The sequence below is a fragment of the Oryza glaberrima genome, chromosome 2 (genome assembly GCF_000147395.1).
Source record: "Oryza glaberrima chromosome 2, OglaRS2, whole genome shotgun sequence".
NCBI classification, from domain to species: Eukaryota; Viridiplantae; Streptophyta; class Magnoliopsida; order Poales; family Poaceae; genus Oryza; species Oryza glaberrima.
This window is the reverse complement of record NC_068327.1, coordinates 18,742,338-18,809,790: the sequence shown is the minus strand read 5'-3', so window position 1 is coordinate 18,809,790 and position 67,453 is coordinate 18,742,338. Positions and strand designations below refer to the sequence as shown.

The 67,453-nt window shown below is 41.5% G+C and overlaps 7 protein-coding genes across 12 annotated transcripts in view; 1 reads left to right on the top strand and 6 right to left on the bottom strand.

Annotated features, from left to right (window-relative positions):
* LOC127763909 (uncharacterized) overlaps nt 1-4,024 on the bottom strand; it is a 5,014-nt gene extending 990 nt beyond the window's left edge. Inside the window, exons 1-10 of one of the 6 annotated variants that reach the window (XM_052288713.1) lie at nt 3,695-4,024; nt 3,457-3,549; nt 1,829-1,918; nt 1,187-1,357; nt 985-1,104; nt 627-836; nt 457-522; nt 311-381; nt 155-213; nt 1-76 (exon numbers count right to left, since the gene is read on the bottom strand). The exon at nt 1-76 is cut by the window's left edge and continues 19 nt beyond it. In XM_052288713.1, coding sequence (XP_052144673.1) covers nt 810-836; nt 985-1,104; nt 1,187-1,357; nt 1,829-1,918; nt 3,457-3,549; nt 3,695-3,721 — 528 coding nt within the window. In that variant the 5' untranslated portion in view covers nt 3,722-4,024 and the 3' untranslated portion in view covers nt 1-76; nt 155-213; nt 311-381; nt 457-522; nt 627-809. Of the gene's footprint in view, nt 77-154; nt 214-310; nt 837-984; nt 1,105-1,186; nt 1,358-1,828; nt 1,919-3,456; nt 3,550-3,694 lie in introns of all 6 variants that reach the window. The other 5 variants (XM_052288715.1, XM_052288710.1, XM_052288711.1 and 2 more) reach the window with 5 other exon arrangements.
* Nucleotides 4,025-7,835: 3,811 nt separating this feature from the next.
* On the bottom strand, nt 7,836-12,272 carry LOC127762566 (uncharacterized). The gene is made up of 11 exons (XM_052287064.1): nt 12,061-12,272; nt 11,866-11,952; nt 10,676-10,747; nt 10,013-10,201; nt 9,821-9,940; nt 9,640-9,688; nt 9,297-9,358; nt 9,109-9,200; nt 8,963-9,021; nt 8,766-8,875; nt 7,836-8,661 (listed from the first exon to the last, which is right to left on the bottom strand). The coding sequence occupies exons 1-11, from the start codon at nt 12,265-12,267 to the stop codon at nt 8,332-8,334; spliced, it is 1,377 nt and encodes a 458-aa protein (XP_052143024.1). The 5' UTR covers nt 12,268-12,272; the 3' UTR covers nt 7,836-8,331.
* Nucleotides 12,273-22,426: 10,154 nt separating this feature from the next.
* Nucleotides 22,427-22,903, top strand: LOC127762072 (uncharacterized). The gene is given in 1 exon segment (XM_052286426.1): nt 22,427-22,903. A coding segment is annotated over 1 exon segment (477 nt).
* A 7,428-nt stretch (nt 22,904-30,331) lies between these two features.
* LOC127762565 (uncharacterized) lies at nt 30,332-34,866 on the bottom strand. The gene is made up of 3 exons (XM_052287063.1): nt 33,343-34,866; nt 31,127-33,234; nt 30,332-30,890 (listed from the first exon to the last, which is right to left on the bottom strand). The coding sequence occupies exons 1-3, from the start codon at nt 34,864-34,866 to the stop codon at nt 30,332-30,334; spliced, it is 4,191 nt and encodes a 1,396-aa protein (XP_052143023.1).
* A 17,201-nt stretch (nt 34,867-52,067) lies between these two features.
* LOC127761805 (uncharacterized) lies at nt 52,068-53,038 on the bottom strand. The gene is made up of 2 exons (XM_052286138.1): nt 52,735-53,038; nt 52,068-52,656 (listed from the first exon to the last, which is right to left on the bottom strand). The coding sequence occupies exons 1-2, from the start codon at nt 52,960-52,962 to the stop codon at nt 52,336-52,338; spliced, it is 549 nt and encodes a 182-aa protein (XP_052142098.1). The 5' UTR covers nt 52,963-53,038; the 3' UTR covers nt 52,068-52,335.
* A 1,181-nt stretch (nt 53,039-54,219) lies between these two features.
* On the bottom strand, nt 54,220-57,901 carry LOC127764249 (uncharacterized). Its single transcript, XM_052289103.1, has 10 exons — nt 57,602-57,901; nt 57,342-57,482; nt 57,142-57,261; nt 56,213-56,287; nt 55,607-55,768; nt 55,415-55,522; nt 55,062-55,132; nt 54,919-54,971; nt 54,740-54,843; nt 54,220-54,642 (listed from the first exon to the last, which is right to left on the bottom strand). The coding sequence occupies exons 1-10, from the start codon at nt 57,899-57,901 to the stop codon at nt 54,370-54,372; spliced, it is 1,407 nt and encodes a 468-aa protein (XP_052145063.1). The 3' UTR covers nt 54,220-54,369.
* Nucleotides 57,902-61,912: 4,011 nt separating this feature from the next.
* LOC127763714 (uncharacterized) lies at nt 61,913-66,611 on the bottom strand. Its single transcript, XM_052288497.1, has 10 exons — nt 66,138-66,611; nt 65,843-66,034; nt 65,573-65,752; nt 64,262-64,342; nt 63,708-63,866; nt 63,498-63,629; nt 63,108-63,166; nt 62,973-63,025; nt 62,795-62,898; nt 61,913-62,683 (listed from the first exon to the last, which is right to left on the bottom strand). Exons 1-10 carry the CDS (start codon nt 66,609-66,611, stop codon nt 62,423-62,425), a joined length of 1,695 nt encoding a protein of 564 aa, XP_052144457.1. The 3' UTR covers nt 61,913-62,422.
* Nucleotides 66,612-67,453: the final 842 nt, after the last annotated feature.

Genomic DNA, 67,453 nt, shown 5'->3' with positions numbered 1-67,453 from the left:
TCTCTTACATGCTGTCCATATCTCCCTTTGTGCGTGCAAATCCAGGTAGCTGCTACTAATCTGAGGAAAGCAAAAACTGATAAAGAAGAATGCATGTCAGAACCATGAATTAGGATGAGATTGAAGGAAACGAAGGCTCAAGGTGTTTTCTCACTGTCATTCGTTGAATCATAACTGCTGAAGAACTCGAGGAGAAATTCCACGCTGCTGTAGCTGAAAAAGGGTGCAGGTTCAGCTAGTGAGATAGGATGGGATGCATTTAGAACCTACACTTATGAAGGAATTGCATAAAACCAAACATTTCAGAAACCTGACTCTTGACGGTGGGTAATCCCGCATGCGCTTCCATCCCTTTATTTTCGCAATCAGCTTCACAAATACCTGCAAGAATCAATGATACAATAAATCATTGCATACAGCTGGCATCTATCAACCAAAGAGTTACCAGCATCTTACAATGGCGCTTACAGAATGCTGATCATCAATAATTGGATATGAACAAACATGACTAGCATAACTCGCCTGAGAAGCTTCCATAGTTAAAGTACAAGTATGAAGATAATCATTCGAAATAATATTTGATGAGATAGTAGTAAGAAGGAAGACTTAGGATCAGATGGCCACACCATGAAGGAGCATGTGTACAGCATTTCAGTCATCAACGTAAGACACATATAATTTTGTTTGTCTCCATTGTATTCTTTACTAGTACTGTGCAACTGCAAAATTTTTTTGCAAGGTTGAATATTTGTTCAATCAGGTAATTAACTACACAAATTTGTTAGAATTAAGACTGCGATGTCATGCCACTATTGTGTAACAACGGTGTGCATCTCCTGCAAATGATAAAACAAAGGAAGTAAGATCATAGATACAATTTGGATTGTATACTACAAATTTACAAGAATCATCAAATACAAGCATGTTTACACCAGAAAAAACAAATATATGGAAAGAAAACAAAGAGGGAAGGCAAGAGATTACTTTGCGTCTCCGGGAAAATTCAGAGGCCCGCTGAAAACGTTCAGCTCGTCTATCCAATTCTCTAAGAGCAGCAAGAAGGCGGTCTTCCCAAAGTGTGTCTATCGTATCAACAACTTGCTCCTGTTATACATTGTCATAAACAAAGAGAATTATAGCACTAAACATACATCCTATGCTAGGGAACAGGGAGGTGGACATTTACCAGATAGGAAAATATGAAACTCCTATAGAAGCACTCCTCATCTGGAACAACCGGCCTAAATTCTGAATAATCATGATCAAGAAATATCAAACGTACACCAACTTGTGCTATCCGAAGAGCATCATAGATGTCCTTGAAATAATAATACACGGCGTCTCCCATAGGAAGTTTCTGCACCTCACCACACAATTACACATAAGGGAATTCAAATATCAATGATCTGAACCAGAAAACAGCATAACTAAACTAGAATGTAGTTATGTTTTATGCTCCAGTTTTCTGGTTTTTACATTCTCTGAAAAATGCTTGAAACAAATAATTAAAATTATCGTTTTATTTTTAGTGATTGTTTGTTCTTCAGTCGTAAAAGACAGAACAGATGCACAATATTTCCTAAATTCAGCAAGAATAGTAGGCCTATTCAAAAGACATCACAATCCACTCCTCCAATTGCTTGCAAAACAACACTTCAATCCAGATTTAACTTATGATTTAGTATTCATACGAAAAAGATATTGTGCTGAACAGCTAGTTCTTCATGAACTTGTGAATATACACAGTTAATGTGATCTATCATATCCTGACATTTGATAATTGATACACTTCCATTTTCAACATTATCTAGGTTAAAAAGAATCAAACCTTGTGAAACACCTGAGGAAAAGATTTTGACGTGCTAGATCTGGAATTTTGACTGGGAGAGTTCGGTTGTTCTCCTTCTCTGTCTGAATGCTATTTACAAGAGGGCAACGCAGAGAATTAATATAAGGGCTAAAAATTTCAGACGAGGAAACAAGGTTGAATAGGGATACATGGTATTCTAAAAACAAGGTTAAATAACAGGCTAGCAGAACTGGTGCTTTGACAATTTGTCAACTCTTTACTAATTGAACTATGGGTCTTCTGATACAATTCTAGGCAGCAACCCAGCAGAAGCCTGAATATTTTAGACCGAACACTAGGGTAAGTTTGGAAGCCTATGATTTAGAGAAATCATGTCCAGTGATGCAAAATCCCAAATACACATACCGACAAAATTTTCCTTATAACACTGTCTGATAACACAGAAATCTCATACGTCTGGCTTTAGGATTTCTTACTATGATATCACATTAGTCATAATTTATATGCCCATTTTCAACATTATCAAAGGTTAAAAGGAGTCAAATCTGGTGATCCTCGTGAAGTGACAATTGTGAGTATATTCTTTTTGTGCAATTTCAATTGGATAGCGTGTCACCACGTCCACCTTCCTTTTTTATCCAAAGGCTATTCCACAACAATACAAGTTACAATCCGTACATATTACCAGACTTAAACCCAATTACAGGGAAGTAATATCAATATCAAACATTTCACAGTAGGAAACAAAGAAATAGGGGATGAATGAAGATTTTTAAGAACTGATTAGCAAAATCGCAAAACTGGTGTCTGCAGTTTGTCTACTCTTGCCAATTATGCGTCGAGCTATCAAGCCAATTTTGGCTAGTAACCAACCAAATGTTGAATACTTTAGACCGAACAGTAGAGTGTGCCAAGTGATTTTCCAAGTAAGGGGTCAATAATTTAGAAAAACGATCCTAGTGATGCAATCCCAATTCCCAAATGCACATATGGATGAACCATTCAATGACAATGAAAGCTCATAAATTTGGCTTGAGGATTTCTTACCAAAATATCACGGCAGGCATGACATCACCTACTAACACCACATTGTTACACACACACACACACACCCATTGTTACAGTGCGATAAAAATGCATCGCATTAAAAAGCAAATCCATTAACGCAAGCAGCAGCAACTAAGTCTCAACAATTTCGACAGGAAAGGAGGCCGTTCTTTTATCCAAGTGCCATAAGAAGATATCAAGAAAGAACCAGTTTACTCGCTATACATACAGAAAGCTGAATTGGCACCCTAACATGTGCCTAGTTTTTTTTTTTTATCTGTCATAAGGCCTAGTTGATTTCAACTCTGTTCTAGGATGCCATAAAATTCCAACCAAGATTTCTTCGCTGAAGCACAGTAAAATCAACCATGGTTAAATAGAAATCAAGAATGCCAAGCTCCTAGCTCCACCATTCCAACATACAAGCTGACACAAGAACCGTGCCTAAGCAACAAGATTGCGCCTATGCATCGATGCAAGATAATCCCAAGATTTCACACGAACTACAGGATCCAAGTCCAAAGATCCCAACACGGAAGATGGCACAAGAACGCTCAGCCCCAGGCCAGTCAAGAATGAAAAGTAAAACTTCTCCTTACCTCCTCCTTGGCGGGGCCTTGATACGAACGCATGCTACTCTCGAGCAACTTCTCTTTCGGGTAACCAGATTTCCTCTTCTCCTTCCTTCGCGCCTTCAGGGAAACCAAGAAACGCTCAAGAACAAGAGAAACCCCCCCCCCCCCCCCCCCCCCCAAAAAAAAAAAAAAAAAACTCACAAGAAACGCTCGAGCGAACAAAATGCCATGACGGCGCAAGCGCAGAGGCAGAAACCATCACCTGTTTCCGATCATCAGACGCCGACATCGGCTTCTTTCCCTTCCGATCGGCCGCCGCAGCGGCGGAGCTCGATCCGTCGGTGCGGCCTCCGTCTCCGGGCTGCGGGGTGCGCCTATCGGCGGACGAGGGAGGCGGCGGGGGCGCAACGGCGCCGCCCTGGGCTGCGGCGGCGGCCGAAGAAGCATCGGTGGATGAGGCGGCGGCGCGGGAGCCCTGGTGCTCGCGTCGGCGTTGGCCATGGACTGCGTCTTTTGCCGAGAAATTGGAAATTCTGCCACTGCCGAGAGTGGGTTCGCCACAACGCCATTCCGCCAAATGGCGTCGTTAAAATGTCACTTCTAACCAATACCAAACCGTTGCTTCGCCATATTGGCTATTTCATAAGATTTTCACCATTTTTCTCACTTCAATGGACTAAAATAACCCCCTCTCTCATGCAATGGACTAAAACACCTCCTCCACCGTGCCGACTCCTCTCCCACCAGCTGCGCTGCCGCCTCTCCCTACCGATGCCTCCCCTTGGCCCCGCGATGCTGCCGTCACCTTGCCATCGGACATGGAAGCGGCGAAGGAAGCAGGACAAGAGGAGGCGTGGGTGAGTGGGGTGGCGGGGGAGATGGCCGGGAGGAGTAGGAAGGCCGCCTGGCCGGCGCGGTGGAGCGGAAGCGGAAGTGGCGCATGAAGCTCGTGCCACGGTGAGCTCCTCTTTTTCCTTGGCCTCCGCCACCATGAGCTCGGTCGCCATTGGTGGCAGACCGAAGGGCATTTTTGGTAGCCCGGGTGGAAAATCAGGTGAAAATGGAATGAAATGATCCAAATGGCAAAACAAATGTATGCCTAGTCTTGACAGTGGCGTTTTAACGACGCCATTCCGCGGAATGGCATTGTGGCGAAATCTACTCTTGACAGTGGCAGAATGTCCAATTTCTAATTTTTGCCTGGCCCGCGCCTATGGTGGCTTTGAGGGAAGAGTGGTGGGGGCTATTCGTGAATTCCTCTGATGAGAGGGGGCTAAGGAGAAATGTACCAAGGGTGTGGTTGTTAATTCCAGAAAGGCAGGAGGGCTATTTATAAAGATATCAGGCTGTGGTATGCACGTAGGAGTACTTGCTAGTTTGGCCTTTTCTTTTTACAAGGAGTATATGTTTTCTGAAATGGATCCAACAATATGTTTTTGCAGAGATGGATCCAACAATTTTAGAGGAAAAACAAAGTATTTGGATTTCTAAAGATTAATTTATATGAGTTTCATTCGGTTTGTAGAAGTGTAAGTACAGTATAAGAAAATCAAAGTAATGTCACTTTCCTACAACTTGCAGAGAGACACATAGGAAATTTTCCATTCACTTAAACTTCTTGGAAAAAGTTATGGATCGGTGTGTTGTATGCATTCCTATTCCTTAACTTTTCCTATTTCTACTAATTGAAATTCCTCCAAACCAACAAACCGAATAAGCTCTTACCATGTGAAATTAATTAACATTTCTTCATATTTTAATAAGATTATTTCAATAAATTATTATGGACTTACATATAAGGCTTACATGCTTTTATTGGCTGCGGCTATAGATTGTACTGCAGCAGCTAGCTCTTCCGAGCACTACCAATAAAACTATCAAAGCTTAGAGGGTTATATGTAAAAATAATAATTTATCTGCATGCACTAACCATGCATGCACTAACCAGTTCAACCTAAAAGCTTAAAAATATTCCGATATTTTGGAAAACGTTTTATGTCTGTTAAACTTCCATTTCTATTGATGGAAGTGGCAGAGTGTGCCTCTCTTTCTCCGAAAGGAAAAAAGAAAAAAAAGAAAAATCAGTTTTGCTAAAAATATGACCATATTTTTACTTGATTCCCTATGTGTTTTTATCTCTCTTATATGTTTATATCTCTTCTTTCTCTTTTCCTAAATAGGCAATCAATTATTTTTTATTTATCTTAATTCTCTTGTATACTGTGTACTAAAAAAATAATTATAGCTTAAGTGTTAAAAGTTACGGTGTGTATATATATATATATATATATATATATATATACACACACCCCTCCCCTACTCCCCTAGAATAACTATTCTACACCCCCCTCTCCCATGGGTCAATCCCACCTCCCCCACCCTTTCTAGGGCCCAAATCCCTCCTCCCACCTCAGTCAAAGTCTGGTTAAAGCCCCATTCCGCCGGTCAGACCTCGGTCAAAACCGCCCATTGACTCCCTCCCCCGCCCACCACTTTGATGTTCACGTCTCGTAGGAATTCTGCAGTAACATAACGGTCATCGTGTAGTAACAGGACAACTTTCTCGCAGTAACAACATCGAAAAATAGTCATCATGGATCAAGTTTTGTTAAGCACTTTTTTACGAACATCATGGTGCAAATAGATTAGAAAAATGCTATATAACGTGAGAGATATTGCTCTCTAAAGATTGGGATTTACTTTTTTTAAGTTCTCGTGTCGCTGGAACGGTGTAGTAACGCGACGATCAATGTGCAGTAACACGACTAATTTCCACAGTAACAACGTTATAAAAGCATTTTTGTGTCGATCATCGTGTAGTAACTTTTAGAACCGTTCTCACAACGCTGTAAAACGACGTTACAACGAGACAATAAAACGGTTCTAAAAAATAATATGCGATGTGAAAGATATTATTGTTTAAAGATTAGAATTCTAAAAGTTTACTTGTACGAAACTTGCTACTACGTATCTTTGTATGGACAAAGAAAAGTACTTTAAGCACTTGTGTTAACTTGTGACCATGCACATGAACTTTTTTAGCACTTGTAATTTGCACAAGATGGATATTTTAAATTTAGCTATGCACAAGCAGTGGTACTGCAGTAGTACCGTTACTACCATATGTTCTCTGTTACTATAATTTCGTCATGATGTTACTGCAATAAGTGCAGTAACGACCTATACATTATGCAGTAACGGCCTATAAATTTCACAGTAACATATCGTGTTACTGCAGTTCTGCGATAATGTTACTACCGAATCATAGTAACAAGATATGACTTCCTATAGTAACATAACGGGTTTGTGTTCATAAAATTTGAACAGATATATACAGAAAGAAAACAATGATCTTAAATCAAAACGTGTCATAAGGTGGATTGGTTAGGGAAGTTTGTTATGAACCATGAGATCATGAGTTCTAGTTTGAATTCACCAATTTATTTTTAATTTTTCTAGAAAATAGAAATGAAAATGAGAGATTGGAGAGAAAAAAACGAAGAAAAGAGAAAAAAACGAAGAAAAGAAAAAAAAGAAGGGAGAGAGAGATATCGGGATAGGGAGGAGGAGGAGAAAAGGCGAAGAAAAAAAAGGAGAGAGAGAGATCGGGATGGAGAGGAGGAGAAAAAGCGAAGAAAAAAAAGGAGAGAGATCGCGCTGGGGAGGAGGCGCTGGGAGGAGGAGGGGGGCGGGCGCTGGGAAGGCGGGGTCGGCGCGGATCAGGAGGGAGGTGGAGCCGCGCGTGATCGGGGAAGGGAGGGATGGGCGTGGTAGTTGGGCTAATGGGGGAGGGGGGAGGGAGGGATGGGCTTGGTAGTTGGGCTAATGGGGGAGGGGGTGTAGAATAGTTGTTCTATATAGAGTAGCTCTATTATTTTTTATTTATCTTAATTCTCTTGTATACTGTGTACTAAAAAAATAATTATAGCTTAAGTGTTAAAAGTTACGGTGTAAGTTTAATATATATATATATATATATATATATATATATATATATATATATATATTAAATATAGTGTAAATGCAAATAAAATTTATCGTGTGAAAAAACTGACGGATAATTTTTTTTCTCTAAAAATGCATCCTAATGAAGAAAAAAAAAATCAATGGTCGAGCGAAAACATTGGGCGACAAGTTTAAGCAAGATTCTTAACAACACGCCAACACCGCCTCGTGCCTCGCTCCTCTCCGACTCCAGATCAAACGCCTCCTGATAAAAGCTTCATCTACAAATTTACAGGACGAATTCTAACACGACACGAGTATTCGAAGGCCAAGTTACAACATAAACTCCTCTACGGTTAAGCAAGATTCTTGATTAGAAAAAACAGCACCTATTTAATTCACAATGCAAGTTCACAACTCAGAATGCATGATTAAGCCAGATAGGCCAGCTGACAACACAAACACTGCGGATAAGTAAGATTCTTTAGTAGGAAAACAGTACGAGGTTATCTTTGCATTTGCAACGCTTCAAAACTCCCAGAAGGTACAATAACAAGCCCAGGAGGTAAAACTGGACAATTCATGAGGGATGGACAGAAAACAACTCCACACACATGTACAAGAATAGACAAGAAATGAGAACTGCAAAAATGTGGATTCATTTGATCACAGCTACCAGCATATCAAAATCGCGAGCCAAAGCCATGTCAAAGATCGATTGAGTTGTTCTCCAGGAAGGATCAATAGAGCACAATTCAGGAAGGATCTTCCTCAAAAAATCAGGAAGGATCAATGTTAATGTTCCTTCTCCTCACAGGGAAACAGAAGATCTCCTATTCTTCATCGATCCTAGTTACTATGAGCTTCATCAGCTCAAGACTGTTTCTTCTTGGAACCACCTGAGCAGGAGTGGAACCAGCTCGCTCTCGCTGCCCCTTGACTAGATACACTATGCTACTGACCTCCTCCTCCTCGTTCTTCTTGTTGTTGCGACAGCCGTTGCAGATTTGAATCTCCACCTATGCAGCAGGAGAACCTGCTCGCTCCTCCACGCTTAGCCCTTTGGTGAATCAACTCAGGAGAGAGTGGGTAGACAATGTCATACTGAGAGTCCACGCGCAACAAGGTCACACGGGGTCTGTCACGGGCGATGTAGTAGCTATCTTGGCGACCTCCATATTCTGGCGCCTCCACTCGGATGAACACCTGAAGTGCAGCCGCCAAGGCTCTTACTGCAACCTCGTCTGCATACACACGGGGAGGAATAACCTGCGTCGAGCACCACTGCATGCAACCAGAGCAACAGGTCAGTCAGTGTCAAGAACAAATATAGTTGCATTGACAGTTCATGACGGGTTTCTCTATGGGAAGTGATGCTGGCAACTAACATCTTCCAGACTGCGACCTTCTCCAGGCCCAATCACACCTGGTGCATACATCGTTATGTGGTCGGGCGAGCACATCCAGATTGCTGCTGCTAATCTGAGGAAAGCAAAAACTGACAGGACAGAATGCAGAATGCATATGTCAGAACCATGAATTAGGATGACATTGAAACAACACGAGCTTAAGGTGTTTTTCTCACTATCATCCGTTGTATCATAACTGCTGAAGAACTCGAGGAGAAATTCACCCCTGTTGTAGCTGAAAAAAAAGGTGAAGCTTCAATCAGTGGGATGAGATGGGATATATTTAGAAACAACACTTATGCAGGAATTGAAGAAAACTAACCGTTTCAAAAACCTGACTCTTAATGTTGGGTACTGCAACATGCGCTTCCATCCCTTTATTTTCTCTATCAGCTTCTCAAATGCCTGCAAGAATCAATGATACGATAAGTCCCACTAGGCAATCATTACATATAGCTGGCATCTTGTACCCACTGAAGAGTTTAACTTGTATGTTACATAGACGCTTACAGAACGCTGACCATCAATAATCTGACATGAACAAGCATGACTAACATAACTTGTCTGAGAAGCTTCCATAATTGAACATCAAGTACTAAGATAATCAATAAAAAGAATATTTTATGAGAGAGTGGTAAGAAGGCGCGGCATTTGTGGTTTAGGATCAGCCGACCAGATGGATACACCATGAAGGACCATGTTCGCAGCACTTCAGACTTCAACGTAAGAGGACATGTTGTGATTTCACTTTATTATTAATACTGCCCAACTGCAAAATTTCTCGAAAGGTTGTACATTTGTTGTAATTAGGTCAAATTAACTTTACATATTTATAATTGGAATTAATGTCAACAGGGTGTAAGAGTGTGGTGTAATGCCAATATTGTGAAACACTGCATCTCCTGCAAATGATAAAACAAAGAAAGTAAGACAAAAGATCCAGCCTGCCTTGCAATACTACAAATTTTAAAGAACAGTCCATTACAAGCAAGTTTATACAAGAAAAACAAAATATAGGGAAGGCGAGAGATTACTTCGCGCCTCCGGGGAAATTCAGAGGCCCACTGAAAATGTTCAGCCCGTCTAGCCAATTCTCTAACAGCAGCAAGAAGGCGATCTTCCTCACCCATGTCTACTCTATCAACAATTTGCTCCTGTAAAAAAAGAGGGTTATGACACTAAACATACATTATCCTATGCTAGGGAACAGAGAGGTGGACACTTACCAGGTAGGAAAATATGAAGCTCCTGTAGAAACTCTCCCCATCTCTATACACTGGCCTCAATGCTGAATAATGACTATGAAGAGGCACCAAGCGCATAATGATAACTGACTCCCTTTCCCTTTTCGATAGCCTCAGAACATTATGGATGTCCCCAAAATAATGATACACAGCTTCTTCCATGGGAATTTTCTGCACCTCACAAACAAATAAGGGAATTTAAAAAATATCAATGATCTGAACCAGCGAGCAACATGACAAAAAAATGAAATGTAATTTATGTTCTAAGCACCAGTTTCTGGATTTTACATTCTCTGATAAATGTTTGAAAAAATTAATTAAAATAATCCCTTCATTTTTATTGTTTGACTGTTGTTCAGTCATAGAAGATGGGCTAGATACACAAGATTTTCTAAATTCAGCAACAGTAGTAGAACGTTCAAGTAGCCATCACAATCAAATCGGCAAATCCTTTCAATTACATGCAAAACATAACTGCAATCAAGAGTTAACTTATGATTTAGAGTGCATACAAGAAAATATACTCTGTCGAATGGCTATCTGTACAAGTGTGAATGTACACAGTATCATGTGATCTATCATCCTGACATTACATAATTCATACACTTGCGTTTCAGCATTATCAAATGTTGAAAGGAATCAAACCTTGTGATCCACATGAGGTGGCGAGTTTGACGTGCTTGCCCCATCCAGTTGCTTTCCTTGTCTATCTGAAAGCTATTTACAAGATAACAGGTTAAGATCATATGTTCTACCGGACATGGGCAGCATCTCAGAAAATTGATATCAAGATCAAACATTTCAGACTAGGTTGAATAGGGAATACATGTTATTCTGAAAAAAAAATAGGAATATATGGAACTTTTAAACAACAGATGAACAACGATGCTACGACCTATGAGTCTTCTGGGACAATTCCAAGCAGCAACTGAGCCAAAGGCTGGATCTTTAGACCAAACACTAGAGTATGCTCAGTTAGTTTGCATATAAAAGGCTTCTATGATTTAGAGAAACCATGACCAGTGATCCAATTCTCAAATACACATCCAGACAAAACCTTCCTTACAACACTGTCCAATAAAACTGAAAGCTCATACTTCTGGTTTCACGATTTCTCACCAAAATATCACAGCAGTCATAACGTGCCTCAATATTTCATATTTTCACACTAAGGAACTTGTGAATAAACAAAATATCATGTGAACTAGGATTCTCATTATGACCTTTCATAATTTATACGGCATGTTCAACACTATCAAGGGTTAAATGGAGTCAAATCTTGGTGATCAGCAAGAAGTGATAATTGTGGGTACATTTGCTTTTCGGAATTTCATTTCAACAATGTATTCGCCTTCCTTTTATAATCCAAAAGCAATTCACAAGAAAACATGTTAAAGTTCATGCGTATTGTCAGATTTAGCACCAATTTCAGGTAAGTAATATCAGAATCGAACATTTCACACTAGGAAACCAGGGAACATGGGATGTAAGGAAAAATTTAAACAATATAAAAGCATGATCACAAAACTAGTGTTCCGCAATTTGTTGCCAATTATCCTTAGAGCCTTCATAGCCAATTTCAGTTACCAAGCAGCCGAAGGATGAATAATTTAGACCAAACAGTAGAGAAACTTTCCCAAGAACCGTTCCACATCTCAACACACAAGCTGAGACAAGAACCGTATTCTAAGCAACAGGATTGCTCCTACGCAAGATGATCCCCAAGATTTCACAGGAACGACATGATCCAAATCCAACCTTCCCAACACAAAAGATGGCACAACTGAACAGGAATGCCCAGGCCAGCCAAGAATGACAAGCAAGCCTCTCCTCACCTTTTTCTTGAAGCCTTCAGAAACCGCAAGAAAGCTCCTCCTGATGAACTTCTTTAGCTGGGAATCGACCTTGTCCTTCTTGGCGGCCTAATCCAGCGAAACCAAGAAATGCTCAAGAACAAACCCCCACACCCCAAAAATACTCCCAAGAAACCAGGCACAAACGCCATCAAACGCAAGATAGGGAACCATCACCTCTTGCGAACCTTCAACGACCTTTCCCTTTCCCTTCTGGTCGCCCTCCGCGGCGGCGGAGCCCGATCCGCCGGTGCCGCGGCCTCCGCCTCCGCCCTGCTCCGGGCTGGCCTCGGCTGCGGCGGTGATCTCGTCGTCATCGGCGGAGCTGGAGGTGGACTCGTGGCGCTCGTCGTGGTGTCCTGGTGGGGCGGGCGAGGAGGCCATCGTGGCGTGGCTTTGCGGGGAAAAGCGGTGGTAGGGGGGCTGATTCGCTAATCTCGCAGAGGCGAGGGGGCGGAGGAGAAATGTGTGAAGGGTGTGGTTGTGAATTCCAGAAAAGTCAGGAGGCTATTTATAAAGGTGGCAGTAGTAGGTGATAATATAGCTGGTACTGAGAGGTGACGTGGCCTTTTTTTTCCCCATTTTGCCTAAGATGAATATGAAAGTTACTACTTTTTTAAAAAAAAAATCGTTCACCTCTTTTCAAAGTATAATTTCTTTTGAATTAAATGAAAAAAAAATCAAATCTTCAAGATTGACTCAATAGCTTACATATGGCTCCACCAACAATCTTTAGTTTTGCACATCCCCTTTTCCCTAATCAAGAAATCCATCTAACATCCTGATCTTTAGAACCGAACTTCAAACCCCTAAACTTTGTAATAATGTTCAGATTACGTCCTACAAGGTTTGGGGTATTTGAAAGCTTAAATAAATGGTTTTGAATAACTGATATAGCATGTTAGCATATCGTCAATTATTGATAATCAATTATTCTATAGTGATGACAAACTAGTATTATATTAACATCCGTTTGTAAGTAAGAGAAAAACCAGGTGTCGAAACGAAAATCTTAGGTGAAGATTTTAACATATATGTCAAATTCATTTATCACGTGATCAAGCTCATCTAACATATATGTAAATCAAATAAAAATCACCTTAAGGTGTTATATAAACGATATTGTATAGTTTAGGCGGTTAAATATCCAGTTTCAAAGTTTAGGATGTTATAGACGGATTTTTGATAAAAAAAGGAGAATATTTGTACCTTTTCATTTCTAGGTAAATGAATTTTCTTTTCATTTACAATGCAAGATACGGAGCTTAGGAAATGTGTTAATAAACTTCTTCAGCTTATGGGGATCTTTCAATAGTATGATTCTTCGGAAATATTTATACTCGGTATTTCTTAGATGATTTTTTTTCTAAGCTATTTTTAAGCACTACCTCTGTCCTAAAATATACCTACTTCATTCCAAAATATATAGCAATTTCTAACTATATATCATCCTTTCGACTTGCTGAGTTTTTTTAACAACTACAAAACCCCGTAAAGTTCGTTCATAATGTCTCGGTACCAGACTTACCATCATTTTGTACCAATTTAATATGGTTTTACCCGCATAGGCAATATAGACATATGGTGGTAGTTGATAAGTTTCTCATCCACAAACACCTCCCATCGTTACCATTCAGCTGTTTATAAACAGCTGCCAAACTTTATAAATTATTTTTAATTAGCCGTTCTATGACTGATAACAATGAAAAAAAAATAAACAAAACCACCAAAAGTATTTTATGGTTAAAACTTATATATTTGTGTTCTTAATTATTTAAAAGTTAAATAGGGAAAGTTGCTTTAAAAATTATATTAATATATTTTTAAATTTTTGGCTAACATTTAATTAATATCGCGCTATTAAGATATCTCATTTTCTGTGAGAAGGGAATAAGTTACAAACCTGTACTATCCAACTCGGCCTATATTGTGTTTGTTATGTGGGCCTAATCATTCGTTCTCTACTTCTTTCTCTCTAAGATTGTTTTGTCAAAGCTCAAAGGATTAGGTAGTGCATGGTAGTGGGTTAGTCTTAATCGGATATCACTCCATCTCAATATAAATCACCTTAGTCTATGATGCATGTTTTTTTAACCTCTTTAATGACTTACATATTTTAAATCACAGATTACTTTTAAGATCTATTTGCTACTCTACTCAAAATATATAAAAAAAGAGATCCATGCTGGATATATTCAAACATTTTATTAATTTAAAAGTAATTTATTTAAATTGTAGAAGTAACTTAGATATGCAATAGAAGTAACTCTCTAAAACATTAGAGGTATTACTACTAAGTTGAAGAAAAAAAATACTATGTGGAGTAAATTCATAAGCAAAGTATAGAGAATATTTTCAAGTAAATACATTAATGAAAGTAAATCAATAAAGTTTGAAATTAGTTTACATAAATCATAAAAGTAACTTAGCACAAAATGAAAGTAAGTTGTTACAATATTAGGTGTAAATCTGTTGTAAGGATAAAAACATGAGTCTATCTAGAAATTCAATTTAACCAGCACAAATTATAAATTTAACTAAAAACAATAATTAAAAGTAGTTAACTCAGAGCATTATGAATGCATAAGGAGTAATTTAATCAAATCTAAAAGTAATTTATATATCTGATAAAAGTAACTTACATATATAATAAAAGTAATTTACAAGCATAAATATTTCTTCACCATAATATAATCATGTAAGATCTTGTTATAAAGAATTAATTGCAATAAACATAATGGTGTAATCGGATTTTAGATTAGATAATTAATTTAAGATAAATTTTATTAGAAGGAAAAAATTATATGTATTACATAAAGTAAAAAATACATGCATGTTCCCATTAAGTGTATTTGGAGAGGCCTCTTGATTTAAATTTTACCAAGCTCAAAGTTTGTAGGCAAAATACTAGCACGCCAATTAAATAAAAGAGTAAATTTCATAAAAGTACAGATATTATGATCAAATTATCATAAAATTACAGATTTAACTCGGTGTATCACAAAACTATACATTTAACATAAAATTTATCACAAAACTACACATTTAAGATGTAGTGTCACAAAATTACATGTTTAGTAACTAAATTATCATGAAAATGCATGTTTAGAACCAATTTAATCACAAAGTAATAATGTTTATAGCTCCATCATAACAATGGTGCTAGGGATTTAAACTCCAAAAGTTGTAGTTTTGTGATAAGTTCAATATTAAATATGCATTTTTGTGATACTTAACCTAAAATCTGCAGTTTTGTGATAAATTTAGTGCTAAATATGTAGTTTTGTGATACAACTTCTTAAATCTGTAGTTTTGTGACAATTTGGTCAAAATACCTGTAGTTTTGTGAAATTTACTCTAAATAAAACTATATACATTGCTAAGACTGAAATTAAAGTGCTATGCAATGTGTAATTTTAATTCATTTTAGCTGCAATATTGTACATAATTTTAAAAATTTTATGACTTATAAGTTTATTTCATGTAATTTTTTTTTAGAATTACACAGTACAACGCAGACACTCAAAACACACGCACACTCTTGTATGTTGGAATATTTTGGTAGTAAGCAATAGCAAAGTGAATGAGTGATATGACCATTGGATTAATATATTATCATCCAATGTATGGGAAATTTAAATATACTGCATTATATTTAAATGCAATATATGTAATTAATTTGTTTGGAAGAAAACAATACTGGTTGAACAGATATGAACAGTTAATAGAATAATCGACCGATTGTCTCATAGAAAAATGAATGGTACTTGAGTTAAACCAAAGAATTCAGGCCTACAATGAATAAATTCGTCTAAGGAAACCTACGCTACATTAGATGAATTCATCTCAACAAACAGCTATGGTTGTCTACGTTAGAGCAAGGGCAGGGTCCTCTTCTTCCACTGGAAGAGTGTTTTCATCCCTCGAGAAAATACCCTTGTTTCTTTTATGCCATCTAAATAGTTATTAAAAATTAAAAATTAACAAGATAGATTAATATAAAATATATCAATCCACAGACATGCAGATTTAAATTCAACTTCTACAAGTTATAAGAAATAATTATGAAATTTTAATTTGTTTTTTATAACTTGTAGAGGTTAAATTTGATCTTACATATTTGTAGCATGATATATCCTATACTCCCTCCATTTCAGGTTTTAAGACTTTGACTAAACCATTTCAAGTTTCACTAAATCTATAGACAAATATAGTTATAGCTATAATACTAAATTAGTTTCATCAAATCAATAATTGAATATATTTTCATAATAAATTTGTCTTGGGTTAAAAATTTTACTACTTTTTTTCTACAAACTTGATCAAACATAAAGCAGTTTAATTTTGACCAAAGTCAAAACATCCTATAACCTGAAACAGAAGGAGTATTAATCTATCTCATCAATTTTTATTTTTTATTACTATTCATATGACATGTAAGAAACGAAGGATGTCACCTAGATGAAGAAAATCCATCTCTGCTTCCACTGCTGCCCATCAACATCTGTGTGGCGAGCCGACACCGCCATGTCGCCATGATCCTCTGTGGCGAGCCGCGCGCGTCGACGAGCGAGGCTATGGCGAGAAGACCACGTATACGATGCAGCGGTCGAGCCGCAGGTCCTGCAGCGACGCGTCTCCGCGCGGCGGGATCTCCTCCGACGCGCCGCCGGCGAGCCGCACCAGCCGGAACGGCCGCCCCGCCATGCCGCACGCGGCGACCGCCGCGCCGCAGTAGCGGAACAGCGCCGCCACGGGCCGCGCCGCGCCAAACACCCTGTCGAACACGCGCCCGTCCGGGAGGCGGACCCGCACGGCGCACGCCGCCTCGCCCCGCGCCGCCGGCCCGTCGTCGCACACGGTGACGTCGACGAGCCGGGCGACGAGCTCCTCCATATCGTCATCGGCGCCCCGCCCCGGCGCCGCCGCCATCTCCATGCCCGTCGCCAGCTGGTTGCTGCCGCGCACGGCGACGGCGTCGTTGAAGCGGGCTGTGAGCTGCTCCATCTCCATGCTCGCCGCCGCCGCCGCCGCCGTCGATGGATCAGAAAGCTCGACCACCGGCGCCGCCGAGAATCGGCAATCTTGGACTCTGGTTGGCGGCATGCTCGATGATCGGATGAAGAAGGGTGGTTTGGCTTCGTGAATCGTGCGTGATGTCCGAGGAGACGACGTCTCGCTCGCTCGCTCGCCTGCTCCTTTTATGGCAAGCGCGCGCGCGTTCGTGCGTGCGTCGCTGTCTCCGCGTCGGTGTCAGTGTCACAGAGGCGGATCCGAGTCCAACTTGGGACATTAGGAGGAGGGGGGGGGGGGGGGGGGGGGGGGGGGGAGGGGGGTTTCAAACTTTTGCGGGAACAAACGAAACTGTTACTACTACTTGTATTAAGGTTAGGGCCCGCTTCGAGATCTAGAAGAGAAGGGGTTAACGAACGCAAAGCAAATTTCAGACCAAATTAAACTATTCCCGGTGGGAGTGAGAGATGAATCAGAAATATCCCATCCCCTGCTCTGCTCGCCAGATGGAGATCGGCAGCCGCGACTCGTCTTGGCGCAAGGAGCGGACGAGACGACTGAGACGGGAGATTTCTCTTTCTTTTACGCAAGTGATAACATTACGAGACTGCTAAGGTTAAGCAATGTTCTTAGTAAAACCAGACGAATTCATCTCCCATCTGAGGTCAAATGTTCAACATTTTCCTGTGTGTGAGCAGTAACATTTTAATGTACTCCTCCGTCCCTAAATATAAGATTTTTATGGGAATAGCAAAATGCCCGTGCGTTGCACCGGGCAATGTTGTGTTCGATAAAGTTTAACTAAACATTTTTTTTAATCACAAAGGTTTCTTTTTGTTTAGACAATTATTCCACGTGTATGTGTATGATATGAACTATGTTCCTAATGCGGTAGCGTAATAATTATATCATAAGAGGAACAAACGGTGAATGCCTTAGGTCACTTTCACGTAAGAGTACATAGACAAAAATTTGTGTGATTAAAAAACTTGTATTTAAAATAGGTAAGTTTATTATAAAACTAATAAAACCAGCTTTTACATACTTACTCATAGTCTCGTAGTGGTGACACATGGATGATATATAGCGCATAGAATTTAGTATGTTGTGTTTCGTGGAAATTTTTATCTCAAACAAATTCAAACAAATATAAGAGTAAAGGTTTCGATGATTATGATGTCAAAAATAAAAAAAATAACTAAAATAATATCACTCGTCTATTAAGTATGTACGTGTACCTTAACAATTATTTTTTAACGGAAATTAATTTGGTAGATTAGCAAACTATAGAAAATTGACCGCAATTAACAAGTATACTATAATTGTAGTTTTTTTAAAAAAAATATCGGTTGCCTGGTCAGATAGGCTTATCTCTCTCGCTATACATTACGATTGAAAAAGTTAATGAGAATTCTAATATTGGAATTGCTATACACTATAAATTAAAAGTTAATGAAAAAGTTTTCTTGGATTTGGTCTGAAAGCCCATTCCTTCCTTCTTCTTTACCTATAGGCTAGTCTGCTCTTTCTGTTTTCCCAATATCAGAGCTTAAAATTTAGGATTAAAAGACCAGAAAGATCACCGATCTGTCATCAACGGTGACGGGAGATTCAATCCGGCAAATTAAAGCTTAATTGAAAGGGAAAACTTGAGAAAATGATGAGTGAGGAGTGGAGAATTGATTTTTATAATCAATTGGAGGAGGAAACGCAAGATCGACATGGCGGTGGTGCTGTGCTAGGATTCGGCCTGGGCGGCGGCAGGAGGCGCACGGTGCAACAGATTAGTTCGGATTCAGGAAAAAAAAAGCGACAAAAGACCAGACGAAAACAAAAAAACAACGGACCAAAATAAACCGGAAGCTTTGTGTTTTTGTTTTTTTATTAGGTATAGATATAGATATATATTTTCTAAGTAATCGATCATAATTTTTCAACCATTTTAAATGGCTCAAAATAATGCCAAAGAAAATTATGTACATAACCAAATGAATTAAATCGGCGAAATTAAATAAAATCTTATTTTGGCCCATTACTTCCGTAACCGCCCCAAAAAATTGGCGTGGCCCGTTTAGCGCGTGCACACGAGATGATCGCGCGGCGAGCGGCCTATCTAACGGTGATGGCCCAACGCGGGGCGAACTGAGTGCGGCCCAGTTGTCTTTTGTGGCCCAACAGTGGTGGCGGCCCGACCTAGGGCCGATCTGAGCCGTCCGATCTGATAGACGGTTTGGATCGGTCCCGCACCGATGAAATAACCGGCCGGAGGGGGCATACGAAAACCTTGATCTCTGACGAAATCGCCGGCTGATGAAATCCCCTTTCTCCCCTACTCTCTCCCCGATCCAATCTCCAGCGACGCAAGAGAGTGGACGGCGATGATCCAGTCTTTCTTCGTCTGTCTCCCTCCTCCACCCGAGTTGTCACCGACCAAATCGACCACCAGCTCTAAGTCACCTTTGCTGCTTGCGTGGATCCTGTCATCTCTCCACCTCCCTCTCGCGTGGATGCGTCGTCGATGGCGACGGGAGGGGAGGATCCGGCGACCTCTCGGCAATGGCCCACCGGTAGCTACGATGGTCGAGACGCGCGGGCGGTGGATCTGGTGTTAGTGGAGGCTCGAGGGCGGTGGCAAGGCTGGCGGGCGACAGATCCACTGGCAGGGGAAGCTCAAGGACGCGGAGGCGGTTGAGTTCTGGTGGCCTCATCCTGAAGTTACTGCAGCCGCCTGCTTCCTCGACATTGCCACCCATGGGAGTCGCCGCCGTAGTGAATCGCCTCCCGGTTTCTTCATCGATGCTCCCTCAATACCTCAACACCCAAGAACCTTGCCGATGAGGGCCGCCGCCATGTTAGATATGTGGAATCTTGTTGTAATTATGGGGTTGATTCCATCCCTTTTGTGTTGAACTTGTATCCCCCTTCCCTCGTTTTATTTGATTTTGTTTAAGTGGGGGAGGACGACGTACGGACTCTCGGACTTACAGCCGAAAATACGGAAAAAAAGAGAGGTGATGATCAGAAAGTTTTGAATTTTTTAAATAGTTAAGGTTAAGATTTTTTTTTTGAAAAACCGACATCTGTTGTATATTTATAGGTCCCGTTTTTAATCTATACAAATCTTGTAGTGTATGTTCCTTAAAAAAAAAACCGACTCCTATTAAAAAATCGGAGCCAACCTTATCCCCACATGCCATAGCTCACAGATGCCATCCATCCATCCTTATCCACAGACCACAGCCGCCACACTCCCACCCACCGTCAGCGTCACCGCACACCATCTCCTTGCCACAACCATCCCTACCTCTGTCGCATCCACCTACTGCCACTGGCCCCCATCACGTGGCCACGCCTCCTCAGCCTCATCGCCGCCTTCCTCCTCCCTCTCCCTCTTGTTCCAGAGGCAGCAGCGGCGCAGGGGCGGGTTAGCGGCTCCCGGCCCAGCGGCTGCATTGCGGCTCCTCGACGCAGTGGCTCCCGGCCCAGCGGCTGCATTGCGGCTCCTCGACGCAGCGGCTGCCCAGCAGCGCGGCGGCTCAGGACCTCCACGACGGCGAGGAGCGGCAGCGGCCTCCCTCTCACCCCCCCCTCTCCCTCTTGGTCCAGAGGCAGCAGTGGCGCAGGGCCTGGTCAGCGTCTCCCGGCCCAGCAGCTGAGCTGTGGCTCCTCGACGCAGCGGCGCGGCACGGCTCAGGATCTCCATGGCGGTGAGGAGCGGTGGCGGCCTCCCTCTCACCCTTCTCTCTCCTCTCATATCCTATGTGATGTGATTTATTTTGTGATTTCCACCTCTTCTCTCATCTTATGTGTGATTTATTTTGTGATGTGATTATTGGATTGTCTCCTGTGCTTGATTTATTTTGGGATGATTTTGTAATGATTCCGATTGGATTGGGATTTAGTTTTTCGGTTAGATTTGTGATGATTTGGGATTGGTTGTGGGATGTTCAGAGCGGACGCTCGTTGACAGATGAAGCGGAAGAAGGGCTTCTGCTTTAGTTTTTAGGGATTTGGGATTTGTTTGTGTATTTCTTTGTAGTGTCGATCTTGTAACAGCGAATGGAAAACTGATTTTCTGGGATTATCGGTCGGTTTTGATGTTGTGATTTGTCCTCCAATTATAATTTTGTATCCTCTCAGAATTTTTTTTCTTTGGCTGCTGTACAAGATTGCGTTCACACGGAGAGAGAGGGCACCGCTCAGTCAGACATTTACGGATGAAAAATTTGTGACGAAAGGAAAAATACTAATCTTTTAGTTAGTTAAGATGTGACACATCCTATAGTCCATATTCGTTGAACTAGGATGTATCATATCCCACCAAAATCCCTTATATTTAGGGACGGAGGGAGTATAACTTGATGAAGGAATTATCAACATTATTGCTTTGAAACTATTGAATACAAAATGAAATCCCAGAATTTGCGTATGTCTGATTAGAAAATGTGACAATGCCAATGTAGCAGGTAATTTCTTTTAGAGTAAATTTCACAAAACCACATCCCTACCCATACTACATTCAGTGGTTCAACAACAGTGGCCGCATTAAGGTAACACAATTGGTGAGATTAAATTTTGTAATTGGTTATTACTGTGATTTTGTTGATTGCGATGTCGTACCTATGCATGCTTGCTCCTTGCTGTTGGGTAGACTTTGGCAATAAGATAAAGACACGTTGCATCATGGTAGAACAAAATCAATACTCCTTTGTGCATAATGGAAAAAAAATTGTGTTGCATCCTATGACTCCTGAAGCTGTTTTTGAGAATGATGTTGCTAGAGCTAAGAAAGAGAAAAATGTTGAGCATGCTAAAAGTGAAAATCAGATTGTAGCAAAAGAACTTGTACAACATAACAAGAAAGATTCTAAATCTGACCATGGTAAGGACAGTGTGATTAAATTGAAAGGTCCTTGTTTGCTTGCCACTAAATCTGATATTGTCAATTTGGATACAAGTGACACTGTTTGCTATGCTCTCATTTGCAAAGAGGCCTTGTTTCCTTTTGAGAATATGCCTATCTCTTTTCTTCTTGTGGTCACTAACCTTTTGCAGAAGTATCAGGATGTGTTTCCCAAGGACGTACCACCAGGGCTGCCACCGGTGCGTGGAATTGAGCATCAGATCAACTTGTTGGTGACAAAGGTAGAAAGGAATTGAATTTTGAACCTGGAGATTTGGTTTGGTTGCGTTTGCGAAAAGAATGGTTTCCTAATCTGAGAAAATCTAAATGGATGCCTAGAGCTGATAGACCTTTTAAAGTGTTAGCAAAGATTAATGAGAATGCATATAAGCTTGATTTGCCTGCAGATTTTGGGGTTAGTCCCACATTTCACATTGCAAATTTGAAGCCGTATTTGGGAGAAGAAGATGAGCTTGAGTCGAGGACGACTCCAATGCAAGAAGGGGAGGATGATGAGGACATCAACACCATCGATACATCCACGTCCCCACAAGTACAACTTCATGATCCTATTACCCGCGCTCGTGCACGTCAACTCAACTATCAGGTGAGTTCATTCTTGAATTCATGTTCTTCTTGTTTATACCCCGGAGATGTGTGCACTCTTGTTTTACTCAGGAACGATGGGGAGGATCCAAACGGGGAGAGGATTCGCGCGGGGTGGATTCGGACTGCAGGATAGCGCCAACATCTGACGGCCGGCACGACTTCATGCGAACTCCGATTTGGGCGTGCAAGTACTTCATGGAAAGCTTATCAAGTCTACTTTCAAATGGATCCATTCCCATGTCCATATCTGATCTGGAGCGGCTGCAATCATCATTTTACTGCTGAGTACTTTTCTGTCCATGATGCTGCGTCACCTCATTTGGGCCCAATGTGCTGTATATCAAGTTGGGCCCATTAGGGGGGTGTCCTAGGGTTAGAGCACGACACCAACACCCCTGTGGTCGTTCTCCCACTCTTCTTATACCTTTAGCCGCTGCCAAGAACACTTGGGCTTTGTTTAGATCAAAGTATAGCGTCGCTACTTTGCCGAGTTAATCCCATGATCAGTTAGATCGCCGGATTCCTTGTTGCTGAACTCCACTTGTGCTACTTCTGTTGATCTGATCCATCATCTTTGATTCGCAAATTGAGTTGCTTGTTCATCTTGTTCTTGCTAGTTCTCGATTGCTTGCAGGAACAATTACCCTTGTGGTTGGGCTGATCATGCATTCCATAGAGATTTGGTGTAATGATTGCTAAGACGCAACATCCCTTGATAGATGTAGTCGGATCGCCAACGCCACTCCATCCTATCGACTTATCCTCTCATCGAAAGATCAGGCCAACAACAGCCTTGAGTGTCGAGTGAAACTCAAGGTTTATCATTTTGGGAATGGACTCGTTGATTTCTGCTGCTATTTTCCAGTGCTTTTGTAGATCTTGTTGGCAAGAACTTCAGCGTTGGCCAGAAGGTCTCTTGCAAGAACAGTGCGATGGTAAGTATGACCAGTTTTCCGCATGCTTTTCAGTGTCTAGCAAAAATCTTGTCTCGCTTGCTTCTATTGTTCATTTGATGGTCTGGAATAGTTTGAGTAGGACATGTTCTTGTCTTGCCTGATCGATTTGTTACTGTGGTGTGGTTTGAGTAGAATCTGGGTTTGGTTGTGCGTAGTGTAGGTTGGAGTTATCTCCGTGTGGCGAATTGGGGGCGGATTTGGGCCAGTGTGTTAGTAGAATTGATCTGCGGGTTTACTAAGTTTTGATTTGATTTGATTTTGCATTGTGTTGGAGGCAGCGGAAGATGTTGCTGAGTGGAGAGTGTGTTTAACCTTGTTCAGTTTTCTAGCGTGTGTTGGATGGCGGTGAATCAGTGATCAAAGAGTATTTTGGGTATTTTTTGTTTCTATCCATGAGTGGAAATCTGTCAGGATTAGGATTGTGATCGAAGAGTCAATTAGGTTATCTGTTCCATCAATGGGTTGTATTTGTGTCGGTTTGTGTTTCTTGGCGTGGCAGAATTGTGCTGGTGTGTTTGTGGAATTGTTTTGCAGGTTTACTATTGTTTTGGTGGTTTGATTTCAGGTTGGATTGGAGAGCTGGAATAAGATTTACTCTTCCTCGAAGAGTTGGTGAATGGAGAGTGCATTTTATTTACCTTTTGTTTTTTTTTCATGCATGTGTTGGATGACGGGGAATTGCTGATGTAAGACCTGGATGGGTTACTCTGTTCGATCAATCGGTGATCAATTTTTCAGGTTTCGGTTTGTGATCGAAGAGTCAATTGGGTTTTTTTTTTGTTCAATCAATGGGTTGTCAATTTGTTAGGTCTTGGTTTGTGATCGAAGGGCATTTTTTCTTTTGTTATGGGTGTTCAATCTGATAGTTTTCGGTTTGTGATTAGAAGTAGATTGGGTTTTTTCGCTTGCTCCATGGGTGGTCAATCTATGATGTTTCAATTGTTACAGACGATATTCTATTGTTAGTTTAGTGGTTGTTTTTTTTGTTAGAATGTACCAATTTCGTACTACGAGGTTCCTAGTGATAATTTTGTACGGTTTAATTTGGTCTGCAGTACTTGATCTTTCATCTTGTAGCTGCTATGTGTCAACTTGTGTGTGTTTTTTCTTTGTTTAATGGCTGTGAATTCCAGATTGTGTTGGTTGTTGTTTAGTAAGGTTCTAGTGATACGTGACAGATTAAAATGTATATCTACTATTCGATCACAAAACCGAGAATTGATAAGTCTGGGATGAGATCTGTGAAATTGATATTGGCAGGTTGGTTGAAGATGGGGATTAATCTGCAACCATTTGTGCACAAACTCATTTGGAATGTCTTAGTTTTTTGGTGTGTTTTTGCTTCAAAAATAGGATTATGTTGATGCTGGCTTGATCAAATTGAACTGGGTTGGTTGCAGGGTTGGGGTTAATATGCAACCACTTGTGCCTGTACTGATTTGGAATATCTTATATTTGTTCTATTTTTGCTTCAATAATAGTTTCAATAACTAGATTATTCTTGCTGTGTATTGCGCCATTTGTGACTCCATTCTGACTCATTACCATGAACTTGCATGGTTGGTGCGATCTAGTACAAGAACTTGTAAATCACTTGTTTCTTGTAGAAATGTTTTTGTACAAGTGAATTTAGGCCATAAGGGCACACCATAGATATGTTTATTGAATTGACGCTGATTTTGAAACCACGTAGTCATGCACATCTGAGTTGAATAATGATTTACATTTACCTATGAAAAAATATAAGTGTACAAGTTGGCACTTAGACCTTTGATGTATCATGATATCGGGAGTATGATTTCTGTGAAAAATTTGAAGGCTATGTAGATGTGCCACACGTTTTCAAGTCACAAAATTAGAAATCATTAATATTCATTGTGTCTGGGTCTATTAGAAAGTCCGAAGCTTCATTTGCCTGTTTATTTTTGGTATGTTAAAATATGTGTTGCCTAGTATCCCAATCTCCTAATCAACATCCAACATAGCAATGTTATATATTTGGTGTCATTTTAGCATCAGTTAACATGCGCTACACAATTTGCAAGTGTATTGCACCTGCCTCACAATTATGAGTTATTGTAGTACCAACATAATTTGTTCTCACTATAAGCGTATTTGTTCTGGCAAGGTGCCAATTGTACAATGAATACCACTTGCATAAACTGAATTTGTTCTCAATGTTGTACAACGAATGAATTCTGTACTAATTGTATTGATTAATTGAGTTTTCATTAGACCCTCGTGATGAATATCAATGATTTCTATACACTGGTATTGACTTGTAGTATACAATGATTGAATCGTTCTCAACATTGTACAATTTTTTTAAAACAAATGCATTGTACAATTAATTCTATACTGAAATGATAATGTCGACCTGCATTATTTTGACTAGTTTTAATCGATGCTCTTGTTATTCCTTTAGCTCTGTCTAACGGTCAAAATGTTCATTTTTCAGCTCTTCTTGTATGGGAGCTTTTTGCTGGAGATGAGACCGTTGATCTTAAGAATGGCCTCACATGTTGCGTCTACAATGTGATTTCGATGCTCACCATGGAGATGGCCAGAGTCTCGGCCGTGAACACAAAGACAACAAGATATTTGTTGGTATTTCTTATGATCACAGATAAATCCGCAAGCGCACAGAATATACCGATGTAGCATTTCACCCGGGAGTATTCTCAGATATCGATTTTCACAGGGAATGTGTGTGCTAACTCCGGTTTAGGTTCATCCAAGGACACGAAGCTATGGATAGGCAAAGGATAGAGAGGTTTCACCGGTAAGAAACAGTGTCTATAGAAATCTCAACTTTAATCCTAATGTGGTACTTCGAGCACTGGCCAGCTCGCTGCTCCCAGATATCACTTTACCACGCACCCGGACAGGGAGGACTTCACTCATATTGAGGGCTGTCACCACCTCTACACTCACCTCACACCTACCGTGGGATGCGGAGCAAACACCGAAAATTAACTACCTAGACACCGCGTCTAAGCAATTAATAGCTACTCTAGTGTTTGTAACTCACTAAAGCAATCACTATATTATAATGGACTATAGTGAACGATGATCCCACACGCTAATTAGGAACTAACCAAGAGATAATTCTCACCAAGCAAAACTAAATTACTTAAAAGATATTTCTATTATAATCAGAGTAATTAACAAAGCAGAAAGAAATAGGAAGGGGATTACCGACAACTCCAGAACTCCTCTGACTTCTTCTGCTCTACTCTCTCCCTAATCTAGTATATAATAAAGTACAATAGAGCATCTTATAATTCAGCTCATGCTTCAAGTGTCTGTGAATGAGGGAGAGGAGAGGGGTATTTATAGTGTGGAGGTGACTTGAGAGAGTGGAGATGCTAAGGAATATTCTCCATAGAATCCAAAGAGCATCTTCCTTCTCCCTTTGCCATGTGTCTTCCTGATGACGGTTTCCACCGGTATTAACGCTCATAACCGTCATAAGATGAGGAGTACAACCATCATGCCGAAGCTGGACTGGATTGGGCGCCAGTTGCTCGAACCTTGGCTGGCCCATCCAGCCTAGCCCTTTCTCTGGTGTTCTGACATGTGGGTCCCACTATATGTTCCAATGAAGATTGGCCAAGATAAATGTATCTTATTGGGTTTGTGGGCTCAACACTCCATAGGCTTGGATATGAAAGTTATATTCTCATCCTTCATGTACATTTCATCTCAACTTTGGTGGGTTGCATCCTGCATACAAATATACACCAACACTCGTAGAAATGGTTAGAAATAAATCCTACCACTATGTTGGATGTTTTACTTTTATGGTTTTATACAGGTACTGACAGCGAGAATTTTGTACTTAACAGCCGTCAACAGTATTGCAGCGCCTCATGTCATGCCTAAGGTCTGCAGCTTTGAAGCTGCACAGGGAGGTCCTGCTGCTTGGACAACACCCAGTAAAGGAACCGGCCGATGTGTGGAAAGGCCTTCTGAGGGGCTAGGTCCTCGATCTTTTTCTTACCTTTCGCAAGTCGTAAATTCTGCTGCTCCTTCTCCCGGCCCTGCTACTCATATGTGATGTATATTCTGCTACTCCTCCTCGTACTATGGATGTCCTATGAGAGACACAGAGAGTGACCTTTAAAATCCCGATGTTTCACAGTTCTACAATAGCTACTTCATCCTACGGTAGAATCTAGTATGAGAAACACCTGTTAGTGTTGTATATTCTGCTGCTACTATAATCTTGGTAGAAAAGACCTGTTAGTTACTGTGCTGCTACTAAGTATATTATATACAGATAATCCAGATCAGTTGTCTATGGTGTGAGCGTGCCCAAATTTTTAGTGTGAATTATTATCCGTTCTTCTCAGCACTTAGTTTAGTATTCATGAGTTAACTGATTATTTTCGTATAATCATCCGTTTACAAATAACGACCTTTTGACGCAAGTCTTCTGGATTGTTCTACTTGTTTACAAACACTCTGCTATGACAAATTTATCTTTTAGCGTACAAACAATGCAAACTAACCGGCAGGGGCGGATCCAGAAACAAAAAATTGGAGGAGGAGGAGGCTCAATTATACAGTTTCTTTAACCTCCAACCATCTAGGGACCTTTAGTTTATCATTCATGATGAAAAAATTGAAGGGACTGCTCCGGGGGTATCCATGGGTCTTGTGGATATAAGAGGGACTCGAGTCCCCCCTGCACCCACGTTGGATCCGCCTCTACTGACCAGTAAATGCTAAATGCATGTTGACTCTGCACAGCGTAATTGAGGTGAAGAAGGCCTTTTGTTTTTTTTTACCAGGAAATTTCGTACCTTGTAATAAAGATCATAGCGTCAATTGAGCGTCCATCTTCTTGTGTCGGGTCACGTGACACATAGGTTCAGATAGCACTGTTTTTTACATCTAAAAAAACAGGAAACAAAGAAAAATATATATGAAGTGTACTTCAGTATTTGCAACAGTTCTCATATCTGTTCAATTCACAGATTTCGCCCTCTTTCACTTTTCACTATGCTAGTTTATGCTAAACATGACAGAGATATATATATATATATATATATATATATATATATATATATATATAAAAGAACTTTATGTAGGCATTATTCGGTGCATAAAAGAGTAAGATGGAAAATATTTGCATAGCTACAACCAATGCATAATATGGACAAGAAGATCCGCTGGACGCCTTCATGTAGCTATGTGAATATCATTGAATCAGTCATCTTGCAGATAGAAAATGGTAGGCACAAGCTATAGGTGCGGACTGCAGAAGGTTTGCAATATGAGCAGTGAACACAAAATAAGGCATCCCTGTAAAAGCACAAAATTAAGAACTGGACACCAGAGGAAGAGGAGATTGACACTCCGTGGTGCTAAGATAAGATTTACCAGTAGAAGTTGGCAATCACTATCGACTTGTTCATGTGTGGGTGAAAGATACTAGTAAATTGGGAAGAACAACATTACGATAAATAGGTCATGGTGCTACCGATGTGAAAGAAAATTCATTAGTTCACCACTTAATTGGAAGTGGTGGTTGTTAGATATGTGTATATCAATGTAGCCTTAGACTTATTTACTATTGGCTCATGAGGCCCATACACCGCTGTATATACTATTGCTATCCTGGAATACACCGTACTGATTCAGCACAAGTCACATGGTATCAGAGCAAGGTTGCTCTTGCGATTCCCATCGATGTCCGCCGCCAGCGAGCTCTTCATCGGCCTTGGTCTCCGGCGAGTGTCCTCCCTCCTCTCTTCTCCCAATGGAAGTTTTCTGCTGTGTGTTCTGTTTTTTCGTGGTCACTTGATTTTTGGGATTGATCCTCTCTTCTTCTGGCCGGAGCATCTTTTTCTCCTGCTGGATCTGCTTGACTGCTTTTTCTCCTGCTCGAGGTTTGCATTATCCAACTGCACTAGCTGCAGTGGTGTTGGCTAGTTGCAGCCTGCAGGACCCGCATCCTCCATCCTTTGCTACTGCACTTGCCACCAGGGCTCTTTCCAACAAATCTGCCATGTGCTGGATCTCCTGTTGCTGATTACAGTACCTAATTACAGCAGCAGCAGCTCGGTGCAGCAGTGCAGTAGAAGTGTTTCAAGTGCAGCAGCAGCTCAGTCTTTCAGATTGCCACCATGGCATCAGATCCACTTGGTAATGTCAGTCTTTTGCCTTTGGATATAAAACTCAATGGCCAAAATTACCGTGAGTGGACTTCCTCTGCTCGTATGCAACTCAGGTCGTATGGTGTGGCCTCTGACTTGAATGATGATCCACCTCATGACAAGGAAGATGAGAAGAAAATTGCAGCTTGGCGGCGTAATGATGAGTGTGTGATGGCCTTCTTGTGCATGAGCGCTGAAGTCCCCTTTAGAATGAATTTCAGTGATCTTTCTTCAACAACGCTATCAATAGAGCAGTGCGGTTCTCCGCTTTTCTCTTCGCAAGAACTTGCAGAGCCTTGAGCTGGGTGGCATGTCCATTGAGGAGTTTCATAGTGCCTTCACCTCCTTGTCTAGACAATTGGATTCCATGGTTGTCACGAACTGAGATTTCTGTGGCGTCTCGCCAGGATTCGATCTAGAGTTTCGAGATGAGATCGAGAGATAGAACAGAGCTATTTGGGAAAGAAGTTGATAGAGATTTCTCTTTTCTTTTTTCATATCTCTCTCAGACAAGAGTTCCCTTTTATAGGTACAAGGCAACTCAATCAGCGACGCGTCCGCCGGCCCAGCACGGCACGTCGCAAAACACACACACAACAGCTCAAGGCCCAAATACCCATCAAGCCTACACAAGCACATAACCCAGTAAAGCCTACACAGAGTAGTGACAAAACCTAATGGCTACAGTAAGCTAATTACATAACAATCCCCCCTACTTAAGAAACGGCTTGTCCCCAAGCCGGAGCTCCTGGAAAACGAAGCCGAAGTTGACGCAGATTCTCCCATGTAGCCAGCGATGCAGGTCAACCAGTCCAGCGAATTAACCCGTAAGGAACTGCAGAATTACCTCTCTTAATGAGTTGACGACGAAGTATTTCTTCTGGAACCACCTCAGCTTCTTTAGAAACACAGTTTTCAGGAAGATCCGCCTGGACTTGTATGCCAGAATGAATCACCTTCTTGAGCAAAAACACATGCACTAATGGATGAATTTGGCTACTATGGGGAAGATCCAGCCGATAAGCTACTTCACCGATACATTCCAGAATCTTGTAGGGGCCAAAGTACCTAAAACACAGTTTTTGACAACTCCTTCGTGCTACTGTCATTTGCACATATGGTTGAAGTTTCAAATAAACCATGTCACCAACTGCAAAAACCCTCTCAGAACGATGCTTGTCAGCCTGATGTTTCATCCTCTGTTGTGCTCTGGTCAGTTGTTGATGTAGAACCTCATTCATATGAGCTCTGTTTTGCAGCCAAATTTGCACATCAGGGACTGTACTTTCTCCAACATCAATAAGACCAAAAGGAGTTGGCTTCCTTGCAAAGAGCACTTCATAGGGAGATTTATTCAGAGCACTGTGAAAGGATGTATTATACCAGTGTTGGGCCTGGGATAACCATTTAGACCACTGCTTAGGACATGAATGGACAGTACAACGGAGATAAGCTTCCAAACATTGATTTAGCCGTTCAGTTTGTCCATCAGTTTGAGGGTGGTAAGAAGAGCTCATGTTGAGTTTGACATCAGCTAGTTTGAACAATTCTTGCCACAAGGCACTTGTGAAAATTCTGTCCCGATCAGAGATTATCACCTGTGGCATCCCAAATGTATCATAAACATTCTTGATAAAAGCTGTGGCAACTTGTAGTGCTTGAAAGGATGAGCCAGAGGTATAAACTTAGCAAATTTTGAGAACTTGTCAACCACTACAAGAATTGTATCAAAGCCTTCTGACTTGGGTAAACCTTCAATAAAATCCATGCTAATGGTTGACCGAGCTTGCTCTGGAATTGATAAAGGCTGTAGTTTACCAGGACTCTTACAATGTTCAGGTTTGGCTTGCTGACAGATGTCACAGGCTGACACATACTGGTAAACATCTTTTTTCATTCCCGGCCAATAGAATAGATTTTTAATTCTATTATAGGTGGCTGTTATTCCAGAATGTCCTCCTAGCCCACTGGCATGCATAGCAAGAAGTACTGCCTGTTGTGCTTCAACAAACTTACCCAGCCAGATTTTTCCCTGGAACCTGATTACTCCATTAGTCAAGGTGAAATGTTCTACCCCTACTGGATTGATTATCAGTTGAGCCAGCAACGGTTTTGCCTCCTCATCTTGATCATACCAATCAACCACAGATTCCAACCATTTAGGTCTTCCAACAGAGATTGCCGACAACTCCTCATCTGCATCCCTCCTAGATAAGGCATCAACCACCCTGTTTTCTGCCCCTTGTTTATATCTGATCTTATATTGCAAACCCATCAACTTGATGAATGCTTTGTGTTGCATGCTAGTAGTCAATTTCTGTTCCCCCAAATGTGTAAGACTCTTGTGGTTAGTCTGTATAACAAATTCATTGTTTTGTAAATAAGCTCTCCATTTGTTAACTGCCATCAATATTGCAAGACATTCTTTCTCATAAGTGGACAATGCTTGAGCTTTAACCCCTAAAGCTTTACTCAAATAAGCAATTGGGTGCCCATTCTGAAGTAGCACAGCCCCAATTCCTTTATCACAAGCATCAGTTTCCACAATAAATTCCTGGGAAAAATCTGGTAAAGCCAACACAGGTGCTTGAACCATAGCCCACTTAACTTGACTAAATGCCTGTTGTTGCAATTCGGCCCACTTGAAAGGCACCCCTTTCTTGAGAAATGCAGTTAAGGGTCTGGTCATAATTCCATAATTCTTGATGAACTTCCTGTAATAGCCTGTCAGTCCCAAAAACCCCCTTAGCTGTTTGAGATTCCTTGGAACTGGCCAATCTTGAACAGCATGTACCTTGGAAGGATCTGTGGCCACACCTTGAGCTCCAATTATGTGTCCCAAGTATTCCAACTGTTGTTTAGCAAATGAACATTTGCTTGCCTTGACAAACAATTTGTGTTGCTGCAGAACTGCAAAGACTTCCCTCAAATGTTGCACATGTTCCTCGAGAGTTTTACTGTAAACTAGTATGTCATCCACAAATACCAGCACATTCCTTCTGATCATTTTGTCAAAGATTGTGTTCATGAGTCCTTCGAAAGAAGCTGGTGCATTAGTCAATCCGAAAGGCATTACTCTGAATTCATACAATCCTTGATGAGTCTTAAAGGCGGTTTTATGTTCATCCTGCTGGACCAACCGAATTTGGTGGTAACCCGATCTGAGGTCTAACTTTGTGGACCATTGAGCCCCTGATAATTCATCAAGCAACTCATCTACCACTGGCATTGGATATTTATTCTTCACTGTAATATCGTTCAAACCTCTGTAATCCACACAAAATCTCCAAGTCCCATCTTTCTTTTTCACCAGCAACACAGGAGAAGCAAATGAGCTTGAGCTGGGTTTAATGATGCCCTGGAGCAACATTTCCTTAACCTGCCTCTCTATCTCATCCTTTTGCTTGGGAGCATATCTGTAGGGTTTAACATTGACTGGTTTAGATCCTGGCAGTAAAGGTATGCTATGGTCAAAACTCCTGTGAGGTGGTAGTCCTGAAGGTGCCTTGAACTGTCCTTGAAATTCCTTGAAGACTGCACTAATAGTTGGGGGTAGTTCAGTCTCCAAACTTTCTTCAGCAATTGAGCATAACTGAACCACTTGGGAAACTGCTCCAGTCTTGAGCATTCCTTTCAACTGCTTGGAAGTGACAGATTTACAATCAGACAAATTTTCCTTCACCCCAACTAGATTAATTCTCTTTCCCTGTTATGTAAACCTAAGCTTTTTCCTCTGCCAATGTATTCACATTGGACTATGATGCTCCAACCAGTCCATTCCCAAAATGATATCATAACCACCCAGTTTCAGAACCTTAAGGTCATTTGTGAAACTGTGTCCTTGACACCACCACTCCACCCCTGTAGCCAACTTATCACACTGCATAACCCCACCATCCGCAATTATCACCTGAGATAAAGGAATATCTGTAACAGCCAACCCCAACTTTTCCACCAACTGTTGAGAAATGAAACTGCTGGAGCTTCCTGAATCAATCTGAATCAGAACTTCATGATTCTGTATCAATCCTTGCAACCTGATGGTCTTCTTTCCCATAGTTCCAGACAAAACACATTCTGAGACAACAAGTTCCTCTTCACTACTCTCAGCCTCTTCATTCTGACACACCTCATCATCCTCACGAAGTTGAAACACTTCCAATAATTCCTCAAGGACATGAAGTTGGACAGATTTTGGACATTTGTGACCTGGTCCCCATTTCTCACCACACTTAAAACATTCTCCCTTTGCTTTTCTGGCAGCCTTGAGAAACTCAAAGCGATCCTCCCACTTTGGCTTGTCTTCTGTCTTGGTGGTGTCATCAGGAGCTTGTCCCAGTATACCTTTGCCTTGGTAGTTTACCCTGAAAGCTGTTGATTTAAATCCTTCCTTATAAGTGGACTTCTGACCTCCTTTCTTTATCTCCAACGCCAAATCTTCCTGCGTTTTAGCAAGAGACAAAACCGCATCAACAGTTCTAGGTTTATGCAGCTTGATTGCTGCTTTGATTTCAGTTTTAAGGCCACCCACAAATTTGGTAACAAAATATGTCTCATCAAAAGCCTGATTATACACTAAGACTCTGTGCATCAACTCCTCAAATTTGCTATAATATGCATCAACCCCACTGGTTTGCCTAAGACTCTCTAACTCCTCTAAGTGCTCCTGATATTTATCTTTCCCAAACTTACTATGCACTGCTACACAAAGTTCAGGCCAAGTCTCAACACTATGCAAAGCCTCATAAGTTTGCAACCACAGTGCAGCATTACCCACAAAGTGCAGAGTAGCAAAATTTGCCCAACTATCATAGGGAACTTGGTACATATCAAAGTATTTTTCAGAGTTCTTCTTCCACAGTTTTGGGTTATCTCCATCAAACCTTGGGAAATCAGTTTTTGGCAATCTAGGGCTACTGGATCGACTGCTAAACTGACTCTGCACAGACGCTTCACCCAAATCGAAATTGACAGGGGAAATCGGCAACCGAGACTTACCCTTGACCAGGGTTCGCTCCTGAGCCGCAAGGGCTTTGGATGCGTTACCCTGGTGATTCTCGACATTGCCGGGCCCTACGGGCGTTTGAGCCGCCGCGAACGTCGCCGTCGCTGGCATGCTCTCCAGCTTCGTCACCCTTGCTGAGATCTCCTCCACCACATTGTTCAAACCTTGAATTCCCGCATCAACCGCCGGAATCCATGTCTCCAGCTTGGTGAGTGATCCCAGGATGTTGTTGAGGTTGCTTGTGAGATTCACCACCTTCTGGCTCAGATCTCCCAACTCAGTTTCCGCCGCCGCCATCCTCTCCGTAAGATTTGGACCCTTCTTCCTCGCCATCGAGATCGAGGCTCTGATACCAAAATATCACGAACTGAGATTTCTGTGGCGTCTCGTCAGGATTCGATCTAGAGTTTCGAGAAGAATTTGAGATCGAGAGATAGAATAGAGCTATTTGGGAAAGAAGTTGATAGAGATTTCTCTTTTCTTTTTTCATCTCTCTCTCAGACAAGAGAGTTCCCTTTTATAGGTACAAGGCAACTCAATCAGCGACGCGTCCGCCGGCCCAGCACGGCACGTCGCAAAACACACACACACAACAGCCTAAGGGCCAAATACCCATCAAGCCTACACAAGCACATAACCCAGTAAAGCCTACACAGAGTAGTGACAAAACCTGATGGCTACAGTAAGCTAATTACATAACAATGGTGCCAAAGGCTGGAGGTGGGTGCAGACAGTGTATATGCAAGGAGAAATATGAGGAGCAGAGCCTTATGTTTGATTTTGTGATGCGTCTTCGGTCAGACTTTGAAACTATTAGGGTGTAGCTTCTTGGTCGATCTACTCTTCCTACCATGGCTGAGGCTCTCGCAGACTTGATTGCCGAGGAAACTCGTCTACAGTCACTTCCCAACTCCACAACACCGCATCACACTGTCCTTAATTCTTCATTGATGGGAACCTTCTTGTCTGGTGATCGTGCTTTCTAGCATGGGCCTTAGCAACTTCTTCCACTCAGATTGCAAGAGGTCTGGTCACCGTGTTCAGAAATGCTTCAAGCTACATCCTGAACTGTTGGCTTAGTTTAGGGCCAAGCGTGGTGCATCTCGCCGTGCCCATAGTACTTCAGTTACACTTGCTGCTCCAACTGTGATTGCAGCTTCAGTTAGTGCAACTTCAACTAGTCAGCCCTACATGAGTGCTTATCAACCTAGTGTGTCAGCTTCTTTGTCCCCTGCACCAGGTTCTTCTCAGTCATGGGTGTTAGACTCAGGATCCTCTTTTATATGACATCAGATGTGTCTCAGCTTGCATCCTGTCAACCAGTTATCAATGGTACATGTGTTCAGACAGCTAATGGCGCATCCTGTTTAGTTACTCACCAGGGCACTCTTTCCACTTCTCAACTCACTGTACCAAATGTTTCTCTGGTGCCACAACTTTCCATGAATCTCATTTCTGTTGGACTGGACAACTCACAGACATGAACTATTTTGTGGATTTTGATAATATCTCTTGCTTCGTGCAGACAAGAGCACTTGTTGGTACTGGCCATCGCCACAACAGCTCTAATGGGAAGCTCTATGTTCTCGATCACTTGAGTCTTTGTGGACCCCCGTTTTTATAACAGGAATCATTCGTGTAAACAGTACCATTTCCCTGGATCAAGTAGTCTGGTACACACGAGTTCATAGCTGAAATACCGAAAGCTCATACTCGAGAGTCTAGTGCTAATTATTACATCATAAGCCCGCAGGCATTGTCTTAAATCATCGGACCGAGCGGTCCGGAATACATCCAAAAGCAGAAATAGATGAGGCAGCGGAATTCAGGCAGCGGCATGCCATTGCCACAGGCAACGACCGTACTAGGACCTACTGAGCGCCATCGTCTTCGTCTCCCTCCTGGTAGTAGGCATAGGGATTCTCCGAAGCTTCTTCTCCCGCTTCTGATTAATTTTATATTTGCAAGGGTGAGTACCAACCGTACTCAGCAAGCCACCACAGCAACAATGCATATGAAAGGAGTATTTCAAGGAATGGCTATGGTTCTTTTGCGCAAAGCAAGTTTTGTAATTCTTTTCACAAGCCTAAGACCTAGCATAGACTGATCAAATTTTAGTACCAGTGTTCATATTAAACAATGACGGTTCTGTCCACCATCCATTGTGATCCCAAGGATAGCTTCCCGCCATTGAGTCGTCATGGTTTTCTGAGGACGTCCACCTTCCCGCCTCTCAGGAAGTGGCTCCATCAATATAGAAATCATCATGCAATATCCCATCCCACACAAGTTAAGACTTTAGAGTCTAGCCAAGTGTAATACATGTCCCGGTGCTCAATAACCGCGAGCACGGCTATTCGAATAGATTTGGTTTACTCACACTGCAGTGGATGTACACTTTACCCGCACTCCGCGACTGCCCAACACATGAGCCTCGTCCCAACACATGAAACGCGTCACGGCAAAGCTTTTCGATAACCTCGCATTGGCAGTACCCGCTCCATGGACTTTACATCCTCATACACTCTAGGCGTACACGGTTTCTAGCAGTGAGAGGAGTTCTGGCGCACCCGGGAAGGAAAGACTCACACATGCATTAAGTTATAATTATGTTTAGATTCTCACATGGCAGTCCTACCGATGGCGACACCACTGTAGACACCCGCCCCGCGGTCCTACCAATGGCTGCCCCACCGTAGAGCCCCTGCCTCACACATCAAGAAACCACTATGCATGGATACTGCCTCCGCTCAGCTATCTACTCCGTTAGGTCTATACCCATTCGAGAAGTACGGTTGTACGGGGGTCGTTTCATGCTTAACTTCATGGCTCGGTCCTTAATTGACCAGGGACGGCACTAGCCTTTTTCCAGATACCACCCAAATCCTCCATCCGCCCCAGTCGAAAACATTTGTTTAGTTTCATTTTCCTTTCACAAATCATGTCATCAATATCATGGCAATGTGGCGCTCATGTCTCCACATGCCGTATCTCAATTACCTTCCCAAAGGTAATTGCCCAAGCATATAGCATTTGATAAATATGAGTATGCATAAATCTAGAGTAGCATTTCTAAGCATTTGTCATAGTTGACTAGGGACTCATACGTAAACATGGTTACGAAGGCATAAGGGGTAAACAATAATCAAAGCATGGCATAATCACAAGTAGGATGTTCATCATTGCATGCAATTTTATTTGTAAACAAAACAATTTCGCGATTGGGATCAACATGTTCAAAGAATAGTGATGACTTGCCTTGCTCAAAGTCTTGCGGGTCTTGGTCCTCGCTTGGATCCGCAACTCCCTCGGGCTCTAAAATTACGTGCGAAGAAACGATTTGAATTCGGTTAGAATTCAAATAAAAATCCAAATAAATCCAAATGGAAATCGAATGCGAAAGTTGATTCTTTTATATTAACTTTACTACTCGCAAACTAGGGCAAACCCAATTTCGATTTTTTAATATCCTAAACTATTTTGCGGGTATAAATATTTTGTTATCGTAAGTTTTTAACTTAATTTATCCGAGCATTATATCCATATAATAGGTTAGAAATTTCTATCGTGAGCTAAATGTCGGACGGAACCCTAAAATTATCTTATAATATTATACGTTTTAGTTTAGTCTATGACTAACGATTAAATATAATATACGTCTAAAAATTCCTAGCGATTAAATCCGAATTTCTACCGTGAATCGATTACTTATAGAGATTATCTAAAAATGATCCATAATAGTCTATAGAAATTCATCTATTTTCTTAGTTATTAATTACATCTAAATTACTACCGCGAATTGATTTCTTATAGAAATTACCAAGAATAATCCATATTTTATATCAAATTTCACAATCCTACGACTATAACTAATCTATTACTAAATTCTAATTATTTTAGATTTTCTAAACTTCCCTAATCTCCCTCTAATTTCCTATTTATTTCCTTTTCTTTTTCTCCCTTTTTTTTCTTTTTCTTTCCTTTCTTTTTCTTTTCTTTTTCTCTTCTTCTCTCTTTTCCTTCCTTCTTCCTCTCTCTTCTCTCTTTTCTTTTCTTCTTCCTCCTCCCGGCTCCTCCCTGCCTCTCTCTCTCGACTCCCTCTCTCCCTACCCGAGCGGCGACGGCGGTGGACGCGAAGGGGGAAAGGCGGCTCACCGGCAGTGGCGGCGACGATGACGACGGCGGCGGCGACGCGGACGACGGCGGCGCGGGCGGCGCGGTGGCTCAAAGCGGCGGCGCGGCGGCCTAATGCGGCGGCGCGGTGGCGTGGCGATGGCGGCGTGTGGAGGAGGGGAAGAGGGAGAGGAGGGAATGGAGTGGGGGAGAATGGAGAGGGAGGGCGGTATTTGTAGAGAGGGGAGGAGGAGAGGGGGAGGGCGGCGGCTTATGGCGACGCGACGAGCGGCGTGCGGCGCGGCAGGCGGCGATGGCGACGGGCGGGCGGCGCGGCGCGGGACGCGAGGCGGCGATGCGACGGGCAAGCGGCGCGGCAGGGTGCGGGGCGCGAGGCGACGACGCGACGGCCGAGCAACGCGTGGGCGCGGGGCGCAAGGCGGCGATGGCGATGGGCGGGTGGTGCGGCACGGGACGGCGACGGCGAAAGGACGATGGCGTGGCGACGGGACGAGCGCGCGGCGGGCGACGGGATGGGCGCGCGGCGGCAGGCGGGCGCGCGGCGCGGGGCGCGAGGCGGCGGTACGGGGCTCGAGGCGGCGGCACGCGGCGCGAGGCCGACGGCGACGCGACGGCGATGATGGCGACGGCGGCGCGGCGGGCGAGCGGCGCGCGGGCGGGCGGCGCGCGGCGAGCGGCGCGCGCGGCAAGGGAGGGGGGCGGGGCTAGGGGGACCGTGTCGAGCACCTGGAGTGCAATGAACAGTGACCTTTCTATTTTATCCCAATTTTAGCCCATTTTATATTTAAATATAGCCCTATAAATTCCAATTTTAGCATAATTGGAGTTTACTCCATATTTGTGTTATCCTAATTAAAAGTTTACCCTAATTTAATATCACCCATATTTCATTTATATAATTTATTTGAATTTTTAATTAGGGTTAATTCTTATTTCATCGTACCAAAATTTGATTATTGCTAATATGGTCGCGACAATATTTTATTTGTTTCCAATCTCACCTCGACCTTATTTTAAATCATATTCTAGTCATTTATTTTACTTATTTAATTTTGGGTTTTATTCCTAATCAATTGTTCTTTATTTGCGATTTATGAACTCCGAAATCCGAATCCAACAAAATAGTCGAACAAAATCGGCATGATGCAATTTATTTAAAAAGTTTTTGAAAATCCATATTTTTAGTGTTTTGATTTCATCGGTCGAATTTTCAGGGTGTTACAGTCTTCCACCTTCATCTTTTGGCTCCTCCACCACTAGTTCTGCAGCCATGGGTTATGCATCTTCTGCAACTTTTCCACAATGGCATCATAGATTGGGGCAGCTTTGTGGGTTCCGCCTTTCAACTTTAATTCATCAGGATGTTCTAGGTCATGTCTCTATTGATACTACTTTTGATTGTACGGGTTGTAAACTTGGAAAACAGATACAACTACCGTACCCTATTAGTAATTCTAGGACTAGTTGTCCGTTTGACCTTGTTCATTCTGATGTATGGGACCCTGCCCCATTTGCTTCTAAGGGTGGACACAAATACTATGTCATATTTATAGATGATTATTCGAGATACACTTGGATTTACTTCATGAAACACCGTTCACAACTTTTATCCATATACCAGTCCTTTATTCGTATTTTTCGTTCTGATTCAGGAGGGGAGTACCTCTCAGCTGCTTTTCGACAACTTCTTTCTTCCGAGTGTACTCTTCCTCAGTTCTCTTGCCCTGGTGCCCATCCTCAAAATGGTGTTGCTGAGCGCAAGCACCGGCATATCATTGAGACTGCCCGCACTCTATTGATTGCATCATTTGTACCTTCTCATTTTTGGGCTGAGGCTGTTCCCATTGCTGTTTATCTCATCAATATTCATCCATCATCTCGCCTTCAAGGAAAGTGTCCAGGAGAGGTTCTATTTGGATCTTCCCCATGTTATGATCATCGTCGTGTTTGTTGGTATTTCTTAACGACATTACTAGAAATATAATTCCCAGCAATGGCGCAGAAATACTTCTGGTATGTTATGGTTTTAGAGTTCATCCACAAGCGCACGGATATACCATTGTAGCATTTCACCCGAGAGTATTCCAATGGTATCGTATTTGTTTAATCTCGTGGGAAGATTATAATAGAGAGAACCGTACTAATAATTTATATATTACTTGTAATAACCAAAGTCTATGCAGGGGTTAATATAATTCAAAGGGGTAGAGTGACACTAAGTAGAAGCATTTATACTCTCATTCATAATTATCTAAGCTAAGTGGAAAGAATATAGAAAGATTCTATTCCTATACTTCTAGTATACATACATCCTAGCTATATGATTACTTAGCTAATACCCTCTTTCCGATGCCCTTCTGGTGTTTCGAGAAGCCACCCCTGATTGTCGAGTTGCTTACAACAATCCGTCGTGACCACCCAACCGGGGCTAAATACGAAGGAGTACCCTCCCTAGGAAATTAACTTAGGACTATATAAACGCGCGGAGGAATACCTGTACTGAGCTGTCACCATCAGCGGCCCACCTCGCTTCCGCAACATATAACCCCAAATAATGATATCCAGTAATCTAAACACCACGCTTAAATTACCAAATACTACTCTAATATCATCGTCATGACATAGTCATCGTAAATACGATCATTATACCCACACCATTGCATCTCCCAGATAAGCTAGCATCATAATGAACATAACTTGGATATATAATAAAGTTGGTATTCATATACTTGGAAAGTAGTACAATACCAAAGTAGTATAAAGAAGAGTATTCTAAATAAAGTACAAGTCTTACAAAAGAAGGAAAAGGTACTAGAGAGCCATACCCGAATTCTTCCGAAGACTCCGAGGACTGAAGATTCTATTATATTTCTATTCCACTATACTCTAGAGACTATACTAAACTTGAGAGATGTATGAAGCTTCTTGCTTGAGGTGTGTGGAGAAAGTGAGAAGAGGAGCTTCTTAAATAGGCTGCCAATGACGGTTGTGGCAGTTGGAATAGTCGGAATTGCCCTCCAGCCGTCATTGGGAGTGATCCACGCCATCCAGAAGAAACCCTGCATCCAACGGTGCCAGGGAGGGTTCGACCGAACCAGGGGCCGGCCCAATCCAGCCCATCTTCGGCTAGCGGCCTCCTCTCTTGATATTTTATAGACTTCTGAATTTTGGCCCAATTGGTCGTGTAATTTCTGAGTTCTTGGCCCATCTTTCCATAAGTCTGATCCTTAACATCGTCTGATTGATTGATTGCCTGTTTTTTATGTCGATTCTCCTCCATTTTATGTTCATTCTCTGCAAGAGGTTAGTAATCCTAGTGCTAGTAAATATTTATTAATTAAACACAAATATGCATTGCAAGCATGACTAGTTTTCTTTTATTTTGGTAGTATTGACTGGCGAAACTGATCGCTAACGACCGTCAACAGTGTTTTTGGTTGTACTTGCTATGCTCTTTTGGCACCTTGAGAGCACACCAAGTTGTCAGCTCAATCAGTTGAGTGTGTTTTTCTTGGCTATAGTATTGAACATAAAGAGTATCGTTGTTATGACCCCTCTTCTTGTCGTACTCGCATATCTCGAGATGTCATTTTCATTGAGGATCGTCCATATTTCTACTCTAAAATATCTTCCTCCTCATCTCCTCAGGAGTCCATCTCTTTTCTCCATCTTCCACCTATTCCTTCTCAAGACCTAACCACCATCAGTGAGACACATTTTCCATCTTCCATTCCTTCTCCCTCTTTGGATATACCATCATCCACCCAAACACCAAGGTCAGAGATGTCACCTTTTACTTTGCACTATAGTCGTCGACCTCGAACTCCACATGAGTCTCAGCCTCCCACTTGTCTTCCTTCAGATGTTCCAACTAGTACCATTAATGCTCAATCTGATGATCGACCTGTTGCTCCGCTCATTGATTATCCACTTGTGTCATCACCATAGTCTGGTACACCACGATATGGTCTTCGAGATCGCAGCAAGATAATGCCTCATCCTCGCTATATGTGTGCAACAATTGATGATGTTCAGGAGCCTAGTACATATCAAGAGGCTGCTGCCATTCCTAAGTGGCAATTGGCTATGACAGAGGAGCTTGCTGCCTTAAAGCGAACAAGAACCTGCGATATTGTTCCTCTTCCTTGTCATGCCATTCCAATTACTTGCAAGTGGGTGTTTAAGGTGAAGACTCGCTCCGATGGCTCTATTGAGCGCTACAAAGCTCGCTTAGTTGCTCGCGGTTTTTAGCAAGAACATGGTCGTGATTATGATGAAACTTCCGCTCTGGTTGCTCACATGGCCACTGTTCGTACTCTTGTAGCTGTGGCAGCTGCTCGTTCCTGGACCATATCTCAAATGGATGTAAAGAATGGTTTTCTTCATGGTGACCTAAAGGAGGAGGTTTACACCTGGTGTTGATGCCCCTGCCAATTATATTTTCCGTCTCAATCGTGCTCTTTATGGTATAAAGCAAGCACCTCATGCTTGATTTGAGTGTTTTAGCTCTGTTGTTTGTGCTGTTGGATTCTTTCCAAGTGATCATGATCCAGCTTTATTCGTTCATGTTTACAATGGCAGCGTGTAGGGCAATCTTCTTTTATGAATAGTTTCGAAGTAAATTTAGGGGTGTCTTATACTTATGTGTTAATTGGCATGTTCTGTATTGAAGGTGAGTGGTGGTTCAATCTTAATCTATCATATAAGACTGAATTTATCATATATTGTATCACTCACTTGATGGATCACAGCATTGTAATTCAATAAGCACACAAACCTTGATATAAAAAAGACCAAAAGATCAAGGTGGACTAGGTGTCCATAACCTTGATATAAAAAATAGTTGCTTATTAAGCAAATGGCTTTTCCATTTATTTAATGGTGAAGGCCTATGGCAAGACCTTTTGCGAAATAAATACTTAAAGGGTAAACCTCTTTCTGGTATGTCCAGCAAGATAGGTATTTCTCAGTTATGGGCCGGTTTAATGAAAGTCAAAGACCAATTTCTTAGATTTGGTTCTTTTAGATGTGGCAATGGGACAACATAAGATTTTGGAAAGACACGTGGTTGGGATCGCGTGCTTTCAAAGATCAATACCCTACATTATATAATGTGGCTCGAAAGAAGCAGTCTACTGTGGCAGAGGTCATGAGCACAACGCCACTAAATATCTCTTTTAGAAGAGCTATTGTTGGCCAAAAGCTAATCGAGTGGAACGATTTGATCCTCAGGCTAGCTAATATAACTCTGTCAAATAAAAGGACTGCTTTGTATGGTCGCTCCATAAGAATGGTCAATTTTCCGTCAAATCTATGTATACCGCGATTATGAACTGTAATGTTCGGATCAAAAAGAGAATTCTGTGGGACTTGAAAATTCCACTAAAGATCAAGGTCTTTATGTGGTTTCTTCACAAGAAAGTAATTCTAATGAAAGATAACCTGGCTAAAAGAAAATGGGGGGGGGGAGACAAACATTGTTCTTTCTGCTATGCACAAGAGACAATCCAACATCTTTTCTCTGAGTGTCCTGTCGCTCAGTTTGTTTGGAGATGTGTGTTTTTTGCTTTTAATATTCCCCCACTCCGTAATGCCAAAAACATTTTCGGTAATTGGCTTAGAGGGGTATCTAGGTCCATCAAAAGATGATTCAAATTGGAGTTAGTGCTGTATGTTGGTCAATTTGGCGTTGTCGCAATAATAAAATTTTTAATGGTAAACAATTATCTAACCCTATGCAGGTTATCTTCATGTCTTCCTACTGGCTCTATTTTTAGTCTACAATGCTACCACAGGAGGAGAAGGATACTATGCGCAATGGAGCTATACTCTTGGAATCGGTAGCCAAGGGTCTCTTATTCCATTATGGGTGGCGTAGTTTTATAAGAATTGCTAGCTAAAAAATTTTATGTGGTTTAATGCTAGTCAATAATAAAGTGGAGTTGGGGATTTGTCTCATCACCTTATTTCTCATTTTGATTTATTTTTATCTTACATTTTTATTACTATTAAACTTATGGTTGTGTGTCTTATGACAGAAGCCAGAGATGTAATCCATTTCCATTATCTAAAAAAATAAGCACACAAACATATTATTAGCATCAAAAGTAATTTCAGACAAACTATGACCATGGAGCGGTACTATCCTCCACAGACCACAACCTCATGTTGTCATGCCCCCCTCATCCTCACCCTAAGGCAACTTATCCTAACAGCATCAGCCACCTCGGCTTGGTGATCGAGCACGATCGTCTCATCTTCACTGGCTAGTGTGAAATTTGTTCAGGATTGGGGCAAATGAAATGACTAAAGAAAAGTGAATTTGCAATTGAAATCTTTCAGAAGACCAGCACAATGCTTTGGAGATGTTTGTTTTAGCTAGTCTGTCTCCCCTATTTTCCACGTGTAGTTCTAGGTCAGAACTGTTTTTTTTTTTTGCATGTCTGTTGCATGCAGTGTAGGTGAAACCCCATGCTGAGGAAGTGTAGGATAATAAATAACGTATAAGATATCTAGACGACATAAGTTTATGTGATTTATGATAATTTGAAAAGTATAAAGAATGATGGTTCAAATGTAAAAACAAGGTGATGTGGCTTTATGAGAGAAGAAAAGGAGGGAGATAATTTGAGCTATAGATTAATTATCTAAGGACTAAAAATAATTGAGGTGATTTGCTTTAATGAGAGAAGAAAAGGAGAGAGATAATTTGGAACATCAATTAATCATTTAAAGGCTAAAAATAATTGTTGTGATATGGCTTAATGAGAAAAGAGAGAAATAGCGTTAACTAAGTGATGATGGACTATATATGTATATAGGATATTATAAACAAAATGATTAGAAAGATATATTGAAATATTATGTGAATATTGTGGGATGATGATTTAACATGCTTGCATTTTAAAGCTCTAAAATTCAATAAATTATAAATAATATAACATGCTTGTATGATGTTTAAAATGTAATAATTGTTAGTGAATGATGATGTAGAATTTTTTAATGTTGAGCTTAGGACTTAGGCTCTATTTGGTAGGGCTCCAAACTCCAACTTCCAACTCTAAACTCCAACTCCAGTAAGAGCTGGCTCCTATAGGAGCTGAGGTGGGTATAGAAAGTGTTTGGCTAGATTACTCACTTCACGCCACCACATCCCTCATCGCCATTTCGTCGAACGCCCTGCTATTGCTACCGCCGGTCAGCCCGCAGGCGTCACCCTGCTATTGCTACCGCCGGTCAGCCCGCACGTCGTGTCGTTGGGCAGCCCAGAGCCGCCTCAGCCGGTCAGCCCGCACACCGCGCTATCGGGCAGCCGCGAGCCACCCCAGCTGGTCAGCCCACGTGTCTTCGATGCACGCTGCCGCCGACACCGCCTACCGTCACTAACCCCACGTGCCGATGCCGCGTGTGCGCCGCCTACCGACACCTGCTGACCCCGCATGCCGCCGCTGACGCCATCACTCTATTGCCCTCACGATCGCATCTCACCCGCCGCCACTGCCGGCCACCATCGACACGCCGCTGCTTGCCACTGCCGATGCAGACACCGCCGCCGCAGCTAGCTGTCGGGAGGAGGATGGGGAGGAAGATGGAGAGGAGAGAGAACGTGAGAAGAGGGGTAGGAAGGGGTAGTTCAGTGGCATTTTGTGTAAATACACTAAGAAATTAAAGTGCAGTGGGTCTTTTGAGGTGGAGTGGAGCAGCAAAGCTTCACCCTCGTAGTACAAATTTGTGGAGCATCCCTGCTAAGTCCGCTCCAAAAAATAAAAAATCTGTACTGTTTGGCATAGCTCTAGCTTCAGGTAAGTTGAAGTTGGGAACTAAAGCTACGCCAAACAGGACCTTAAACTAGATGACACCAACGCGTTGCGATGGGATATCCATGATATAAAAAATGACGTGACTTCTTGTGGTGGTCTTTTATAACATGGTCAATATAAATGTTATGTTACCTAATAATTAATGAAGAATAATATATGCCGATATTTAATATTGGGTGAATAACTAATTTAGTCCCTCAAGTTTCACCAAAAGCTCAATTTGGTTCTTCATGTTTCATTTTGTTCAAATATATAGGTCATCTAAGTATTTGTTTTGGTTTAAAATCATCCTTTGGCCCACTTAATATGCCATATGACTATTTCTAGTCAACAATTCTGTTAGAAAATGTCCCTTTTGCCCTTAATTTATATACAATTACACATTAGAAAAGAGAAAACAAGATGAATAAATAACATTGGATATGTACTTCCCATAATTCAACATGTGCACATAAAACTTGAGCCTAATGGCTACCGTATACACTTGCAAGTACATATTTTATTTTCGTTTTACATAAATTACTATGTATTACCTAAAAAAAAATTCATTGGAAGCAATTTTTTCTTTTATATATGTGAATGAGGGGCTATAAGTGTCATTTATCAAGAGAGTTGCTGGTTATATTTAGCCATGTGAAACATTAAGGATAAGTTTGAATTAAAATAAAAACTTGAAGGACTAATATGTACAGAATGAAACACTAAGGACTAAACTAAGCCTTGATGAAACTTGGAGGACCACTTTAGCTATTCACCCTTTAATATTTATTGGATGATTGATTTATTGTTCATGAAATACGGGAATGATCCTTACGTAATGCATGTTTAGTTTTTGTTTCCAAGGATATGTAGGTTTATTTAAGGGTAAAGAGTGAATCGTACCGTTGCACGTTGTTGCAGGATTCCTTGCCTAAGTTTGGCAATGGAGCAGGTTTCAGCAAACAATGTCGCTTTGGGCTAGATGAGTCGTTGCTACCTTTCTTTTTTCTTTCAATCCTGATGTTCAAGACTAGTACAAGTATAAAACGCTAGATAAATGCCTCGATTGCTGAAGCAGTTACAATTAAATTAGATTAAGATGCGTTGTTCGGTTGTTATTCCTCTCTTTATCGATCGTCGGCTCGCTACTCGTTCCAACACATCCCAAACATCACTATCATGGCGAGTTCGCCAGACAAAGAGAAAGAGGGACGGCCGCAGCTGAACCGTTGTCATACTCGCAAGCCGCCCCCACCCAAAGGTAAGGAGAATAGGGATGGCAACGGGGCGGGGCAGGGCCGGGTTGGGCTGGAACGCTCCCAACCCCAATCCCCGACTTCACCCCCCGCCCTCGGCGCCGACCATGGATGAGCGGGGCCCGGATTCTGCTGCTATGTGCTATGTACTACTAAATCTACCAAATATACACAAAAATATCACGGGCACAGTTTCATTCACAAAATCACAAGGCACAATTGGAGTCTTGGAGATGGAGCAATACCTCTCACTCTCTGTGAATCGCCGCCTGTGCGTAGGTGAAGCTCGCCGTGAATCGCCGGCCGCCGCCGTGCCTGTCCCCTCGCCGCGACCGCGCATGTGCGCTGCAACCTCGCCGGCCACACCTGTCCCCTCGCCGTGCCCTTGCCTGTCTCGCCGGCCGCCGCAACCTCGCCGTCCACGCCTGTCCCATCGCCACGCCCTTGCCTGTCTCGCCTCCCCGCCGCCGCCGCCCCTTGCTGACTCCGGAGGGAGAGCTGGAGTCGTGGAGGGGACAGGATTCGTGAGGCTGGACGCCGGACGGGAGACTGGAGAGGAGGGGAGGGGAGATGGTGGCCGGCGACGGCGAGATCCAGTGCGCCCTGCTGCGCCGCCGCCTGTGTGTCTCACGGGAGGGGAGAGGATATGGGGAGAGACTGAGAAAGAGATAAGGCAGAGGCTAGGGTTTAGTAGCTTTTTTTGGTGGGTTGGGCTTTTTTGGCCTTCTATGGACTATATTTGCAGGGTTTATATATGGGGGCTACTAGCGCGCGCGTGCGCGCCAGGAGAGGAGCTAGCACGCGCGCTAGTTGCTGGCATCCCTACGTTTCGATCTCCTATTTTTACGTCAGTTTCCTTTTCTTTCTGTTTTTTCGAATATTTTTTTGGATTCGATTCGTTTTTTTTCTCCACACATGCGCATGAGTTTTTTGTGATATTTTATAAATTCAATCTTTCACCTTCAATATCAATTGAGAGTTTTGAATTTGAGTTGAAAGTTTCTTAAATTTAAGTTGAATGTTTTGAATTTTAAGATGGAAGTTTTCAAATCTAAGTCGAATATTTTGAATTTTGAGGTGAAAGTTTTCAAATTTGAGTTAAAAGAAGTTTTTAAATTTGAATTAAAAGTTTTCAAACCTGAGTTAAGTTTTTAAATATTGACATGAATTTTTTTAAAAAAAATTGAATTGAAAGTTTCAAATCTTCGTTTGAAAGTTTTTGAATCCGAGTTGAAAGTTTTCATGTCTGAATTGGAAGTTTTCAAATCCAAGTTGAAAGTTTTCAAATCCGAGTTGAACGTTTTCAAGTGTGAATTGAAAGTTTTCAAATCCGAGTTGAAAGTTTTTAAATCCAAGTTGAAAGTTTTCAAGTTTGAATTGAAAGTTTTAAATCCGAGTTGAAAGTTTTTAAATCTTGACTTGAAAGTTTTCAAATCTAAGTTGAAAATTTCAAATCTCGACTCCTACTCCTACATGAGTGCGGTAGTAAACTGCGAAAAGAAAAAAAAGGAAAAAGGAAACGACGGCAGCTGTGCCAAAAGAAAAAGAAAAAAAAGCGAAAAAAAAAGAAACGCGTGGGGGCGTACGAGGGCCCGCCACGTGGCACGCACGCTACTTACAGAAGTCGCGCGTACGCGCTAATTAGCAAAACCGTTTATATACACCCCCGGGACCCCACGGGTGAAATGTCTCCCCCGTCCCCTCCCCGCCCAAATGCGGGGCCCCGTCCCCGACACCCCCGCGAGTCGAAAATCACACCCGCCCCCGCCCCCACCCCCGCCCTCGTAGGGCCGGATCCCCCCACGGGGGAAATTGCCATCCCTAAAGGAGAACAAGAAGTAGGCGGTCACCATTTACCCATATTTCTTAATAAATCAAACGGCTTATTAGGAAAAAAAATAATTTATAAGTAAAAGTTTTATATATGTGTTCGTAACAACTTAAAACCTAGTAATACTTGAAAAAAAACTATGTTAAAAATATCTTAAAATTAATATCAAAATAAAGTTTGAAAATTTAAATTTTAGCTTTGACTTCGATTTATTAGGGTTATTAATGGGACTCGAAGAGGACGTTAACAACGAGGATGTTGAGCCGTTCCTGTCGTTCAAGGTGGAGTAGCCGGAGGAAAAGCCCCGATGCGATCCCTTACAGTCCGAGTAGATGGACAAGATTGACACGGGGTCGCCGTGATGGCTGTAAAATTAGGCACGTTGGCGGTAGGCCGGAGCAGCCAAATCGCTCTGATGCCAATGCTGGTTTTTGAAATATGTTCTTTCCATTTTTTTTCAATCCGCAACATACATGCTTTCAAATTTTTTAGTTGAAAATTTTCAAATCTTGACTTGAAAGTTTTCCAATCTAAATTGAAATTTTTTAAATTTGAGTTGAAAGTTTTTAAATTTAAATTGAAAGTTTTCAAATATTAACTTGAAAGTTTTCCAAGTTAAATTGAAAGTTTTCAAATTTTGAGTTGAAAGTTTTAAATTCTTGACTTGAAAGTTTTCCAATTTAAATTGAAAGTTTTCAAATTTTGAGTTGAAAGTTTCAAATTCGACTTGAAATTTCAAATTACAAGTTGTAATTTGGGATAATAGCCTATTTGGTCCTTCAACTTTCGCTCTGAGGTCAATATGGTTCTTGATATTTTATTTTGTTCAAATTGGTCCTCAAAGTCTATTTTTCAGTATACTATGGTCCTTGGACCCAAAAACGCCACATAGGCATGCCATCTCATCATCTTATACAAATCTGTCATGAAATGCCTAATATACTCTTACATACAACATAAGAGAGAAAAAAGAAAAAGAAAAAATGTCATACACACTTGCATTCGCAAATAATCAAATATATCGATTCGTATATAGATGTAACATAATCCATTTTGTGTATATATCAATTCCTGGGATTAGATTAAATTAACTAATCATATAAGATTAATTAGTTATAGTATTTTGTATCACATGCAAATAGAGAAATTAGATATTTCACCATCCATTTTTAATAAGATGATGACATGGCATGTCTACATGGTGTTTCTGGTGGGCCTAAAATTCATATTGGACCATATGATAAAGTTTAAGCATCTGATTGGACAAAATAAAATATCAAGTACCATATTGACCTTAAGGCGAAACTTTAGGGACCAAATAGGCTATTCTCCCTTGTAATTTTTTAAATTTTGTGTTTAGAGTTTCAAATTTTAAGTTGAATTTTTAAAATTTTAGGTATGTTTTTAATTTTTTAATAGAAAGTTTTCAATTTTATTTGAAAGTTTTTTTCATGGGTAGATTTCTTTCAATCTGTTAATAAAAACACTTAAAAAGAGAGAAAAAAAACTTACCTTAATTACGTATCTCTTAATTACGTATCTAAAACTAAACAGAGTTATTACGGTAGATGCGCGCGTCTCCCAAAAATAGAAAAAAAATCAAATCAGCATTCACGATTAAAGATCAGTCAGATCAGCGTTCATCACCGCGTGATCTCCCGTACACGCATGGGCCGCTTCTCGGACTGGGCTGAAATATGAACCTGGTGGGCCAAACGCGCGCTACTTCGTTAGCTAGCGCGTGCACGCCAATTAGCAATCCCGCCCTCTTTCCACGCACTCACAAAACGACGACGACACCAACAACAGACAAATCAATGGCCAGGTGGCAAAATTAAACGATGGTTAAGTGTAAGCAAGATTTTTAGAGTCCCATTGGTTGCTCTAGTAAGCTAAAGACAGCCAAAAATCGAATTTTCAAACTTAATTTTGAATAAGATTTTAAGATATTTTCAATGTGGTTTATTTTTCAACATTGGCTTTTAAATTGCATATAACGCATATATAAAAGTTTTACCTATAAATTAATTGCAACGCACAACCATGCCTAATGGAGTACAAGTTCAACATTCTCCTATGAGGAGCAGTAAGTAGTGCTAAATCAGACATTCCTTTAAGGTAGAATTTCCAGGATTCATCAACACTCCTTACATCCTACCAAATGTGAATGTCAAAATGAAAAACTACACCAATTAGATGACACCATGAAACCATCCAACTCTCAATTCATGATAGCACATTGGAGGAATCATCCTTTATCTCCTAACAAATAGCAGTTTTTTCGCTAACACACCTAGCAAACAGAATTCGACCTCACGAAATTCGCGTGGGAATTGAGCTTAGTGTTGAACTGCGCAACATGCTCATACTCATACTCCCTTTCTACCAAACTACCAGTTAACGCTTTCAACAGCATTTCGAGCTGCAATCCATAAATCTCAAAGACAAAAATAGTTACAATTCTTTTCATTTATTTTTCATATACTCTATCAACTGCTTTGAAACTAATGAACATAAAATGAATGAACGCCCAAACTTGGCGACCCAGATAATGAAAGTTGACAATGTTATTAACACTGTACTGGGGCAGGTAATTCGATAACTGAATTTACAGCTAGTAAAGCAAAAAAAAAATATGGTATAATCAGGTTCAGGTGTGTCGTATGCTCAATCAGATACTGAAGACATTTGTGATCAAAATCAAAACCTCCTTATTACGCTACTTAGAAGGGCCATAATACTCACACTTTAATTAACCATGGCAGCAGGGTGGAATCCATGGTCACAGCTTGCTGGTGGCGGTGGCGGTGGAGGTGGAGACGACCTTCATCCTGCCGAAGAGGGAGTGCCTGCCCTCGGCGACGACCTCGCCGGTGGCGGCGTTGGAGATGAGGACGTGGGTGGCGGAGTACGCCCCCTTGTGGCCGAGCGCCCTGGCCGTGATCCGCAGGCGGTCGCCGGGGCGGGCCTGCGCGAGGGAGACGAAGGAGACGGACATGTCGGTGGAGACCTTGACGGGGCGCCCGTCGGCGATGGAGGCCGCCGACCCCACCTCGTCCACCAGCGACACCACCGCGCCCGCGGCCAGGCACCCGCTCCGATCCTGCGCCCAAATTCGGATTTGACTGATCTCGAATCCAAAATCGGTAGATCAGGGGAGAATAGGGCGGCGGCGACTCACGGTGAGCCTGGAGGGGACGGTGAAGGAGCAGTCGACGAGGCCCGGGCGGACGCTGTCCACGCGGATCCCGCCCAGCACGAAGCCCTCGAAGAAGCCCGCCGCGTGCCCCTCCCCGTCGTCCGCGGTCGGCGGCGTGGCCGCGGAGGAGACCGCGTCCACCAGCGAGCACTCGTGGGCGCTCACCGCCAGGGCTTGCCTCGCCTTGGAGTAGTCATCCCCAATGGCCATGTGTGCTCGCCTCGCCTTCAGCAGCACTGGATACAGTAGAGGAGGGAGAAGAAGGGAGCAGTCAAAGAAAGAAGATAATGTTCCTCTCAAACTAAATAAATGTTTAGTGACATTTGCATCATTTTATTAAGAATACTACTCCCTCTGTATTTTAATTTTAATGTTTTAATAATTTTTTAATAAACATTTGACATTTTATTTTATTCAAAAATTTATGTAATTATAATTTATTTTATTGTGACTTGATTTATCATCAAATGTTCTTTAAGCATGACATAGGTATTTTTATATTTGTATAAAAATTTTAAATAAGACGAGTGGTCAAACGTTAGTTAAAAAATCAACGGCGTCATACATTAAAATACAGAGGGAGTACTTGGTTAATACTTCCCTCATTTCACAATGTAAGTCATTCTAGTATTTCCTATATTTATATTGATGTCTAGATTCATTAACATTAATATGAATGTGGGAAATGTTAGAATGATTTACATTGTGTAATGGAGGGAGTAATGTATATGTAATAGTTTGCACAAGATTTTACCAATTAAATGACCACGCGTCCACAAGGTCTTGCTTTCAAATGAGGATTGTTTACAAATTTAATTTTAATCCATAGATTTTTTTTTCCTTTTACACTCACTCTGTTTTTTTATACATGATGCCGACTATTGATCATCATCCTATTCAAAAAAATTGCATATATTATTTATTTTGTTGTGATATGTTGTACAATCAAAGAAATTTTAAATATGACTTACATTCTAGCATATTTTTATTAATTTTTAAAAATAAGACGAATTATAGAACATTACCAAAAAGTTAACAATGTTATTTATTAAAAGAGGTATTTACTTAGGACTGGTACATTGTAAACACGAGTCAGGCGTATGCATACACCACCTATATATAGATTTACTTCTATCAAAGGACAATTTGTTGTACCATCCTATATCATCCCATACAACTAATGCAATTAGACCATTTTTTTTGTTTGTTTTATAACTGCAACCAAGCAGTCAATGATTAGCATTCCATCCTAAACCATTTCACCCACCTTGTACCACACCATCTCATTCATCCTCATTCTCCCCACCAAACTAGTCCAGGGAAACCATCAGTTCCAGAAAGCTTGTCCAGGCAAATATTCAATCTATGGACAACAAGGGTGTGCATAAGTTGGTCAGCACAACCAAACCAATCAGGATTCCAATATAATTTTCTTTTATCTACATGAAAAAATATTCTGCTGCAAAGACACTTAAGAGAACTTAATCACAGTTAAGTTGCAAAAGAATCAAGATCATCACATTTCTCTTCTCCTTGTCACCAAAAAGTCAAAATTTGTCTGCCACCTATTTCGGCAATGCTCATACTCATCTGCAGCAATCAAACTCAGCTCTCTCCCTACCAGAAGGGACGAAAGCAACCAGCCCGTTGTGTCGAGCTCCTACTCCCACTCCCACCAGAAGGATGGCGTGGGTAAAGGATATCATAGTGGACGCCTGTGTACAGCAAGGTGACGCGAGGAATGTTAACGCCATCGGCAGTGTAGATATCTTGAGCTGGTCCATTATGCAGGTTCTCCACTCGGAGAGGCACCCCAAGCGCGGCTGCCACGGCCGTCATCTGAATATGGTCAGTTTGCTCACGAGGCTGAAGAAGATAGATTTCGCACCACTGCTTGCAAGCAAACAGGTACAGTGAAATGAGTATCAAGTGTTAAGGAATTGTTGCAAGTTCAGAAACGAGCAAGGGAAGTGATATTGGCACTAACAGCTTCCAGGGTGTAGCCACCTCCAAGCCCAGCTATGTTCGGTTCATACTCCTCTCTGTGCGAGCATATCCAGTTAGCTGCTGCATATTTGAGGAAAGCCAAAACTGACAAAAAAGAAGTTTCAGAACCAAGAATTAGGATGAATCAAAGGAACGTAGACTCAAGGATGTTGTTCTTACTGCCATCCGACTTGCTGTAACTGCTGAAGAACTCGAGAAGTTTCTGCCTACGGCTGAAAAAAGCGCCCATATGTGGTCAGTGGGATGGGATGCATTTACAAACAACACTCTGTTGGAACTGTAGGAACCAAGCATATAAACACCTGTCAGCTGATGCTACACCCTTCTGTCTCCTCTTCCATCTCATCACGTTCTGTATCAGCTTCTCAAATACCTGAGAGTCAGTAATGCAATAACCGTGCATGTTAAACCTTACAAACAGCTGGCATTTTTCGCACACAGACTGGAGATTAACAGGTTACAATGAGGCTTGCAAAATGCTTATCATCGATATTTAGAAAAGAATGAAGATAGTAGGATAACTTGTCTGAGAAGCTGTGATAGTTAAACATTCGCGGAGAGAGTCGTTACAAGCATTCGCGGAGAGAGTCGTCTCTGAAACGCATTTTTCAATCAGAATGAACAAAAAAACAATACAGAGAAGGCGAGTGATTACTTTGTGGCTCTGAGAAAATCCAGAGGCCCATTGACGATGATCAATTGCTCCAACAGCAGCAAGGAGGCGATTTTCCTCATCTGTGCCCACCATGTCAAGAACTTGCTCCTGCCAAATAAAGGAATAAATCACCAAACATGAAGCATACAATGCTATGCTAAGGAACAGGGAGGAGGATAACTGGTCCGCTACCAGATAGGAAAATATGAAACTCCTGTAGAAACATTCCCCATCTCCATGCACCGGCCTAAAATCTGAATACTCGTTGAGAAGTATCAGCAAATTCGCAGACATAATTCGCCGCAAACCTGATCGCAGCCCATAATGTTCAGGGGCAGAAGCGAGGGGAATTTTCTGCACAACAGACACAAATGAGGGGATTCAACTTATGGACATTTGATCATGTAGAACTAAAATGCAATGTAATCTTGCATTCCAGTTTTCTGGTTTCTGCACTATCTGACAAATGCTTGAAATCACTCACGAATATAGTTGACACAGAACGGTCATTGGTTAGTACAATAAATCATGTCCCTCACAAAATTAAAGAGCACTAGGCCAATTTAATGTCCCACGGCAATCCAGTGCAATCAATTGCATGTGAAACACAACTAGTATGATAGTATCTAGACAAGAAAAGGTAGCCTGATCAAACAGTTAGTGGCAAACAAAAATTCGTGAGTATCCACAATATCATGTTTAAGGGTTCTAATCCTGACATTTATAATTTATACACATCCACTTTCAACATTATCAGAGGATAATTTCAACATTATCAAAGGATAAAAAGAGTCAAACCTGATGTTGCACAAGAGGTTGCTGCTTGTATTTTAGATTGGAGAACCCAGCTGGACTTCCTTTTCTACGTAAAAACTAACCCACAAGAAAAAAAAAGGGTCAAAATTATATAGAATGGCAGAATTAGCACTGACTACAAAGAATTTACATCAAACATAAAACATTTTGTGCTAGGTAACAGGGGGACAGGGAATGCATGGAACTTGTAAAAAACTATATAGCAAGAGAGCAAAACTGATATTTCTAGAATTGGTCTGCGCTTGCCATTTATGTCCTAAGTTTTCCCACCAATTTCAAGTAGCAACCAATCAGAGGTTGAATCTATTCAACTGAACACTAAAGTATGATCGCTGGTTTTACATACAGGCGATCAATAATATAGAATTTGCGTTCAGTAATGCAATCCCAAATATACATCTAGATTGACTTCCTACAACACAATTCAATAACAGTGAACATGCCATGATATCGCAGTAATAATGACATGATACAGTAGTTTCCTACATTGCTCGTTTTTTACAGTGAAATGAAAAGTACGTCACATTAACAGCAAGCCGAACCAATGCAAGCAAGAAGATCACTGCCTGTATTTCCCAAGCAGGTCATTGCCTGTATTTCAACAGAAAGCCAAATTTTCCCTGAAATCACTAATGATCTCTACCCAAATTTAGAGTGCATCATAATTTCAGCTAAGACATCTTCGCTCAATTGCACTAAATCATCCAAGATTTCACACGAATAAACAGAAACACGAGGGCCAAGATCCCAGTTCAACATTTCCAACAAGCAAATTGGCACCTAAGCAAGGATGCAAGATTTTCCATGGTTCCTCACAAGAACGGCAGGAACCAATCCCACAAACAGGGCACAAAATTTTGGCGCAAGAATGCTCAGCCCAGCCAAGAACAGAAACAGAAACTTCTCCTTACCTTGTTGCTGATATAGACAAGGATGCTAATCCCGAGTGACTTCTTTACCGTGGAAACGGGCGTCACATGCGGTTTCCAAACTCTGGGATCATCCCAAGGTAGCTTCCCGGGCCTCCTGGCCTACACCATAGAAACCAAGAAACGCTCAAGAACAAAAGCCCCCCAAAACTCCAAGATGCCAAAATACGCAGCATCATTACCAGGTTGACATCATCAGATGGTTTCTTGGCGTCGCCTTGATACGCAGCAAGATTTAATCTCCTCCTCCTCCTCCTCCTCCTCCTCCCGGCTAGCTTCTTCTTCTGGGAATCAGATTTCCTCTCCTCCTCATCCCCTTCCGCCTTCAGGGCAAAACCAAGAAATGCTCAAGAACAAAAAAAGAAAAAACCCCACCAAAACCCCAAGATGCCAGGCACAAACGCAATGACAGCAAGAATGCAAAAGATTTAGGAATCCTCACCTGCTCCCGATCATCCGAGGCCGATATCTTCTTCTTCCCCTTCTGCTCGACCGCCGCCGCGGCGGAGGTGCTCGACGCGGCGTCGGCCCCGCGGCCTCCGCCTCCGGGCTGCTTGGTGCGGCCCTCGACGGACGAGGGAGGCGGCGGCGGCGGAGACGACGACGACGACGGAGGCGGAGGGACATCGGCGGCGGCGGCGGAGGTCGGCGCGGGGATCGAAGCATCGGTGGAGGAGCTCGAGGCGTGGGGCTCGCGCTGCCCATGGAGCTCTACTTCTGCTGGGTCGGACGCGGACGCCATCGTGGCGGGCGGGGGGAAAAACTTAGGCGGGATGAGCGGCAGGGGCTGAATTGATAATTCCGCTGACGCGAGGGGGCGGAGGAGAAATGTTTCAAGGGTGTGGTTGTCAATTCTGGAAAGGCAGGAGGGTATTTATAAATGTAGCATTCGTAGGCAGTTGCTACCTATGGAGTCCAGGAGACGGGGTTTTTATTTTTCTTTCTTTCTTTTCAGTTTAGTTTTTCCTCATTTCTTCAATAAAAGTAATTTAAATCCGATGTGGCAAAATCCTAGTTGATTTAGCATTTATATTACTATATCAGCCTAATCTTTTCAAATGAAACCCTCCTTTATGAAAACATTCTCTTTTCACTTGCATGGAATAACATTCTTTCATGTTATTTAACCATACTTATTAAGTGTAAAAGAAAATCAATTATTCGAGAGAAATTCATTCATATTGTGACTTGTATTGATGTAATATTTGTGTTGGCCCTAAACCTCTTGAATTTTCCTTTTAGTAAAATACATGGAGAGCCATTCAACTTGTTTGGATGTGTCATATATATTGCTCTACTTTTAAAATGTACATCTTAATCACTAATATGAGTTAAGTGTGTCATTTAATCATCTAACTATCCATATGAGCACACCTGGTACGCATAGCATGCCACCTTGAATTGTAAAAATTTGCACCTGGACATCTTTAGTCGGTGCCTCCTAAGATTTTGTTTCCATCGCTGTTTATATTCAGCCTATCGGCCGCTACCGTTGGCGGGATTGATGGTAAGTGAGAGAGAGGACTAAGAACTAAGAGAACTCATTAAAACATGCCCAAGTGATATGATTTAGTTCTTCTAATTTTGTATATTGCCAAGTCCAAAAGCATTTTTCCAATCATAGATGACATGTCGTATATACAAGGTATGCTCATGTGAATAGTTAGCTTAACTTAAAATAGTGATCTAAATGTGTATTCTAAAAGTAGAATGACCTGCATGATAAATCTAAACAAGTTAAATGGTCCTTCATGCATTTTACTCTTTCTTTTTTAAGGCATTATGCATGGCCATAGCATTTTATTGCTCATACTTGTGTTCTTATCCCTTTACTTTAGTCGGTCCAAAATGAATTATCTTCTCTCAAACAGCTATCTAATAGTATTATTTTTATAACCAGCCTAAGTAGCAAACACGAAGGGTACCCATAGCATATGAGTCAATCATAAATTCTCTTTCATTGGAACCTTTCTTTCAGATAATTTATAACCATGGGTCATGCCCGAGACATCTTTGGTATCGTATACTATAGTATTGTGCCGCCTACCCATAAAGTAACTTACATGGACTAGGGCTATCAGAAAAGCTAGAGTCACAAGCTGCTTGAGCTCGATTCGTCCTAAGCTAGTTTCAACCTCGACTGGAGTTCCAGACGAGTCGAGCCCGAGCGTATACCAAAGCTTGCGAGCTTTGTCCGGTCAAGCTCGAGCTCCTAACAAACATAACAATATATGATTTTTATTTTTTAATAAACCAGTATAGATAAATATGCCATTTGTATATATTCACATAATAAAATATAGCTTATGTTGCAATCATATATTTATCTTATTCTTTTTCTTCTCTTCTTTAATGTGGTTAACTAGAATTTTTTTCAAGAGATTATTCTTGAAATATACATTGTACTAATAAATCAAGCTCGGTAGTTAAGCTCAAAGGTTACACAGGCTTGGCTCGAGCTCGGTTTGAGCTTGTATCAAGCTCGAGCCTAGGTAAGTAAGCTCAGCTCATTGACAAACCTAACATAGGCATAGCAATATTGTTTTTCGTGGACAACCCAACAGCTCGGATAGAGAAATATGGTGTTTTTCATACCAAATTCTATAAAATTTGAAGTATTTTATTTTAAAATGAGTAATCTTTAGAAAATACCATGTGTTAGTTATATGTGTAACAATGGTGTTTTTCATACCAAAATCTATAAAAATCTGAAGTATTTTTTATTTTAAAATTAGTAAGCTTTAGAAAATACCATGTGTTAGTTACATGTGTAACAGTCGTCCCTCTAGAACTGCGCAGCCCAGCCTAACCGACAAACGGGCCCACTTACATATACCACTCCACTTACACTTACATCATCGCTTCATGTAAAAGGGTTAACCCGAGAGTGATACCGTTGGAGGCAAGAGGCCTTATAAGCTGGTTCCACCCTTGCTAAACTAGCAAGGTGGTACTAAGCATGCACAAACAACTCTCGTGGATTACACATGTCTCATTTTAATTGGGCCAGGATATCATAGTGCGCTAGGTCAAGAAGGATTGCTTAATATGAAGTTTGTTTTCAATACAAAATTAATTTAATCGATTGATCTTTTTATAGTATTGAGTAGGACTGATAAAAATTAATGGACCAGACATATGTCTCACCTTTTTTACGATCTAATTCATGAATGCATTATTTCTCGTACCCAGGGGTGAAAACGGATCGGATAATATACGGATCGGATAATATCCGATCCGATCCTCTCCAAATCCATCCGAAACGAGGATATGGTATAGACTTTTAGAAATCCGGTGGATATGGATGCAGATGCGGATATGGTATCTCTGAAAGCATGCAGATGCGGATTATCTGATAGACCGTTAGCTAGATAATCCAAAATTATCAACACATGTAACCACTGTATCTATTACATATAACATAAGTTGGTTCATCCAATGGTCTAATTCATCAATTAACCTAGATTTCTTAGTCTGAGACTTTCACCATCTCATGTTATACTTGCGTAGCTGTATTTTTATATTATAGACATCATGTATTTATGTTGTTTAGTACTTAAGCATATAATTATTACGATGGGTCATTTATTAATTATTGTATTATTGTCCATTGCATTGCTAACTCGATGTTGTATTGATTGCATATACACGTAACATTCGATAAATTTAATCCGTGTCCAAACCGATTCCGCACCATTTCCGACATCCGAAAACAATCCGCTCCACATCCACACACTATCCGCAACCGCTCCGAATCCGATTAAAAAAATATGGTTTAGGATATGGTATAACTACTATCCATCCGAATCCGCTCCGTTTTCACCCCTACTCGTACCATCCCATATCATTCCCAGCGGTGTCGAGTGGATCTGGCACCCCCATCGGCAAACAAACCAAATCCCCCTACCCGCAATGTCGTCAGGAAATTAGTTTGCTGACTGAGTTATTAGCTAACTTGGATATCCATATATATATTTTAGAGATGGGTATTTTTTACCCATATATTGAATGACTCAGTTTTAAATTCGTGCTATTTATTCACCCATTTTCCAAATCGTGCCTTTTATATTACATTAGTGTACATACAAACGTATATAAACAATAGATTACTCTAAAATACTTCAAAATCGTATTAAAATCAAATTTATATACATTAATGTGAATGGCGAATTATTATACAATTTTGATAAATAATACGATGGGCAACTAGACGAGACCGAGGCTAGTTGTGATCTACGAGTTCCAGTTCTTTGCTCTTTGCAGCCGATTTTTGTGACAAAACATCATCCACATCATCATTCACTGGTGTGTTCGCTAATGGGGGTTAGGAACCCATCTCCTCCGCACGAAAAACGAAGCAGTCCATTAACACGTGATTAATTAAGTTTTAGCTAATTTTTTCTAAAAATAGATTAATTTGATTTTTTTTAAAGCAACTTTCGTCTAGAAACTTTTTTTAAAAAACCACACCGTTTAGCGCGGAAAACGAGAGAGAGGAGGGGTTGGGAACCCAGGGCAAAGAACATAGCCAATGCGATCATATATGACTTAATCATATACGATCTATACAATCATTGCAACTTTTTTTTAAAAATGGGATGTTTTATAAATGCAATCAAACAGTGAATGATAATTATTCCATCCTATCCTCTCCCAACCAGACAAGTCCAGGTAAATATTCAATATATGGACAAGAATGATGTGGATAAGTTTATTAGAACAACGAAACTAATCAGGATTCCATATAGTGTTCTTTATCTACAAGGGAAAAAAATTTCTGCAGCAAAGGCTCTTAAGAGAACTTAATCACAAGTTTCAGAAGAATAATTCATGATCATATGATCACAGGACACATCACGGACTCAAACGCCGGTACAACACATGTTTCTCTTCTCCTTGTCACAGTTTCAGAAAACTGCACAACTATTACAATTGATCCACCCATGGGCACAAACACAAGAAAGAAATAATGTACAGCATATGTATGATGCAAAAGAATCACAAGTTGCTGCAAAAGAATCAAGGCCATCACATTACACCAATGGTCCCAGATGACATTACAGCACAGGTTTTTCTATCCTAGTCACAATTTTCAGAACAGTGAGCGGCAACTATGATATATTGATCAGCCTAATGGGGTGGGCATGCACCACCGCACCAGTAGAAGAAAGAAGGCCTACTTTCATCTAGAAGTCAAAATTTTTCTACCACCTAGCTCGGCAATGCTCATACTCATCTGCAGCAATCCAACTCAGCTCTCTCCCTACCAGAAGCGACAAAGCCAACCTGCAGCCCGTCGTCTCGATCTCTCACCAGGAGGGCGTGGGTAAAGGATATCATAGTGGGCACCTGTGTACAGCAAGGTGACACGAGGAACGTCGACGCCATCCGCGGTGTAGATATCTTGAGCTGGTCCATTATGCAGATTTTCCACTTGGAGGGGCACCCTAAACGCGGCTGCCAAGGCCCTCATTGGAACATGGTCTGTGTACAGACGAGGTGGAAGGAGATTGGTAGCACACCACTGCTTGCAGAGAAAACAGGTAAGGTGAAATGAGTGCCAAAAGAATTCAAGAATCGTTGCACTGTCAGTTCAGAAACGAGTTGATGTAAGGGAAATGATGTTGGCACTAACAAATTCCAGGGGGTAATCATCTCCAAGATCATCTACATACTGTTCATACTCGTCCTTGTGCGAGCACATCCAGGTAGCTGCTAATGATCTGAGGAAAACAAAAACTGACGAAACAGAATTTCAGAAACAAGAATTAGGATGAATAGAAGGAAGATAAACTGAAGGATGTTGTTCTTACTGCCATTCGACATCCTTTTACTGCTGAAGAACCCCAGAAGTTCCTGCTTACGGCTGAAAAAAAGCGCCCATATGTGGTCAGTGGGATGGATAAACAACAATTTGTTGAAACTATAGGAACCAAACATATAAATACCTGTATGTTGATGCTGGATTCTTCCATCCAATTATGTTCTCTATCAGCTTCTTAAATACCTGAGAATCGATGATGCAGTAAATCACGCATGGTATACCTTACAAACGGATGGCATTTTGCACTCTAAGAGGAATTCAAGAGTTTAGCAGGTATATTACAATGAAGCTTGCAAAATGCATATCGTTGATATTAAGACATGAATAAATATAATAGGATAACTCATATGAGAATCTCTGATAGGTAAACATTAGATATAACAAAAACCTTAGGAAGCAAATAATTGATAAGAGAGTAGTAAGAAGGAAGGCATTTATTGTAGAGAATCATCTCTTACAAGCATGTTTCTATAAGAAAGATAAACAAATAAATACATAGAAGGTGACTGATTACTTCGTGGCCACAGGAAAATGCAGTGGCCCATTCAGGATAATCAATTTGCATAGCCATTGGTTTAACTTCAATTTCAAGGGCAGCAAGGAGGCGTTGTTCCTCATCTGTGTCCTCCCTGTCAAGGACTTGCTCCTGCCAAACAAAGCGGAATAAATCACCAAGCATACATTCTATGCTTAGAAACAGGGAGGAGGCCAACATGTCAGCTACCAGATAGGAAATTATGAAGCTCCTGTAGAAACATTCCCCATCTCCATGCACTGCCCTAAATTCTGAATACTTGCTAACAAGGATCAGAAAATTTGAAGAAATAATTCCCCGCAAACCCGGTAGACAATAATGGTCAGGAGCAAATTCCATGGAAAATTTCTGCACCACAGACACAGATAAGGGAATTCAGCTCATGGCCATCTGATGTAGGAAATAGTACAACTAGAAAGAAATATAACTTCGTTTTGCATGGCATTTTTCTAGTTTCTGCAATATCCGACAGGTTCTTAAAATCAGTATCCAGTATAATTGACATAGATCAGTTGTTGTTTAGTAAAAAGATGCTATCCTGTCAAAAAATTGAACAGCACTAGGCTGATTCAGGTTCTGCCACAATCCAGTAATGTCAATTGCATGTGAAACACTAGTATATGATAGTATATAGAGAAGAAAAGATAGCTCGATAGAACAGTATGATATTTAAGGGCTTTGATCACATTTATAATTCATATACATTCATTTTCAACATTATCAAAGATTAAAAGGAGTCAAACCTGGTGATTCACAAGAGTTGGCAGGTCTGTTCTGTTATTCACATCGGAGAAACACGTTAGACTTCCTTTTCTACATAAAAGCTATCCCACAAGGGAAAAAAAGGGGTCAAAATTCATATAGAATGCCAGACGCAGCACAAATTAGGGGATTACAGAGTATTTATATCAAGAACAATCATTTTAGGCTAAGTACCAAGGAAACAGGGAATGCGTGGAACTTGTAAACACCAATATAGCAGGGGAACAGAACTGGTATTTCCAGAATTGCTCTACGCTTGCCATTCATGTCCTAACAGCAAATGCTAACAATATGCTAACAGTGAACAAAACTGGTATAAAACAATTCACTAACAGTGAATGCTCACGTCACGTGAATTTAGGATTTCTTACCAAGATATTGCAGTAATAATGACACGATACAATATTTTCCTACAATGTTAGTTGTTTACAGTGATATGAAAAGTAGATCACATTAAACAGAAAGTGGGTCCAATGCAAAACTGGTATAACACAATTCACTAACAGTGAATTCTCAAGCCATGTGAATTTAGGATTTCTCACCAAAGATATCGCAGTAATAATGACATGATACAATATTTTCCGACATTGTTAGTTGTTTATAGTGAGATGAAAAGCAGATCACAGTAAACAGCAAGCAAAACTAATGCAAGCAAGAGTGCCTTTCTTCAACAATTTCGACAAAGCATAAGAAGGTTGCTGCATGTATTTCCAAAGAAGGTCGCAGGACAACCTACGGATAATACGGAAGTCAAATTTTTCCTAACACGCCTAATGATTTGGACTCCTGTTCTAGAATGCAACTTCTTTTTTGAGAAACACAGGACCTGCCTCCCCCATTTCTACACCAGAAATTAATAGTCTACATTAAGAGTAGCACAACCAAAAAACCTCTTAATACCATTCAGCTTAATGCTGTCAATTTAGATGCAGCGATCCCACTATTGGTTGGCAACATATCAATTCGGCTCTAGAATGCAACATATGCATTTCAACCAAGATTTATTCATTCACCAAATCATCCAAGACTTTAGATGAATAGACAGAAACCACGTAGGCTAAGATCCTCCAAGTTCACCATTTTCAACATGAAAAATTGGGCACAAGACGATTTCAAAAAAAAATTGGGCACAAGAACCACATGCAAACAACAGAATACTAGCACCTAAGCATGGATGTAAGATTCACCATGGTTTCACAAGAATGGTAGGAAGCAATCCCACATCCTGAACACAAAAATTTGGCACAAGAATGTCCAGCCCAGACAAGAAAGTAAAATAAACTTCCCCTTACCATGCTGATGTAGCCATCAATTCTACTCCGGAGTGGGTTCTTTCTCCTGGAAACGTGCGACAGCAGCTCCCCCTCCTCATCGTCGTCATCCTCCTCCTCCTCCTCCTCCTTCTCCTTCTCTTTCTCCTTCTCTTCCTCCTCCTTCTGAACAGTGGTATCAACAACAGGTAGCTGCCTGGCCTACTCCAGAGAAACCAACCAAGAAATGCTCAAGAACAATTAGAACAACAAAGCTCCCAAGATGCCCAGAATAATCGATGGCATACGCACCATCGCCAGGTCGATATCGTTCAAGGCATCATCTGCCTCACGGTCGGAGAGCCCCAGACGGCCGGTGTTGCGGGCGGGGGGTGTTGCTGCCGGCGGCGCGCCGGATGGTTTCTCGGCGGCGGGGGGCCCTTGATACGCACGAATGCTGCTCTGGAGTAACTTCCCTTCAAGGGGACCAGACTTCCTTAGCGCCTTCAAGGGAAAACCAAACCAAGAAACGCTCAAGAACAGGATCGAAATCCACCCCCAAAACGCGATGATGGCACAGGAATGCGAGGTGGTAGGAGCCATTCACCTGTTCCGGATCCCGATCACCTTCGTCGACCTTCTTCTTCCCCTTCCGGTCGACCGCTGCAGCGGCGGAGCTCGATCCGGTGCCGGTGGCGCCCCGGCCGTCGCCGCGGCCTCCTCCCTCTCCGGGCTCTCGAAGAGGCGGCAGGGGCGGGCGCGGTGGCCGCGGCGGCAGAGGCGGGCGCGGCGGTCGCGGCGGGCGAGAGGCAGCGGAGCCGCCGCCCTGGGCTGCAGCGGCGGTCGAAGCACCACCGGGTGCCGCGGCGGTGGCGGCGCTGGAGCTGGAGCCCCATGGCCAACGCGGCGGACGCCATAATGGCGGGCGGGTGGTGCCGGGCCGGGGCTGAGGCGGGCGCGGCGGCTGCGAGGCGACGGCGCCGCCCTCGGCTGCAGCGGTGGAGGTGGAGGTGGACTCGCGACGTTGGGTGGCGCGGCCATGGACCGGCTGGTCTTTTGCTGTGCCTGACGTGGAAGCCATCGTGGCGGCGTCAAAAGCTTAGGCGGGAAGAGAGGCGGGGGCTGATTTGCTATTCCTGATGATGCGAGGGGGTGAAGGAAAAATGTGCCAAGGGCGTGGTTGTTAATTCCAGGAAGGCAGGAGGCTATTTATAAAGGTAACATGTGCATATGCTTAGCCTCCTTTTTCTGTTTAGCCTTTCTTTTCTTCAACAAAATTAATTCAAATTTGATGTAGCAAATCGTAAATTTAGCATCTACGTCGGTCTAATATCTGCTTGAATTAAAGATTGGTCATTTTCATTCCCCAAAATTATTTCATTGCATTACTTAACCCCTTAAATCATTTTTAGCTTATTTTACACCAGACCATTAAAAATGCTTAACCCCTTAAACCATTTTTGGCTTATTTTACCCTCAACTATTGAAAATGGTCCACTCGACTTCCTAATAATATTTATCTTTCTTTTTCTCTCCACATATAAGATAGTATACTTTAAGTTGTAACATTTTACAACTATAGATGTCACATTTATCTAAGTTTGAAAACATTTTTTATTTTTTTATGATTGTTTGCTTAAATACTAGACTTAGTTACGCCCAACCTAGGTAAATAGTGATAAAGAAGTTCTTTTTAAAGAAGTGAAAAGAACCATTTTTAATTGTTTGTAGTGTAAAATTATGAGCCAAAGGAATAGTTTAGGGTAGATAAGTTATCCAGTGAAATAGTTTAAAGCGAGTAAAATGGACTTTTTTTTTCAAAAATCGAAGCGAATTAAGACGATACTCCCAAGGTTTATTTTCACCTGAATGTGTAAAATTGTTTTTATTTTTGCTCAACCATCAACATGAAAAGAGAATACT

Bases quoted from the DNA above. Each gene is read 5' to 3' on its own strand.
- LOC127762566 (XM_052287064.1), bottom strand. From the start codon at position 12,267: ATGGCCTCCTCGCCCGCCCCACCAGGACACCACGACGAGCGCCACGAG. The intron at 11,953-12,060 runs GTGATGGTTCCC...TCGCTGGATTAG, and splicing joins TCGTTGAAGGTTCGCAAGAG to GCCGCCAAGAAGGACAAGGT. The intron at 10,202-10,675 runs GTTTGATTCCTT...TGTGAGGTGCAG, and splicing joins CACCTCATGTGGATCACAAG to AAAATTCCCATGGAAGAAGC.
- LOC127762565 (XM_052287063.1), bottom strand. From the start codon at position 34,866: ATGGCGAGGAAGAAGGGTCCAAATCTTACGGAGAGGATGGCGGCGGCG. The intron at 33,235-33,342 runs GTTCTGAAACTG...TTTACATAACAG, and splicing joins GTTTCACAAATGACCTTAAG to GGAAAGAGAATTAATCTAGT. The intron at 30,891-31,126 runs GTGATAATCTCT...ATCCTTTCACAG, and splicing joins ATACATTTGGGATGCCACAG to TGCTCTGAATAAATCTCCCT.
- LOC127761805 (XM_052286138.1), bottom strand. From the start codon at position 52,962: ATGGCCATTGGGGATGACTACTCCAAGGCGAGGCAAGCCCTGGCGGTG. The intron at 52,657-52,734 runs GTGAGTCGCCGC...ATTTGGGCGCAG, and splicing joins CCGTCCCCTCCAGGCTCACC to GATCGGAGCGGGTGCCTGGC.
- LOC127764249 (XM_052289103.1), bottom strand. From the start codon at position 57,901: ATGGCGTCCGCGTCCGACCCAGCAGAAGTAGAGCTCCATGGGCAGCGC. The intron at 55,133-55,414 runs GTAATCACTCGC...ACTGACTCTCAG, and splicing joins GATTTTCTCAGAGCCACAAA to GTATTTGAGAAGCTGATACA. The intron at 54,972-55,061 runs GTGTTTATATGC...CGCTTTTTTCAG, and splicing joins GGTGTAGCATCAGCTGACAG to CCGTAGGCAGAAACTTCTCG.
- LOC127763714 (XM_052288497.1), bottom strand. From the start codon at position 66,611: ATGGCTTCCACGTCAGGCACAGCAAAAGACCAGCCGGTCCATGGCCGC. The intron at 66,035-66,137 runs GTGAATGGCTCC...TTTCCCTTGAAG, and splicing joins GTGATCGGGATCCGGAACAG to GCGCTAAGGAAGTCTGGTCC. The intron at 64,343-65,572 runs GTAAGGGGAAGT...CTTGTGGGATAG, and splicing joins TTGATGGCTACATCAGCATG to CTTTTATGTAGAAAAGGAAG.